This window comes from Pipistrellus kuhlii, unplaced genomic scaffold, assembly GCF_014108245.1.
Source record: "Pipistrellus kuhlii isolate mPipKuh1 unplaced genomic scaffold, mPipKuh1.p scaffold_m20_p_12, whole genome shotgun sequence".
Lineage (NCBI taxonomy): Eukaryota > Metazoa > Chordata > Mammalia > Chiroptera > Vespertilionidae > Pipistrellus > Pipistrellus kuhlii.
In genome coordinates this window covers 6814544-6880091 of record NW_023425427.1, presented here as the reverse complement: position 1 = coordinate 6880091, position 65548 = coordinate 6814544, and the positions used below count along the sequence as shown (strand labels likewise).

At 40.8% G+C, this 65548-nt stretch overlaps 1 protein-coding gene across 3 annotated transcripts; it reads left to right on the top strand.

Annotated features, from left to right (window-relative positions):
* The first annotated feature begins 33173 nt into the window (after positions 1-33173).
* UGCG (UDP-glucose ceramide glucosyltransferase) lies at positions 33174-63599 on the top strand. Of its 3 annotated transcripts, none has more exons than XM_036433028.2 (9): positions 33174-33711; positions 50443-50584; positions 54620-54722; positions 55707-55808; positions 57117-57229; positions 59095-59273; positions 60538-60624; positions 61124-61313; positions 63145-63599. In XM_036433028.2, exons 1-9 carry the CDS (start codon positions 33614-33616, stop codon positions 63313-63315), a joined length of 1185 nt encoding a protein of 394 aa, XP_036288921.1. In that variant the 5' UTR covers positions 33174-33613; the 3' UTR covers positions 63316-63599. The 3 variants fall into 3 exon arrangements, with proteins under 3 accessions (XP_036288921.1, XP_036288922.1, XP_036288920.1); XM_036433027.2 differs by lacking the exon at positions 33174-33711 and adding an exon at positions 43310-43630; XM_036433029.2 differs by lacking the exons at positions 33174-33711; positions 55707-55808 and adding an exon at positions 43301-43630.
* Positions 63600-65548: the final 1949 nt, after the last annotated feature.

The following is a 65548-nucleotide window of genomic DNA, read 5'->3' as shown; positions in this document are numbered from 1 at the left end:
ACTATAATCACATAGATTGTATTCTAAGAATGCAGAGATAATTAAGACATATCTTTTGACTTACAGCTAAATAATGAGTAAATCTTTAAATATTTTTGTCCTTTCTCCCTGAATAATAGCCTACTTTGCTACTTTGTGGATCGCTCCTGCCTAGAACATCTCTTACTTTTTCTTCTCCATCCAGAAAACTTCTGATTTTCTTTAAAGATGCAGTTGGTATCACCTTTGGGTCTCTTCCTCTGACCCCTCTTCACCTGAGACTAACAAGCTGCTATTCCTGTGTGTACCCACAATACCCTGTATTTATTTTTATTGCAGTGCTTATCATACTGTTTAGTAATTGCTAGTTAACTTGTTTGTCTCTCCCACCAACCTGTGAGCTCCTGAGACAGTCCATTTATTTGTTTTCTGGAAGCCTGGCACATAAAATCTGGCAGACTCGATTGAAAAATAGACAACCAAACCAGACTGAAGTGAAAATGTTAGGTAATTACATATTATAAAAGTTGGAGAGGAGGACATGGTTTTGATGTATGTCTAAACTGGACTTCTTCAGATGCCACCTTAACATTAAATTTCCCTATCGTGTTGCAGGCAAATTGGACAACCTCAGGCCTCCCTGGAAGTCATAGCTTCTTACCACATGGCAGCAAACAGGCCGGTGTTAACCTTGTCTGAAGACAGCCTAGAAGATGCTGAACCGTGCGTTTCCCGTTTCTTCTCCCAAAGGCGAATGAAGAGTGACAGTAAAGGCCAGGAATATTATTCTAACTGAAGCTCTGCATGGATACCCCTCCCCTCCCAACCTCCAGTAATAAATACCCAATTTATATTTTCCTTTAGGACTTAGCTGCCTAACACTTCAGAGAGAAATTTCAATTGCAGCAACTATATTTAACCTAAGTGTTCTAATATTCATAGCAGGTCTTTGTTCTTTCATTTATAATTTCATTTGTATGTGTCCTCAAATTTCTATTGAAATAGGTAGGGTAAAATATTAAGCAAAAGCACATAAAATTTTCTCACAAATTTATTTACATTCTGTTATGTTCTCGGTGTCCTAAAGATTGCTTTCCAGGCACTGTTAGCAAGCTGAACTGTTCCTCGTGTAGCCTCATGAGATCGAATAAGAAGGAATTGTTATCTCCATGTATCCTGGATCTGTTCAACCTAATGACATGCTCTGCTAATACTGATGGACAGGCGAGAGCCTGCAAGAGGAGGAGAATGAGGATGTTCTTGAAATATGAGCACTGTACATTCACTTAGCATTTGCTAGGGTAGCTTTTTTCTCTACTATTGATACAACTAGTAAGTAAATAAGTTTTGAGGATCTAATACACAGTGATTATAGTCAACAATACTGTATTATATACTTCAAAATTGCTAACAGATTAAATCTATATTTTTAAATATATTTTATTGATTTTTTACAGAGAGGAAGAGAGAGGGCTAGAGAGCTAGAAACTTCGATGAGAGAGAAACATCGACCAGCTGCCTCTTGCACACCCCCTACCGGGGATGTGCCCGCAACCAATATACATGCCCTTGACTGGAATCGAACCTGGGATCCCTCAGTCCGCAGACCAATGCTCTACCACTGAGCCAAACCGGTTTCGGCTAAATCTTAAATATTTTCACTACAAAAAAAAGAAATGATAATTATATGATGTGATAGAGGTGTTAGCTAAAACACCTCTACGGTGGTAATCATATTGCAGTATATCATGTATATATCAAAGTCAACACATTATACACCTTAAACTTATACAGTGTCATACATGTCAATTATATTGTAACTAGAAGCCCAATGCACGAAATTTGTGCAAGGGGCTTGGCCCTTGCAGCCCCGGCTTTGTCTGGAAGGTCATTCGGCTATTCAATCTAATTATTGTATTATACTTTTATTTTTATAGATAAAAATATATCATAATTTGTTTTAATCTGCTGATTAAAGTTATTTAAGTTATTAAAGTTAATTTAAGTTATTTCTAGGTTTGAGCTTTTCCAAATAAAGTTGCTATAAATGTTTGTGTAGGGGTGAATGGCTAGGTCTTATGGTTTGTGTGTGTATGCTTTTTACTAAGATATAATTGACATGTAACATTATATTAGTTTCAGGTGTATAACGTAATGATTCAATGCTTGCATATATTGTGAAATAATCACCTAAGTCTAATTAACATCCATCACTACATATGGTTACAATTTTTTTCTTGTAATGAGAACTTTTAACATCTATTCTTTTACAATTTTCAAGTGTATGATACAGTATTGATTTCAGGGAGGAAGGGAGAAGGAGAGAGAGAGAGAGACAAAAACATCAATGATGAGAGAGAATCATTGATCAGCTGCCTCCTACATTCCCCCTGCTATTGGATCCAGCCCAAAACCTGGGCATGTGCCCTGGCTGGGAATCTAACTGAGACCTCCAAGTTCATAGGTTGATGTTCAGCCACTGAACCACACTGGCCAGGCTACAATATTAACTATAGTACATTACATCCCATGACTTTTTTATTTCATAACTGGAATCTTGGATCTTTTGATCCCCTTCAACCATTTCACATTCCCCACTTCCACCTAAACCCTTCCTCTAGCAACCACCAATCTGTTCTCTATCCATGACTTTTTTGTTTTTTATGTTCCTTATGTAAATGAAATTACGCAGTATTTGTCTTTGCCTGACTTATTTAACTTAGCATAGTTAAGATAAACCCATGTTGCCGAAACCGGTTTGGCTCAATGGATAGAGCGTGGGCTTGGGGACTGAAAGGTCCCGGGTTCGATTCCGGTCAAGGGCATGTATCTTGGTTGCTGGCATATCCCCAGTAGGGGGTGTGCAAGAGGCAGCTGATCAATGACTCTCTCATTGATGTTTCTAACTCTATCTCTCTCCCTTCCTCACTGTGCAATCAATAAAATATATTAAAAAAAAAAAAAAGATAAACCCATGTTGTTGCAAATTACAAGATTCCTTTCTTTTATATGGCCAAATAATATTCTGTTGTGTATATATACTGCATTTTCTCATTCATTCATTCATGCACACTTAGGTTGTTTCCATGTCTTGTCTGTCTGTCTGTCTATCTATCTATCTATCTATCTAAAATCCTAATATGCAAATACACCGATGGCAAAACAACCAGACAACTGGTCACTATGATGTGTGCTGACCACCAGGGGATGTGTGAGGAACATGGCAGGTGTCAACAGCAGGAGGCAGAGAATGGAACTTGGCGGGTGTCAGCCGAGGCGGGATGGTGGAGCAGGTAAGCATGGACACCAGACCAAGGTGTGGAGCCAGTCGCTGTCATCGGGGTGAGCCTCTGGTGGTTACTGAAAATCCTTTGCTCCCGCATGCTGCATTCCTGCCCGGTACTCATACCTGCTGCCAGTGCCCTGTGCTGGTCCTGATCACTCAGCGCTGTCAGCGGATATGAGCAGTGGCTGCTGGCCCTAATCACCCCTCAGGGCTTCTCCACTTTCCCCTGTTCCTGAGGGGCAATTGGGGCAGCGGCTGCCGCTTGCACTTGCTGCTGGCACCTGGCGCCAGTCCTGATTGCTTGGCGCCATCAGCAGGTGCAGCCACAGCTGCCAGCCCCAATTGCCCCTCAGGGCTTCTCCACCTCCTCCTACTCCTGAGAGGTGATCAGAGCAACAACTGCTGCTTGTACTCGCTCCTGGCACCGACCCCAATCACTCCGAGTCCTCAGTGTGTGGGAGCGGGGCTGCTGACAGACAGGAGACTGGGGCCAGGCGGGGGTGCCAGAGGATGGGCTGAGACCTTCCCCTGTGCCAACCACAGCCTCCGGCCCACAGTTCCTTTCAAGGCGTATGCACTCAAGCACTGGGCCTCTAGTTGTAAATAATGCTTCAATGAGCATAGGGGTGTGTATATCTTTTCAAGAAGAAGGTTAGACATAAATAAAAATTTTGACTTGATGAAATATAATCCTTTATAGTTAAAAAATACTATATTGACTACTAGAATTTTGGAGATTAGATTATACATAAAGTAATCATATAAGTTATTGTCCAAATCTGAAACTTTTAAGAATGAAAGAAGCAAATTAATCATCATTGTAGGGCGACAGGAACAAACTGAGTTTAGTCACCCTAATTATAAAACCACATTTTGTGCAAACATGCAGGATTTCACAAGGGGAGGAAGAAGGAGTTCTAGAAGTTTCTCTCTCTGCGTTTACCGTCCCACCTTCCTTCTTCATTTCCCTAAAGTTTCCTAGTGACTCCTCCAGTATCCCCAGCCACTTTTCCTCATTCTTGTACACGAGAATTAGAGCTGAATTCAACATGGAAATAAAATGCTAAAAGTAGTTTGACACATAGTGGAATTTCAGTGGCTATCTGTACATAGCAAAACAAGTGTAGTTTGACTACCAATATGGCTGTTGCAGAGGCACAATATCTGTGTGAGAGCTAAGTCTGTATCTCCTATTTTTAAAAATATATATATTTTATTGATTTTTTACATAAAGGAAGGGAGAGAGATAGAGAGCTAGAAACATCAATGAGAGAGAAATATCGACCAGCTGCCTCTTGCACACCCCCTATCGGGGATGTGCCCGCAACCAATGTACATGCCCCTGACGGGAATCGAACCTGGGACCTTTCAGTCCACAGACTGACACTCTACCACTGAGCCAAACTGGCTTCAGCATGTATCTCCTATTTTCCTTTAAAAAAGAAACTTTATGTCCCCTTTCTAGTGTGTAAAAACTCCACAGAGTTGGAATGTTAACTAGAAATTGAGTGAAGTTTTATGCAGAGTAGCTTGTAATTCAGAAAAGTACCCTTGATTCTTATTTTAAGTTGAGATCTAGTTGACATATAACATTGTGTATGTTTAAGGTGTGCACATGTTGACTTGATATATTTATTATTGCAATATGATTATCACTCTAGTGTTAGCTAACACCTCTATCACGTCACATAATTATCATTCCCCCCACCCCCTGTGGTTGTAGAGGAAAGACTATTCTGTGAAGTGACCACTGCCTGAAGGCTGCTGGACCTTCCAGCTAGATCAAGGGCAGACAGAACAGACATTGCTTCCCTTAAATCCCTTCATAGACCGCATCATCGGCCCCTCCCCAGTGGCTCGGAGCGTGCTGGTTTGTGCTGCTCCATTGAACTGGCTGTTGCCCCCACCCGGGACAAGCATGGTAGGCATTTCCCCTTATCTGGGGCAGGTACCCCTATCCATCCTGCTCTGTCTTAAATATACCTCTTAGCATCTGCTACACTGCGTGGAGGATATCCGTGGTGTCTTGCCTCTGCTCAGGGTGCGCCTCCTGTGTCAGTTCCCTTAATAGACGCTTTTTTTTCTTCCATTTTTTAATTAAGGTATTATATGTGTACATATCTTACCATTGTGGTCCCCCTCCCCCTCCCATACATTCCCTCACTCCCTAGAGTTTTGCGTTGATTGGTTATGCTTATATGCATGCATACAAGTCCTTGGGTTGATCTCTTATCTCCCCCATATCTCCCTACCCTTCCCGCTGTAATTTGATAGTTTGTTGCTTTCCTTAATAGACTCTTAATGTAATGACAGAATGATCAGCTCTTCCTCTGGTCTCTCAGCCCCAGGAAATTTTCCCAACAGTGGTGAGGATATCCTTGAGTCTATCCTATGTGGCAATCACATGGCTTTCATAACTCCCCCAAACAAAGAGAGAACAAGTCTTCCTTTTTCATAAATTTGTGTATCTGTGCTGAATGCTTTAGATGTATAAAGGCAAGTATGTCACAAGACACGGTCATGTCTCACTAAGCTTAAAGAAAGAAGGAAACCTGTGGCGGCCAGCCCAGTGCCCTCTGGGGGCTTCAAGAAAATGTCAGTAACTTCATATCAGCTAGAAAGGTCAGAGGGAGTAAGCAGCACTCCCCAAACAACTGTTGAAAATTGGCTTTCACACAGTGGAAAACAGTGTGTCCTTATCCATTAATAGGACAAATCCGTTGTCTTAAGTTCTTGGTATGAATGTGATTGGGGAATAAAGTCATCTCCTAGTAGGCATCTCCATATTGGTTCCAGGCATACGAGAACCACTGTCCAAGGAAGCAGGGGGCAGTCTTTTGAGAAATACTGTAATTAATAGCAGTGACTTAAAGAAGATCCAACCTGGGACTCGCTGTGAATCAGGGACTGCTCTGAATACTTTTCATATATTCATTCTCAGGAAAAACCCGGGCTTAGACTAATCATTTCTGAGTCTGAGTTCTGGTTCTGTCACTTCATAGCTGTGTGGTCATAAGGCAGCTCTAAGCTCTCATATTAACTTCCTTCACATGTAAAATACTCTTAAGGCAGTTGTTGAAGCAGATGAGGTGAGTATCACAAACAGCAGCAGGTGCTGGCGCAGAATGGTGCTTTTCCTCTGTGGATCCCCTGTGATCCAGTGGGTGACACAGATTGGGACCAACCGAACATTGTCTGAAGGCCAGGGAGTAGATAGCCATTCTGATATCACATGATATGGGATATTCACATGAACGCTCATTCATTTTAAGAAGGCTGTGTGTCTCTTTCTGCTTGGGGAAAACAGTACCTATTTCTACAAACATTTAGAAGTTTGGAAGCAGAGAGTCTGGTAGGATTCACCAAAGCCAAAGAATAAGATGATGCATTTCCTTTCAGGGTCCTGAGATTTAAGATTGTGTTAAGACTGCATGAATGGAGAGATATCTAAATGTCTGCACAACAAAGAAATGTTGATTTCTTATGAATTGGCACTTGCTGAAAGAGAGTGACCCTTATCTGGTTTCCTTTTGTAGAAAACTTCTGATATGTGATATTTGCCTTTCCATTTGTAGAGTTACTGGTAAAGCATGTAGACGGTTGATGTTCATAATTCTTAGTACTAAACGACTTACTAATTACAATAGTCAACAACCATAACCGCTTGGGAGTGAGGCTAGTCCTTATCATTAACCTCATTTTCCAAGTGAAGGAAGGAACAGGAGCACAGAAAGAGACATAACCTAGTCAAAGCCACCGCTAGTTAAGGTCAAGAATAAAGATTAGAATTCAGTGAGCCCTGAATCTCAAATCACAATTCCTGTTCAACCTTTTTAACTTCTGTAGGGATTCAGAATGAGTCACCCCAATAAGTACCTCTGTGGTATGAAGGTCATTTTGAGCTAAAGGCAACCAAGACCCTGCAGGCTCAGGAGAAAACTTCTACGCTGTCCCACCCCACCCCCACACACTCACTCAACTAGAAGAATTTGCATCAGGAGCCTTGCCCATAATAAGAGGTTATCAGAGATAACTTTTTATGGCCTTCTCTAGGGCAGGGCAAACTTCTGTCCTTATTGTCCTGCAATGACCTTCCTGCCCTCGGATGGCCCAGGGTGACCCTTAGCTCAGAATTTCATGAATATCTCATTCTCCCATTCTGCCTTCCAACCTCTCTGGTATGTAGGTCTCTGGCTCTCTTATGTACATGGGGTTCCTATATATATATTCACGTAATTAAATTTGGTAATTTTTCTCTTGTTAATCTGTCTTGATTAATGAGCATTATGTTATTTTGGGTTCTCAGTTCCCTGAGCTTTCTATTATGCTCTAGTTTTGAGGAACTATTTCATGTCATCTCTGGCTGACTGGCTTCATACCCCCAGAATTTTAAGTAACAGACTTTGTAGCCATGATCTGTGTTATAGCCAAGCTAACAGCTATAAAATATTTTTAGATACTGAAGATTGTTTTCCTTTTGACTCTTGTGCTTTCTTGAACAAGCTGTTAGTCGGCTAATAGATTCTATAGGTACTGCCCTAGGAAAGGGTTTATACAGCCAAGAACACAAAGTCAAATACTTGGTTTTGAATTCTAAAATAGGTTCTTGAAATTGATAACATCGATAATAGGCTTGCAAGGTAGAGTCTTTTACATTTTTTAAACTGGGCTGTTTGAAAGTGCAAGTATTTTTAAGTTCAGAAGCTTGGCTTTGAAAACCAAGAGCCCAAAGCCAATATAAAATGTATACCATAATTATCAGACTTCGGAACAATATAGGAGGATGTAAGAACAGTTTTCCTAGCCACACGGAAGTGAAACTCCCAGGACTTGGCAGGAGAAAGAGAATTGGAGAGGCCATTAAAATAACGTGGTTTCCTGGGTGCAGTTCTATCCTTTTCACTTTTCAGGCAGAATTCCAAGAGGGATATTGAAGATTTACACCAGCTATTCTACTGAGGTTTATGGGGCTCTCGGGCAGGAGAACCATCAACAAGGTGTTGCCTGGCACACCTGTGTAAAGCCTTCGTCTCCATAGAGAGCCTGTGAGCAGAGGAGGAACAAAGGCTAAAGCAGGTAACCAGAGAGGTGGGCCTGAGGCAGTCCTGCACACCCCTGGTAAGTGTATATGGATCAAACAGAGGACATGGTTGGAAGCAAGATCTCAACAGATTGAGAAAAATGCTTCCAAGAAATAACAGTTTGTAGCTTCTTTTATGCATTTGGAATTAAAAAGGAAACTTAAGGAAGACTACATGAAGGTGGGAGAAAGCAATGTGAGATCTGATTACAGGATAGTTCCTGAAATTATGTTGAGGGAGGTCCTCTTTATGAAGGAGGGGTCTGAAAAGAGGCACTGATGTAAATGCACAGAAACAATGTACAGAGTTTGTTTAAGTTTAAGATGAACCCTTTTGCCCAGCTGGCATGGGTCAGTGGTTGAACATCAACCTATGAACCAGGAGGTCATGGTTCGATTCCCGGTCAGGGCACATGCTTGGGTTGCTAGCTCAATGCCCAGTGTGGGGCATGTAAGAGGCAGCAACTAGTGATTCTTTCTCATCATTGATGTTTCTATCTATCACTCTCCCTTCCTGAAATAAATAAAAATATTAAAAATAAAAGAAGGAGAGCCCTTTTGCTAAAGAAGTTCTATACCTGGGACATGACTACTCATCATGACCTGCCCATTTAGGAATTTATGATCAGATCACCCTGTGAGCTTACTTTCAATAAAAACCCTTTTTTCATCCACATACTCAAGAGAGGAGATTAAAGGAGTCTTGAAGATCTGTGTAGTAGAATGATAAGAATTGCCATCAGAGCAAAGGTAATATTTCTCCAGTTCTGGTGGACATGTGACCAATGTTCAATACATATTATTTGTTTAATCAAACTGAAAGGAAAACCACATCCTATATAATAAAGGACTAATATGCAAATAGACCGAATGGCGAGGCAACTGGTTGTTATGACATGTGCTGACCACCAGGGGGCATGTGCAAAACATGGCAGGTGTCGGCTGTAGAGGGATAGTGTAGTAGGTGAGCGGAGGCGCCAGACCAAGGTGGGTCCACTGGTCGTTGTCAGTGGGGCCAGCTTTTGGTGTTACTGAAAATTCTTTGCTCCCATGTGCCACGGTCCCACCTGGTGCTTGCAGCTGCTGCTGGTGCCGGCCCACTCACACTCACTGCCAGCGCTGCTGCTCCTATTGCCAGTGCCCAGTGCCGGCCCCAATTGCTTGGCGCCATCAGCGGTGTGAGTGGCAGCTGCCAGCCCCAATTGTTCCTCAGAGCTTCTCCACCTCCCCCTGCTCCTGAGGGGAGATCAGGGCTGGCAGCTGCCTCTTGCATCCGCTGCCAGCACTGGCCTCACTTGCACCCGCAGCCAGCACAGGAGCTGCAGCCAATTCTGTAATAAATTCTGACTTTTTGATGAAAAAGTTGTGGAAATGGATAGTGGTGATAGTCATACATGAACAAAAGTGCCACTGAATTATACACTTAAAATGGTTTAAATGGACATTTTTATGTGATGATATTTATCATAATTTTTTAAAACCAAGGGGGAAAATTCCCATGTCCATGATAAGAAGACATAAATGACTAAAAGATCAGCCAGTGGACCTGGAGAAGCTATAGAGTGACTTGTGAAGATTTGATGACTGGTGACCCAAGGACACAGACATTTCAGCATAGTAATGGTGGAAATAGGCAACCAAAACAAGAGAAGTGAATTGTTCCTCTTAGCAGAAGCCACCTAAGTAGCCACCTAATGGTATTTCCCATCTGGAAGGATCTGTGCAGTCAAACAAATAATTGAGTATACGGCTTGAGAGGAGTTTTGGTGCTACCGTTGTTAATAACAACCACAGATTCTCACATAAGCTATCATTGAGGTCAATGAATATTGGGTCCTTTGTGTTTTAAATGGTATATATAAACTTGTTTCCCTGCCAAGGGGCAGCAGTCAACAAATCCAGTTAGGATTTCTAACTGCATGTTCAGAAAACTTACTAATGGCACTGCAAAGATTTTGATGATGGTTTTTATCTTCAGCCAGAATGCCTCTCTTCTCCACAGATAAAACTTCCCATAAAGAATAAGTATCTCTTTGAGGGGAATTGGAAGACTAGATGAAAGGTATGAAAAAGACTTACTTTTCTCTGTACCTCTCAAATTTGGGGCATGGATTTTCTTTTCTATTCAAAGAGTCTATGGAAACCCACCAGCTTTAATCTTTAAATCTTAAGGTCATAACATGACTAATGTTTAAGGCTCTCTCTATGGGCTTCCGGAACCTAAAGCCAAAGGTCCTGTTGACAGTGTGACAGAGAGGGCACCCAATAAACATTTGCTGACATTGGTGTTGTCGATGTTGATAATGATTATGGTAGTGCCAATGATGAGCAAGAACTCTTTTTGTCAGTACACAAGCCAAAGCACTGCAGCGTTGCGAGGTGTCTACACTGACTTGTGCAGAGTGGCATGTCAACAATGTAATCGCCCATTTTTCTCAGGGCTGGGCACTACCCTTGACATGACTTCTACTTGCTATAAAGAGTGTCTCTCCTGTACTTTCTTAGCATATTATCCGACCCCCAAGGGTGGTTTTCCAGCTATCTCATCATCAGGTCTGGCAGCACTGACTAGGAATGCCCTCCACCCAGTGGTGGATGCTGTGGTTGAGAGTGACCCATGCATTTTGGGAGGAACCTACCCTTCAGGAAGCCATAAGTGCATACTATTTGAGCAAAGCATCATGCATAGAAAGCATATTATTAAGTGGTGTGTTCTTATCTTTTAGGTGCCAAACACATCCACTAAAGCATTGTCTGGCAATTACACACCTGCAGACTGGAGGTGGGAGGAGAGACATATAGAGGTCATTGCCACCTAGACATGCAATTTAGCGCAATTAATCATGCATCAGCTATCTGAATACATATGGCCCATGGCTGATCCTGGTAGTCTATCCTTCATCATCACATTGACATGATCTTTGTCCAGAGGATTCTCCAACCCTTCTCCCTCCCTCCCCTCTTCTCTTCCTTCTTTCTCTTCTTTATCTCACCAGACATCCTTTGAACTATATGTACCACACACTGCTTCAGTAAAAAAAAATGTGCTAAGAATCATATGCCACCTTTACATTTAGGAAAGTCTGAAAGACCCCAACATCAGGAGCTGAAGTGGGTTTATGTCAGACTCTGACTCAGGGATAAGTGGAACGAATGCCAATTAAAATTGAGCCATTCCCACCAGGGTTGCATCTGCCTGAGTAATGCCCTCTCCTACACCCACACCTGATTTGGTTGGTATGACTCTGTGGGCAATTATAAGTAAGTACAATGGATGGAAGTATCGGAGCTCTTTGAAGGAGGAACAGAGGGGCCACTGCACGGTATGGTTGTGCAAGTTGGGCTATGCACAGAGTGCCTTCTGGAGGTGAGTCAGGGCAAAAACCTGGACCATGCATCCTGCTGGCATGGCTCAGTGGTTGAGCACTGACTTATGAATCAGGAGGTCACAGTTCTATTCCGGTCAGGGCACATATGCTGGTTATGGGCTTGCTCTCCAGTAGGGGGAGTGCAGGAGACAGCTGATCGATGATTCTCATCATTCATGTTTCTTTCTGTCCCCCTTCCTTCCACTCTGAAATCAATATATATATATATATATATATATATATATATATATATATATATATATATTGCCCATGCTCTGCTCACTAGGCCAGAGGGATTAGGAGTTCAGAGGACAGGCACCTTTTTCTCATTCCCACAAAAGTACTGTATGTTTTAAGAAGCAGATCTGTGTTCTCTGATTGTAATTTCTGATGGGCAGGTCAGGGAGTTATAAATCAGAGTTGGGCACAGGTTGGTGTGGAGAGGCACAGTCTTCAGAATGGATATCACCATCCACAGGAGGTCCCCTGCATTCAAGCAGCCCAGGGCCAGTGTTTCTCTGAAGATCCCAATACATTTCTAATTTTAGACTTCATAATGGGTCTTCTGGTTTCTCACTCCTCATATTAGTTCTGTTGATGTTTAACTTTCAAATAAATACTTCTCCTGAACATAACCATATTATCTTCCTCACTGACATTTTTATATGAGAAACTCCTAAAGAATCCCCAGAAATATGCAATTGAACTTGAACACTGAGGAACGAAAGAGATGTGGCTTAGAACTGCCAATGTCTCTGGGCCCTTATTGTCACCAAAAAAAAACCTGCCTGGAAGAAAGATCTAGGTTTCAGTTGTAGCTTTCATCCTAACTCTCTGCCTGTTCTTGAATAAGTCCTTACCTCTCTTTGGTCGGTACAGTGCAAGGATTGGGTCATTATTGTTCTGTCAGGCTGTGGTTATACTCACTTTGGCTTCTAGAGATTAGAAGCATAAAAGCAACTTGGCAGCAAGCCTTGGTTGGTAGCCTTGTAGAGCCTGCATCTTGTACAGGAGGGAAAAATACAGTTGGGAGGCTCAGAACCCTGTGCCTCTCTCCCTATTCAGTTCATGCCAAGTGAATCAAGGATATAATTGTCCTTGGCATAATAAACATTGCAATACTTACTTCATCTGAGCTTCTCCTGTTGTTCATTAAGCCCTTGTGGAAGTTGCCAGCCCTCCCACCCGTACATGAGTATGCAGGATGCTACAGTAAAAAACCCCCAAAAAACCCAGGAGCTTTGAAGACAAGGTTCCACTCCTATTAGTTACGTGATCGATTTCCCGGTTTCCTAATCTGTAAAGTGGAGATAACGTGTATGTAATGGAGTTGCTATGAGGATTAAATGAGATTTTATCTAAAAAGCACGTAGCACAGGACCTGGCAGATACAGTATAAATTTCTTTCCTCTTCTTCCCTTCTACCCTTCCTGCCCCCACCAGTGCACACATGTCAGTAAAGACTATTTATTACAACTGTGCTCCTTGGAGGAGTGGACTGACTGACTAATGACACAAGTTCAAGCATGAAACAAGTACACACTTGACTATTTGTGGCTTGAAATTGCACCCCTGCTATTGTTTCATTATGAGTTTCATCTGAAGAGATGTCTCATTAGAATGATAAAAACATGTATTTTCCTCTCTGAAGTGATGGATGCCTCCAGCTACACTGGATGTGTTAATCCTACATGTGTGTCCAATGGATCCAATTGAATGGAATTAGGAAGTTTCCTTAAGCTTCAACCTCACAGCTCCCTAAGTTGACTGTCTTCCACTGTCCATCCATGATTTGAAGACACATCGTGTTGTCCCTGATACCCAGCTTGAAGAATTTTTACCCCCTCACTTGGGCAGCCCATACTACCTGTGGAGAGTTCTCTTTTAATGAAATGCACAATCTGCAACAACCACATACTGTTTCTATCTGTGTAAAACAAGTGAGTTAGTATAATGTACTGGTCAAGGGTAAGAGCTCCATATTTGATTTTGAAGACTGACTTTTCTACTTATTAGCTTTGTGACTTTGGGTATAGTTAAATTCCCAGTTTTCTTATATAAAAGAAATGGGGTTAATGATTTAAACCTGATAAGATTGTTAAGATAATTACATGAGCCAATATATATAAAGTATCTGATACATAAGTTTTCATAAATGTTTATTATTATTGCAATGATAATTATATCTTCTCGACATGATAAATTGTCATATCCTAGAACAAAGCTGAAAATGGCTCAGTTAACTGCAGGGTAGGTGGAGAGGAGCCAGTACGTAGAACTTGAACCATTTGTTTCAGAGATATACCCAGCTGCATGTCCCAGAAACCTTGAGCCAGACCATTGTAACAGGAAGGAAAGAGCATAGACAGCAGATGGAAGATTTTCCATGTGATATTGAAGATATTATGCTTATTGCTCCCCTGCCTGCTCATGTAAGAGCTCAAATCCCTCTCTCTGCCAGGTGGGACACCTCAGCTCAGTAAGATCAGAATGGCTATGAATTCCTGATCACCAGTCATCTTTGCATTGTTGATTTGATGGTCAGGACCTGACCATCCCCTGCACCTTAGACCATGGCCTTTACTTCAGTCTGCTGCTGTGAACAGTATATGCAACATGTGCCAGTGACCAAATACTTGGACTACCTGATTGACAGAATTTCTTGAGGGGAGAGAAGGAAGCAAAAGAGTTGCTCTTGGCTCTAACTTCATGCCTAAATCCTAACAGTGTGCTTGCTTTTGGTGCTGAAGGTCTGAGTACTTAGAAAGGACACAGTGGAGAATCTGTTGGTAGGTGTTCCTCTGGCTTTTGGTTAACCCTGCCATGAAAAGAAAGGAAGGGAGGGAGAGAGGTAGAGAAGGAACAAGGGAAGGAAAAGAAGGAAGGCGGGAAGGGGGGGAAGGGGGAAGTCCTAGCTGGTGGTTTGGCTCAGTGGATAGAGCATCGGCCTACAGACTGAAGGGTCCCTGGTTAAGTTCAGTCAAGGGCACAGGTCTGGGTTTCAGGCTCGATCCCCAATAGGGGACATGCAGGAGGAAGTCAATCAATGATTCTCTTTCATCATTGATGTTTCTATCTCTCTCTTCTCTCCCTTCCTCTCTGAAATCAATAAAATTGTATTTAAATACATATATTTAAAAGAAAAAGAAGGAAGGAACCAGGATGTATTAGGATTACTAAGGCATCTTGGCAGTCAGAACACGCAATAACTACCCATTCAAGTTGATCATTCTCAACTTGCTGGACCAGCCGAGGAAATATGGGATATGAACTCAGGGAAACAAGTAACTTCATAAGAATCTAAGAGGATGCCTGGAAGGCAGCATTATACAATGACTCAGACTATCTGAATACTTCAGTTTCTGTACTTGAAGACATTAATATGTAGAAGGGCAGAGAATGAGAGACAAAAACTGGATTGGTGGGGAAAAGTTCCCTGGAGGAAGTAGTCTACATATTCCACTACCACTTCCAAGACCAGGTTCTCACTTTCCCCTCACTCCCACCCCTAGACCATGATAAGTAAAGTCCTTTACATCTATGACCTCTTCTCCTGTAATAACTGACATAGGTTCTCCCCTAAGGACACCCCTTCCTCTACTGTCTTTCCATACTCCATCCTCCACAAGGCCCAGCAGAGAGAGCAGCATTCTTACATCCCAATGTAATTTAGACTATTACTCCTGTACGAACTAGTTAAAAATTTTTTCTCTGTTGAATTTTATGTCACTAGTTATACTATAATAGCTCCCTTCATTGACTCAAACTACTATCTCCTGGTCACATCCCCACATTTACCTCCAGTCCCAAAATCACCATGAATGACCACAATATCCATCTGGATGATCTATCCAACAACTTCTTGACCATTCAGCCCCATGACCACTATGTAACTAGTCAGCCCCATTTATAGACAGGTCTTGGATCTTGTCAACTGCTCCAAACTACTCCACCTCCACAACCTTAAACTCTAGTATCCTACCTTCTCGCTTCAATCTTCCATTTCTCTCAATCTTTCTCCTTCTAGACCATTTTCTTCCAGCCTATTTGTCTCTCCCAATCCAACCTAAATTCTTAATTCTTCAGATCAATTACCGTGTTGGCAAGACTATCTGTTCTTTTGTCCCCTTAACCTTTTATGTAACCCACCTGGAAAAAAGATGGGCCTTCCATGATACATCACTTGTTTGCTCTCTCTTCTATTCCCCATAACAATTATTTCAAACTTCTCTATTCTCTTCCAATTCTCTACCCTTTCTGTGACCCACCTTACCTCTTCACTCTTACAAGATGACCTCACTTAATATTTTAGAGAGAAAATAAAATGTATTAAAAAGTACCTTAAATCTCTGTTGCTCATCTCTATTATGTGAGATTATTTTCATCAGTCCACATCCTTCCTCTTTCCTCTGGTTTAAAGCAAATTCTCTGATCTAAAGCTGTATTCTGAATTTTGTCCCTCTCTGCCTCCTCATGTGCCTTACTCCATCAGTTAACTCTCTGGTATTAATATCCCCCTTTCTGCCTGGATCTCAGAAGCTTCTGTACCAGATAGGTCCCTGTTCACTAAGCCTTTGTCTTACCTGGGAAATATCCTCTTTGAGCATTTCTTCAAAGGCACTACTGATGGAAGTAAGAAAGACAGAAAAGGGGAAGTATTTTTAGGAATAAGATTCAAATATGGAACTTTAGTTTTTAAAATATAGAGTTTGATGGTCCATTCCAGTAGAAATGTAAAGTAGGAGGTTTGGAGATGCAGACATGACTCTAGGAAAGAGAGCAAGCTTAGACATCCAAGTTCTTCTTTAATTTGACACATCAAAGGCATCTGACTATATATTAACTTGCATGGGGCAGGGTGACCTTGAGTATTCCTTTTTCTAGTGCCTTTAAGTTTGGACGTATTAACACCTTTAATTTAAATGTATTTCAGTGGTATTGAAAACTCAGATGCTGTAACTCTGAATTTTATCTCAATCTCCAGAACAAATTCTCTGAGTAAAAAAAAAAAAATGACTGTGTCACTCTGGGTCTTTACTAGGAGTTCTTATATTTTTGGTGTATCTAAAGAACCACTTAGGGACAGTGTGCAGCCATGTTTATCAAAAGAAAGGCTCCAATAGTCAAAAGGGATTATGCTGCAGATATTTCAACCTCCCCTTTTGAGTTCTACCTCTTAACAAAGTATATCCTACATTCAGAGTAGAAAGAAGCAGAGGCTGAGAAATGCTGCTGAACACTTGGGTAGCATGCCTTTGGCCTCTGGTTGAAACTACTCCTCAGAAGTCGATCACATTTCAAATTCCCTCTGATAAAGTTGAACTTTATTTTTCTGATTGATCATTGCTTTGTTAGCCTCCATTACCTCATTACATTTTAAGTTATTTTATGTTTTCTTTGAACTACTACAGTCATCACACTTTTTTTTTTTCATGGTAAAACACAGGTTATAAATAACATCACAAAGTAAAGTTGAACATTCACCAGAAATCTGAAGATTTCCTTGAACTAACAGGATGATATTAATCAATGTGCTTGAATATCTACAGTGTAGCTCTGCCAAATGGCCATCTATCTTCTCTTTGAATCAGAGATCATTTTTCAGAGTCTAGATAGAAGAAATATGTAAATTAAAAGATAGGCTAGAATGATAAGATTAGAAGTGTCTTTTAAAGGTCACCTAATTCTTTCAGGCACTATACTATATAAGCCATCACATAGCATGAGATTTTATAACTTATTCCTGTCTCCTTTCCTTCTATCCTCTCTTCTTCCTAGTCCTCCTCTTTACAAATATACTGAACGCTCACAAGGTGCCAGGTCCTACTTTAAATATTGAGGATTTAGTGAGTTCCTGCCTTTAGACCAGCGTTTTTCAACCGCTGTTCCGCGGGAGATGTTGCCTGGTGTGCCGTAGGTGCAGACAAGACAAGAATTTTATAATTTTTCACTATTTTGTTTACTTAATATTTGTTTACTTAATAAAGTAATTATAAAATACTTTCTTTGTGTTTATTTGATTCCTATTCATAGAGGAAAGAGAGACTACGTGACTACATCCAAGGACCCAGGAGGGGCATCTGTATTCCTCAACTCAACTGAGTCAGGAAGTATTTCTAGGGAGGTAATGCTTGAACTCATCCTTTGTAGGGGTGTCGAACTCAATCAAAGAAGGGGCCAAAATCTAAAATCCAGCCTAAATCTCGGGCCGAATGGTTTACTTAACAGTCATAAACTGTCATTGTGATGGAAACGCAGCAGAGTGCAGTGATGACAGCGCGGTGCGGGCCACATTGCAAGGCCTGGCGGGACGGATTTGGCCCGCGGGCCTTGTGTTTGACACATGTGCTTTAAGGATTAGTTGCAATTAGCCAAGGAGAAAGGGAGGCAGGGACATTTCAAACAGAAGAGTTGTCATGAAACAACATGGAAGAGTGAGAGACAGAGTAATGGTCATTATAAAGGGGTGACCCGACTGAGCAAACTGTGTAAATGTGGGTAAAGGAGAGTCCTGGGCACCTGTTCATGGTAAATTTCAGTAAAAATAAAATTAGCCCTCACTTTTAACCCTCTTCTTTAGTAGAATTCTGGAAAAGCTTAAAAGAACAAAATCTGTTTCCGTATCATTTAATCAGAAGTGCCTTAGTATCAAATACAGGAAAGGGAAACTAAAAGAGAGTTTTTTGTTTTTTTTATCTCTTCAACTTCCTTTTAACAGTTATTCTTTCTATATGCCCAAGGCAATAGTTGATAATTGGAGAAATCAAGGAAATAATTTCTCAATTATTCTCAGCTGATTTTCCTGGCAGTATTTCATCAAAATAAGAGGGATTTTCTTTTTTTTTATTTTTTTTTTCTTTTTTTTTTTTTTTTTTTTTTTTTTAGATAGAGGAGCATGACTGCTTGTATCAAAGAGAATCCAAACTTTAAAGAGTTCCAAGTCAATTTGGATTAGACCCAGGAAATACTGATTTTTATCTGATGTGGCCCAGTAAGTCCAATGATTATATCACAAGAGAGGTTCTTTAGTCTCCTTACACATTCAAAGGCAGGAAGTACTAAATCTTAAAACAAGGTCACATCACTTTTAAAACTGCTGTCACCGAAGTCTCTTTCTATCTCTCTGTCTTGATTTCTCATCTATTCTTCCTTTTGATCCCATCCTTCCTCTTTGCTCATTTCTTTTTTTGTCTCCTTTTATTTTACCTTTTTAATGTATGTCTTATGTCTACTAGTATCTCTTTGGGCATTTAAATTTTCTTCTAGTGATATTTGGGTTTCTAACCATTTTCCTAAAAAAAATAAAATAAAAAATACTTGAAATAATTCTTCAGACTGCTTCTCGAGGAATGTCAAATTAGTTTATCTTATGATTCCTCACATACTGACATGTGTGACAGAAGCACACCTAGAGTGGGATTATTGTCCGTGTCACTCAGCAGCAAGTGGAGGATCCTGTCCTTCCTTGTCCCTGTCCTATCGGCCGTTTTTGGCAGGGATGTGTGTGAAGACATAGATGGCAGAATTGCCAAATCTCTGCCAGTGAATCAAAGCCAGGAAGGATAGATAAATCCATGCATGACAGAATCAGTTTCCATAGTGACCTCAATTGGCTGGAATGCTTGTATGAAACCAACAAGCCGAAATTTAAATTAGGCAGCCACCAAGGCCAATGTGTTCAGTTGAAAGAGAACCTGTAGAAACGCAAGCGCTGACTTAGATTCGCTCATGTGGACTAGATTGAGGAGTTTTAATAGCATATTTGCTTAATATAAGCCCAACGCATGAAGCAACTTTTGAAAAGGCTAACATATTATTAGACTGTGAATTAAGAGTAGGGTGCAGATCAAAGAAAGGAATCATCATACTGTTCTCTGTGTTGCCATATGTGAAGCATGATTTTCTATGGTGAGGCAGAACGGGTGAGGTAGATGGTGAGGGAAAGGACAATGAGGTAACAAAACTAAAAGAGACTCTAAAGCCATGCCAGATGAAAGTGGTGGGGAAACTTGGGAAGAAACCAGGAGAAGGAGACCTGCTAGATGAATTCATCCATTCCAAGGTCAGTCCTACCTGTGTTCCCTGTGTTCTGCCCAGTTCCTCTCATCCCTGGAAGTTCTAAAGAGCCCAGACTTCTTCCATCACCATCCCTAGCTCTGAGTATACAGATTTACCTCTCTATGATAACTAAGGGTCAGTTTCATGGGAATCTGGTCTGTGCTATTGCAAAGGGCCCTGCACTGGGAAAACCCCATGCTGTTTAACATCTTGAAATCTGTAACAATTCGCAAACAAGGGGCCAGGCATTTTCATTTTACACTGAACCCTGCAAATTAGGTAGCCAGTCCTGGGTATAGAACGCATCCTTTTCTTCTTAGACCAGTTGGGGTTTTCTAAAACAACGTTTTGTTATGAAAATGAGCTAACAAACAAACCATATCAGATACACTGGTCACTAAAAAAAGAATAAAGTTTCAGATCACAGGTTAATCCCAAGGTTAACTAGAACTTGGCGAAAAAAAAGCAATTAGTCAGAATAGTTAAGAGAACCTAAACCTTCTGGTGCCTTTTTTACGTGCCCAAAATGTTAAATTAAGATATGCACATGATCTAAAATGGATTTTAGTTTGGCTACAAAACCCAACTGTAGGGTCTATAGCACAGGGTCTGTGCCAGGAATGGGCCCTTGGTCATCAGTTCTAACTTCATCTTCACTGGCCGGGTCCCTGGTCCTGACCTCCTCCTTCAGCCTCTTTCTACCCAATAGAGAGCTCTGGGGCTCTGGCTTCTTCAGTTTGACTCCATTTACGTCCTTCCTGTTTGTCAATGGAAAGGGCCAGTTACACAAAATGGAGAGCCCTGGCTCACCTCCCATTGGCATCATGGAAGGTTACCAGCTTTGGCAAATCAAAGTGTAGGATTCCCAGTAAAATCTGAATTATAGTAACTAATGGATAATTTGTAGTCTGTTTCACTAATGCATAACATATACTTATGATAATTTTTTGTTGTTTTCTGGCTGAAATTAGCATTTATTTGAATGTCATATATTTTATCTTGGAACCTTAGCGTCACGGACACTCACGGACCCAGGGCTGCCCCAGACACTCAGGAGATGCCCATCATCTGACCTTGTTGGAGTCCATTTGCATCTCTTCCGTTTTCTCTGGGACCAAAACTATCTCCTGGCCTTATGTCACATTGCGTGCTCCTGCAATTTTTGCTTCCTCTCTAGCTCCCATTTCAACACGAGAGAAGAAATGACTAACAGATCCCGAATTATTAAACAATCATGTACCTTTCCTAATTCACATTACCAATTCTTCCGATTTACTCAAGACTCTTTCATAATTCCATCTCCATATCCCAAGAGAAGTCATTGTTAGTAGGTTTTGCAACAGCGGTAGGGACAGGTGCTCTGACCATTATTTCCCCCACAGCTGCTATAGGGCACAACATCCAGTGCAGTTCAAGAAATATGTATTTATTTTGTGTGTTTTTTAAAATATATTTTATTGATTTTTTACAGAGAGGAAGGGAGAGAGATAGAGAGCTAGAAACGTCGATGAGAGAGAAACAATCGACCAGCTGCCTCTTGCACACCCCACACCGGGGATGTGCCCGCAACCAGTGAACATGCCCTTGACCGGAATCGAACCTGGGACCTTTCAGTCCGCAGACCGATGCTCTACCGCTGAGCCAAATTGGTTTCGGCAAGAAATATTTATTTATGGAAAAAGCTCATTAAAGAATGAATTCTGTGCAGAATGTTTGTTAGAACAGATGGAACAGAGGGTTTTATTGTATTGGGACATCTATACCTATTTATGAATAGGGTATATTTTTTAAAAAGTTGTTTGTATAGGGATAGGTTATATATATTTGTTTGGATAAAATATAAGAGTGTATGTGTGTGAGAGAGAGCAAGAGAGCGTGAGTGTATGTGTTAGCTAGGACAGAATTTATGTGTACTGGATGGAGCCCTAGTGTGTTGGTGAGTGGTCGGGCACGCACTTGTTTCTGACAAGTGTGTATGCTTGGTTAGTATGTCTGTAGTGTGGGCCCCGTGGTTACAGAAAGACCATATGAGAAAGAAAGACAAGTCACCATTACACAGTATTTCTGTCCAACCTGATTATCCAGTTTACATTGTCTCCAGGTACCAGGAAGATACACTAAGTGCAGGCTCAGAGCAGGCTGATGGTGAATAAAAGACCTTCAGTCCCTCCCTTTGGGTTAGTCATGCCAAAAAGACAGATGGGCACTGGGATTCCAACACCGTGCTTCCTCGGTTATGCCCTGGGCATGGCATTCAGTGTGCTGTCCTAGAAAACAGGGTAAGTGGGTACACCAAACATGTGTCCACCCTGAGCGTTTTGTGCGTGCCTGAGTCTGAGCCACCTCTGTGAGGTTGACATACCAGCCTCTTTGTTTATATGCAGTATTAACATTTTATTCACCTGTGTCCTGCAAATTTGTGTGCCCATAGATTGTAGCCAGTGGTTCTCATTCAAGATACTGGGGGAGCCAGTGTGCCTCAGTGGGTTGAGCATTGTCCCCTGTATTAAAGGGTCGCTGGTTTGATTAGCATTGGTGTTTCTCTCTCCCTCTTCCTTTCTCTCTAAAAATCAATTTAAAAATATAATGAGGGAAAGGGTAGTAACTGTAATAGAATCTTAGACTTTGAATGAAAGCGAAGATGGGAGAATGATTCAGTGCTCCTTGCATAACTTGGATGCCACTCTTTTCTCCTCTCATGGAAACATACTACCTGGGCCCTAACCAGTTTGGCTCAGTGGATAATCAGCCTGTGGACCGAAGGATCCTGGGTTCGATTCTGGCCAAGGGCACGTACCTTGGTTGCAGGCTCCTCCCTGGCCCAGGCCCTGGTTGGGGCATGTGCAGGAGGCAACCAATCAATGTATTTCTCTCACATTGATATTTCTCTCTGTCTTTCCCTCTCTCTAAAAATCATTTGGGGGGGGGGGGGGGGAAGAAACTTATTTCCTGGGTCCAATCCCTTCTTATTTTAGAGAATATAAATCTAAAACCCTGAAAGGGTAAGAATCCTGTTCAAGGTGAAATGACATTATAATCAGCATGCATTTGGCCAGCCCGAGGTTCTCTTAGGACATTAACCTTTTGTACACGGGTCTGTGTTTATTTCACTCCATCTGTACAAGCCAGAACATAGTATTTGAACTAAAGTACTCCTTGTTAAATTAATTAGAAAAGCACAAAGATCTATTACAATATAAAATGGGACATGAGAAAAATAATAAATATGTTATCTGCGTTTCCATAAAAACTGAAAAATGAGCAATCATGACCTTTATGAGATCTTTGCAATACACACTCAGAATGGATAATGAACTAAAAATATCAGGTGGTGTAAAAAGAATTTTTATGCACTTAATGTTTGTCCTCGGAAGAGACTGTTATTCCAAAATTATGAAGATGTGTGCCTAAGAAACCTGTTTCTTAAAAGAAATAGGAAATCTCCCACACTTTTTGCCTTCCCAATTTGCCTTCACCCCTTAACACTGGCCTTCAGATTTAGCTACAGAACTTAAGAGAAAAAAATTTTTGGAAGCCCTTACATTTATTTGTCATTTACTTTCTGCTTTCTTTGATTTCAAGTTTATTATGCTTACTGTTCAAAAAGAAGAACAACAAGAAAGAACTCAGTGGCTGAAGGTCAACCTATAAACCAGGAGGTCACGCTTTGATTCCCGGTCAGTATATTATTCTCTCTTCTTCCTACCTGATTCTCTTCTTTCTATGTTAAAGAAGGTATCCCATTGAAAATCATAGTTTAGTACAGACCCTATAGTTTCACAGCACTCAAGAAGCCTGTAGAATATTATTATTGTCTTTTGTATACTTGTTTCATGTCAATAAATCACTTTCTTTCCCAGAACTTTCTGACTGTAGCCCTATTTTTTACGGTGGGCAAGCTTCAGAAAGACTGACTCTGGCTAAATCAGGAACTCCAGAGCAATCTCTGGGCAGCAGTATTCTTTTTTAAAGCTCTACAGGTTATTCTAATGTTCTGCCTTAGTTGCAAATTGCAAGAACTGAATCTTTGGAGGCATGTGTGTTTTGAAAAATGCTCATCCCCTCTTACCAGTTGAATCATTTAATAAGATGAGATTTAAGATAATTAATTCTATGGGGTAAATTATTAATTATTTAGTACTTACTGTGATTTCCCCCTCACTGTCACTTATCAAAAACACAACCTAAGGAATGGAAATTTAGAAATCAACATATTAATCTGGAAGCATCCTAAGAATTTAGTCTCTAATAATAATTTGAGTTATTTCATTGCTACTCAGTTATTTCCTTCATTAATTTGTTCATTAACTTAACAAATTATTATGTGTCCATACTTGCCCTCAGAAAAATTGACAGGTCAACAGGCAATTACAATACAATGTGATGCATATCAAGAAAAGAGTAAGCCCATGGAACTCTGGGTAAATACTGAAGGGCAATTTAACTGAATCTTGGAAATTGGGAAAGTTTAAAAAGTACTGGCTAAGCTGAGACTCAGTGGGTGAGAAGGACTTATCCAAATGAAATGAAGACAGAAGAGTAAGTACAAAGGCCAGGAGAACAAAATAAACCACTCAAGGAGCCACAAGTTGTTGGGTGTGACTACAGCTTAAAAGTCAAGGTAGTAGTGATTAGAAATCTTTTTAAATGACTTTAAAAAGATTTTTTAAAGTCACCAAAATGGTTAAAGTTAAAAAGATTGACAATTCCAAGAGTTGATGAGAATGTGGAGTAACTGCAATTCTTATATACAACTAGAGGCCTGGTGCACAAAAATCCATGCACTGGGAAGAGGGGTCCCTCAGCCCTGCCTGTGTCCTCTTGCAACCAGGGAGACCTCGGGGGATGTCCAAGGAGTGGGCCTAAGCCACAGTTGGACATCCTTATGCTCGTAGCCATCAGCCTGACTTGTGGCTGAGTGGAGCTCCCCCTGTGGAAGCACACTGACCACCAGGAGGTAGTTCCTGCGTTGAGCATCTGCCCCCTTGATGGTCAGTGTGTGTCATAGCGACCAGTTGTTCCACCATTGGGGTATATTTGCATATTGCCCTTTTATTATATAGGATACCTATTAATGCTCTATGACCCAGAATTACACTCTCAGTTATTTACCAACAAAAGTAAGTGCTCATGCTTAGCAAGTGTGGCTCAACGGTTGAGGGTTGGCCCAGTAACCAATTGCTTGTTCAATTTCTGGTCAGGCACATGCCCAGGTTGTAGATTTGATCCCCAGTGGAGGACGTGCAGGAGGCAGTCAATTGATGATGCTCCTCTTGTGTCAACCAATAGATATGTACAAAAATGTTTATATGGCTGTATTTATAATACCTAAAACCTACAAATAACCCAAATATCCATCAACAGTAAACAGGGTAACTAAATTGAGGTTTATTCATAGGACTACATACTATATAGCAATAAAGAAAAATAAACTATTTATACATACCACATATGAATAAATACCACAGACACTGAATGTCACACACACACAACTTATTATATGATTCTAGTTATATGAATTTTTAAAGTGAGCAACACTGCTCTGTGGTGATAAAAGCCAGAGCTGTAGTTAACTTGAGCGTAGAGTATGACTTATAAGGGCATGAGGAGCCTTCTGTAATGCCAGAATGTTCTGTGTCTTGATCGGGAATGCCTTTTATCTCTATTTTGCATCTTGCAACAATGACCAAGAACTTCAGATCTGTGTTAAAATTTAGACTAAAATTTATGTACGCCCTAAATCAGTGGTTGGTAAACTCGTTAGTCAACAGAGCCAAATATCTACAGTACAACGATTGAAATTTCTTTTGAGAGCCAAAGTTTTTAAACTTAAACTTCTTCTAACGCCACTTCTTCAAAATAGACTTGCCCAGGCCATGGTATTTTGTGGAAGAGCCACACTCAAGGGGCCAAAGAGCTACATGTGATTCGAGAGCCTCAGATTGCCGACCACAGTCCTAGTCTGATTGTTAATCAGGCTTTTTTCCCCCCTCAAGTGTCCTGATTTAGACAATCATTTAAATCCCTGTAACTGGATTTTCAATTACATACCTATCCATGAATTTATCAGTGGAGATACTATTTTGCAAACTGTATTCATCCAGACTGTTTTCTGATGGTCTCCCAGCCTCCTCCCCCGGATTGCTCAGTCGTTTCAAATACTTATATTCAGAAAGTAACCACAGCGGACACCCTGCTTTCTTCTCTCTCTCTTCCTGATAACCTCTTACTGTTTGCTGGACCCAGAACTTCTCCATGAAATCTTTGTAAACTTGCCTAAAGAAAAGCAATTGTTCCCAAGTCCCAAACAATTCTCATATCTCTTGAACATAACATTGCATTATAATACCTGTTTTGGAAAAAAATTGTATCCTTTTAACTTTGTATCCAAAGCTACAGGACAGTGTGCTCCTGGAACACGCTGCTTTTCGTTAAGTTGGTTGAGGAATAAAGGAAAAGCAGTACTGGTAAATGGATTTGTTACTTCATTTACTGTGTCATCTTGACAGACTGTTCAAATAATTCTGCTCAATATTCTCCACTGTATGGCACCCGTGATCTCAAAATAAGTTAAACGGGCGATTGAATTTAGGGACGAACTTAGTATAGAAGAGGCCCCGATGGCTGCTTTTATTTCCTTGACTTGCACCATATACCATTTCATGCTTCTTCCCATCGGAGTTAGCACTTCAAATTTATACCCACAATGAAGTAAAGGCTTAAAATAATCTGAGATGATTTCTGAACATAAAATTATTAGGCTGGGTAGAGGACACAAATTCATTGTGAGTTTGGTACTCATTCACTTTTTTTTTTTTTATCCATTCTGAGCTAAGAAGTAATATTGCTGTGTGTTGTGTAAACTAGACTCTGAAAACATTGCCTTCTGCTAATCCTGATATCCTGGTACATTGTATTCTGAGTATATTAAATATCCCAGAAATAGCATTAGCACTTATTCAGTATCAATGTTTCTTACATGTCAGAGGCTCCTAGTATATATAAATACCTTTTTAAGTCTTATGCTTTGGTTGTGTAGAATATTTTAATGCCCAAAATTTATTTTTCTTGTGGATAGACCTATGTTTGTGGAATAAAAGTATCTTTGACTGCTCTTTACTATTTAATTATAATTTTTTTCTATTCCATACAATTATCATCTAACTGCATTTGTATCTAATTGACTAATCCAATTATGTTATCAAGAAGATGGTTTCTATAGAAGATTCTGGTTTATGTAATAAACAGAATTGTTTAGTGTTGTATGCTTCTGTCACAGAGAGACTGTTTTGCTTTAAAAATAACTTATAAGTATATTTAATTTAATTTTTTACAGGTAGGGACAGTAAAGGGAGAAATAGAGAAAACAAGTTAGTGTTCTAGATGAAATTAAAACGAATGAACTCTATTAAGGAATAATAATAAAACTTTCATAGAATTTACTTTTGCCTGGACCTGTTTTAAATATTTTGCATGTTAACTTTAGTCCTCACAACAGAGTTCATATAGTTAAGAAATGGTAGAACTGGGATTCAAACCCAGTTTAATATTCACAGTGTATGTGCTTAACCAGTAGTCGACACTGTACCTTAAAACAAAGTATGCTTAAGATAGAAGGTGCTTTGTAGAGATCCGAAACTCAGGAGATCCAGGTAATCTACAGCCTTTGTTCCTTAGTAAAAGTTAAATTCACACTTTAATGATAGTGTCATGAATACTATGGGATAATACACAAGGAAACAGATTTTTTTTTCATTTTCTTGTTTTTAAATTTTTTCTACTTGTTTATTCTTTTAGGTGAATTGTTTTGAAATGACAGAATATTTCATGAAATTCCTCTTTAGTTTAGCAAAACATATGGTAAAGAAAAGCCAGGTGTGTAAATTGATAGTGCATCTTAGCATAAACTATATGATCTATTCTATTCTTAATATATTTTCCTTTGCCTCATGTGGTGAAATTGACTTCTATAGAATGGCTACCAAACTGAAGAATGCTAAGCTGAACCTACTTTTGCAATCTGAACTTTGAGGATTGATCATTTACTATATATTGTTTAAATTGACTTAATATTGTATTTGTTTATATAAAGAGCATTGGCTTTGGATTAGAATAGTCCTAAGTCCAAACTCCAGCTGCCACACTTATGAGATATGTCACCTGAGTAGTTAATCCTTTTGGCTTCCAGTTATGCATTTCATCACTTTAAAAAAAAATCAAGTTAATATTTTAAAACTTTGCTTGGCATACAACTTATCTCCCTGTATTCAATAAATACCAGTATTAGAGCTTCTCTCTCCAATAAAGTTACCAAGTTTTTTTTTACACACATTCACAGCTTAGGTAAATGTTTTAACATTATAAAATTTAATAAATAATTTGAATCGAGTCATAAATATTTATCTAAAAATAAAGCAAGTTAAAAACACTTTGAACAAGAAAATAGTTGTTATTTACACGTGACACAGTTGGAAATATTTTTAATACTTAAATTTAGCTTGCTTTACGATGAACACCAGTGGTTCAGCCTGGCACACTTAGGATTAAAACAAAGTCAAATTTGCCATTTGAAAAGACAAATGAGTATGAGGTAAAACATTTTAATTAGTCATTTGGCTATGAGCTGGCAAAACAGCTGAGAATGAAATGAACTCTAGTGAACTCTAGGCACTCCCTGCACCACACCCATACATGCCAACACACTCTAACATCGGTTTATCAGCTGAGGCCCTGGACTGACATTGCCTAGAACCTTTGTGCATTTGAAGGTGATTCCCAGTACCGTAGTATCTGGGGATCTGAAGGCTTTTTACGAAGTTACCATTTCATGGGTAACAAAACCAACGTTAAGTTAAGCACCTTAGATACAACCCAAGTCAAGTAGGTAAGACATTTTTCTAATTTCAAAAATGCTTAGGGGAAAAAGGGGACAAGAATCAAATAGCTTCTTTTGGCATTAGCACCACAAATTTCAAATAAATTCTAACTTTGTTTTTGAAATTTCAAATTCACCCAATTCCTTGAGGATCTCCTTTAAAAAAAACAAACAACAATTCGTTTTTTAAAAAGTTTTTATAGGGCTGAAAATCTACAGGATGCCTGTCTTTTAAAAATAACAACACATTACCCACAGGAACTGAATAGTGATCTTTAAAATGTTTATATATGAAAGATTCTTTGTAATAACGATAAACATGGAAACTGTGTCCAATTTTGACATAAAAACATGCTATTATTGACTGTCAAGTAGAGCATGGGCTTTGCAGCAGGTCTTCAGGCTGTGAATTAAGTGAACTAATATGTAGTTACTCTCACACTGACACTGTGATCTAATTTTGTAACACAAAAGAGCGGGTGTTTTCAACAAGGAAATTTTAAAGTATTTGCAAACGAAGGAGAAAGGTGAGCAATTTTCCCAGTGACTTTCCTCAATATATAATAGATAATTTATTCACTCGTTCAACAAATATCCGAGTGCCTAGAACAGCAATTTTGAACTGCTGTGCCTCGGCAGGCACACTGGTGTGCCACAAGAATTTTTAAAACATGTAACACCTGCCTATTTAGTCAGGGGCACTGACCTCTTTTTCCCTTAGATTGTCAAATGAAAAAATGACAAGAGCCAATACAATATCTGTCTGGTGTGAAAGAATCAAAATTATACCTATTTTTTTTTTTGTCAGATCAGCCAAAAATATATTTTCTGCTGGGCTGCTGAATTTTGGTAATTAGTTTAAGTGTGCCATGAGATAATAAAGGTTGAAAACCACCGGCCTAGAAGGTGCAAAGCCCTAGGAGCTAATGACAAACTAGTTTATCTCACTAGTATTTAGACACATAGCATTTCCAATAATTTTCTTTTAGCAGAGCACTCAGTAATTTTTTAATAACTTTCCAGAGCAGTTGTAGGTTCACAGTAAAATCGAGCAGAAAGTACAGATACTCCCTGGCACACACATGCACAGCCTCCCCCACTATCACCATCAACATTCTGTACCAGAGTGGTACATTTGTTACAGTTGATGAACTTACTCTGACATCAGCATCACCCACAGTTCATAGTTTACATTTGGGTTCACTCCGGGTGCTGTATGTTCTATGGGTTTTGAGGTATGCTCCATTTTTTTTTTTTTTAAATCATCACTGGAGGATATCATCCCATTGGTTTTTAGAGAGAGGAAGAGAGAGGGAAAGATAGAAATATCAATGTGAGAGAAACACTTTGATTGGTTGCCTCTTGCATGTGCCCTGACCAGGAAGGAGCCTGCAACCTAGGTACATGCCCTTGACTGGAATTGAGCCCTTAGGTCTGCAGGCAGACTCTTTATCCACTGAGCCAAACCGGCTAGGGCAATGTACACACTTTTTTAAACAAATGTTTTTATTGATTTGAGAGAGAGAAAAGGAGAGGAAACGGGCCAGGGGAGGGGGTAGGGGGAAGAGAGAAACATCAATTGGTTGCCTCCTGAACCTGCAACCTGGGAAGGACCAGGAATTGTACCCACAGCCTTTTGGTGTATGGGATGATGCTGTAACCAACAGAGCCACACTGACCAGGGAACCACTTAAGAAAAAAGTACACAAAATTTCTATATGGTTTTCATCATGTATTAACTTTTTTATAAAATAGAAAAATGGTCACTTTTCATCATAAAAACAATAATGCTCCTTTTAGAAAGTCAACAATGTATAATAGACAAATTTTTTAAAATCAACATTTTATTCCTCAAAGACAAACAACTCATAGTTGTTTGGTGTAATTTCTTTCAGTCTTTTTTTCTGTGCATTGCTTCTCAGAGTCACATTTAAATTTGATTTATCTAGAAATCTCACCAAAGGTGATACATTTTTAGATACAACCCAAATCAAGAATCATGATTATTAAAAATGTTATATCTTTTTAAAAAAGTAACAGGAACTTTTATAATACAGTTTAGGCATTCTGGGTAAAATGTAACTAAGAATATCAATTTCCCAAAGCTTAATTGCTTTGTTTCTCTGAAGTAAATTATGGACCTGTGTTCTCAAGAGCCTTCTGCTGCTCTTTTCTGGAACATGGGATTAGAACCATGTTCTAATGTTTCATTTCAGCTTCAGTTTGGAATCAGCTATAATTACATCATTTGGGTTTGAGTTTGGTTCAAGTAAAAAAAAAAAATGTGTTTCAATTACTTGATTTGAACCAGGCATTTTGGGTTCTTTCCTTGTTTAGATTTATAAACTAAAATACCTAGGGCCATTCAATGGCAGTCAAATTTGGATTTTGTTTGCCTCTAAAAACATTGGTCTTTAGCTGTATGAATTCTAATATATTGGATTGCCTTTGGAAAAAGTCAGAAGCCTTGAACTTGGTGGAATTAGTTTTCTAAAAAAAAAAAAAAAAAAAACAAAAAACAAAACAAAAACAAAAACAAAACAAACAACCGAAACAATGTTAACTACCAAAGGTGAGGGCAGTGGACAGGGTCTTTGCTAGCTAGACTCCTGGGCTGCTGCACTACCTGGAAAACATTTACACTGTTACTGTATCTTTAGAAAATTAAGGTTAATTTTTCTAAAGCTGCTGCTTTAAAATTAGCAACTAGTTTCAGACAGACCAAGTTTAACTAGGCCCAAGTACAACATAGCTGATCTTTAATTTGCCGATTATGTTCAACTATACCAAGTCTGTTAACCCTTAAGAATATCTGCTTCTTCACCATTCTTCGGCTTCATTTTCCATGTAATTGATCATACTGCATTAAATCCTTTGTCAGAAGGTTCCCAAAAACGTTTTGGAGAAACGAAGAATACAACAAAATGCTTAAATAGACCAATTGATGTAGTTCAATCAAATCTATGAGGGAATTTATTGTAAGATGCACTGTATGAGATTTTACATGTGATTAAGAAAACACACCACTAACTGCAAGACGTCATTGATTGTGAGATGCATTTCCATTCTAGAAATGTTAAAACGGGTTAAATGCTTTTTTTTTTTTTTTTTAAATATGTCTTAGGAGTGGTTAGCTGCAACAGTGAGGTTTTAAAATTTCCATTTGTAGTATTATTTCGATTCTAATACACTCCCCTGCTATAACATTAACTTACCAACCAATAACTATCAACAATGGGAGTTTGGTTTCTAAGCTCTATTCTTTCTCACTGATGTCAGAGCCGATAAAACAAATGGTACAGTGAATCCAGGACTGGTTCTCTATAGGGATCTTAATTTAAACTCTTTCCTGATTGTGGTTTCTCATTTGACCGGAGACTGAGGTAGCCATTTAATCAATATTAATTACTATAAACTACACTGATAAAATAAACTCTTTTCAAAACTGAATTCAATTCTGAAATCTCTCAAGGGGGTAATGGCTTATTTAAAAGGAAATCACTTGAAATAATAAACATTGTCTAAACGTGAAACAATCAAGAAACAATATAAATTCATCTGGGCTAAAGAAACAAACAGAAACACTTAATACTAGATTAAAACATCTCCTTGGACTGATTTTAAGTGAAGATAAACACTGTTACCTTATTATCCAGATTGCCCTTTCTTTGTTGTTGTTTCAAGAGCCGTACTACCCTCCTGTGTAATTTAAAAATTTCTACTAGCAAACCCCATTTAAAAAGTAAACCAAGAACAGCGAAATTAATAACTTACTTGACTTAACCCAACATATCAGACACATTAGTTTCCACATGCAATCCATTTGAAATTTACTAGTGAGGTGGTCTCAGACCTCCAGTGTGTGGTTCACACCCACCACACGTCCCAGTTCGGTACTTAGCCCCATTTCAAGCGCTCATTAGCCACACAGGGCCACCCAAACAGTGACTCTTAGGGAATTCACTAAGAATGGGTTCTTTACGTCGTGTTGGAGAGTTTCTCTCCTATTACATCTCTAAGATGCTTAGAGACCTGCGAGGCACACGCAGATTACTGGGAGTCGGGTCCGTTACGCTCCGAGGCTCCATCCACAGCATTGAAAGCAGTGAGGGGGGAGGCGATGGGTAACCCTGGCGCCCAGGACACGGCCTGGAGGAGGGCCTGCGCCGCGCGGGGGGATGCCCGCGGAGAGGCTGCGGACGCGGCGTTGGAAACCGGGTTGCAAGACCGTCGGCGGCTGCCTGGAGCCCAGTGCATGCGATTCTTGTTCTGCAACCCCGCAGCCGGGCAGAGGGAAAGCGGCCTCTGAGTGGCACACAGAGCCACGCTCCGCCGCCGCCGCGAGGGAGGGGTGCCCAGGGCTGCAACGCGGGCCGGCCGGACGCGGGGAGGCGGGGCGGGGCCGGGCGCCAGGGGGAAGCCCGGCGGCCTCCGCAGCAGCCTCCGGGCGGTGCTCGCCGCGGTGACGCAGGCGGCGGGCGGGGCGGGGAGGGCGGGGCGCGCCGCCCCTCGGAGGCGGGGGCCGGCGGGGCGGGGATCGCCGGGGTGTCGGGGTGCCAGCCGCCGGTTTCGATTAGAGCCCGGAGCCGCGGCGGAGGAGCAGGGCAGGATCGGCGCGCAGGGAGCCCGGCGGCGGGGCGGCGGGGAGGCGGCGGCGGGGGCACCGGCGCGCAGGGCGGCCGCGGGGCGCAGGGAGGCGATCGGAGCGGAGCCACGGCCACGCCGCCCGCCCGGCCCGGCCGCAGCGGGGCCCGCAGCCGCGAGCGCGCCCGGGACAGCGCGCGGGGGAGCGCGCGCGGGCGGGGGCGCGTAGGCCCTGCCCGCCCCTTCCGTCCCCACCCCACTCCGCCCCTTCCTCTCCCCCCGCTTCTCCCTCCTGCGCCCCCGCCTCGGGCGCCTACCCTGTCCTCCTCCGGCGGGAGCGCTGTCCGCGGCGACGGCCGGAGCAGGCCGGGCCGGGCCGGGGGATGGCGCTGCTGGACCTGGCCCTGGAGGGAACGGCCTTATTCGGCTTCGCCCTCTTCTCGGTGCTGTGGCTGATGCATTTCATGTCCATCATCTACACGTGAGTGAGGGGCGGCTGCGGGAGCCCGTGGGGCGGCTGCGGGGCCTGGGGACAGAGGAGGGAGGGAGGGATGGCGCTTTGGAGGGGACTGGGCTTGGGGTGGGGGGTACAGAGAGCTCATGCTCAATGCGTCCCCCATGCTCTCTCCCCTTGGACCCGCAGGGTGGCGGTCCCTGGGAGGGAGAAGGGGTGAGGAAGGGGGTTGCTGGGCTGCAGGCGACTGCACAGCCAGGGGGAAGGAAACTGCGCTCTGACGTGCGGCGGAAGACTGTGTTGGGGATTCGTGTGTTTTTTTCATCTGGGCCAAGATGTATGGTATCTTTCTTCCCTCCAGCCCCCCTGGACCTGGGACACATTGCTATTATGGGGGCGATCGTTTCTGTCTTCTGGGAGGTGCACACACCACCTGGAAGTCTCCCTGTGGGTTTTCCTCCTAGATGAGCTCCATGCCCTCAGATAGGTGCCCAGCGCCTGTCGCCTCCGAGGTGGCCATGTACCCTTGAATCATGTCAGCTTACACAGTTCAGTATGGTTTTCTTTTCTTTCATTCTAATTTCTTATTTATTGTCTTCAGATTTGCATCCCCTACACACACACACACACCTTTTCATTATTAATTTAACATATGCTTCTTGAGGCCTAGATGCTGTTCACCGAGGTCACAGGGATGATCAGGGCAGAATTCCTGTCCTCATAGAGCTTACATCCATAAGGGACGTAACAACATCTAAATAATAAGGTTATTTCCAATAGCGATCAAGTCTGTGAATATTAATAAAATAAACAGGGGTATGTGGCTAGTTTTGATATTTCAATTGTTTACATGTTTTCAAACGGAAATCAACCTTCCCAAAGAATTGCATAGGCCATATTCTGGTTATGGATTCACTGTTTTTCTTAGCTGGAAAAAAGAAGATTGTACATGGTTATCTTTACCACCAACTAGAATAGGGTATATAAAAAGATGGGAAGGACATTAAGAAATTCATTTTTGTTTCTTTTTCTTTTTACTACAGAGAAAGTAGGGTTTTTTTCTTTTGGAAATACTGCATTTTATTAATATAGTGTGGCATTTCCTGCTCTTGGAGAAAGATGCTTCATTGTACAAGACACATTGATATTTCTTTGAAGTTGAGAGAAAACATGCCGTTTGGATGTTGTTGATCTTCGTGTATGGAGTTTGTTAGCTGTAGTCACTAACCACATTCTGGAGTTCATTATATATGAGCTCTTTAGGAACCATTTTTTCTTTTTTCAATCATAAAAATAAAAACACTTTCTATAAAGGAATTTATTTTTTAAAATATGTTTTTATTTATTTCAGAGAGGAAGGAAGAAAGAGATAGAAACATTAGTGATGAGAGAGAATCATTGATTGGCTGCCTCCTGCTCGCCCCCCTATTGGGATTGAGCCTGCAATCTGGGCATGTGCCCTTGACCAGAATGGAACCCAGGACCCTTCAGTCTGCAGGCTGATGCTCTATCCACTGAGCCAAACCGGCTAGGGACTATATAAGGAATTTAGACAATACAGAGAGGAATAGAGAAAAAAGTTAGACACACAATCAAAATTCCATTACTTTGTCAATCTTCCTTCCAATTATGTTTCTGCTGGGGACAGGGAGGAAGAGAAGAAAGGGAAGGAAGGAGAGAGAAAGGGACTTTATTATGATTATTATTCTGTAACCTGCTTTTAAAATTAAACTATTTAACCTGACTGGCAAGGCTCAGCAGTTGAGCATGCACCTCTGAACCAGGAGGCTGAGGTTCCATTCCCAGTCAGGGCACATGCCCAGGTGGCCAGCTCCATCCTGGCCATACCGGAGGCAGCCAATCAGTGATTCTCTCTCATCATTGATGTTTCCATCTCTCCCTCTCCCTCTCTGAAATCAATAAAAAGTATGTACAAAATAGTAATAGAATCCAATTATTTAATAAATGCTTTGGGGTAAGCTCTTTTGTACAAGGCACTGTTCTAGGTGCTGGAAATAAGATTGAGGGACAAGACATCCAGCTGTTCACATGGAGCTTCCCTGTAAAAATGCCATGAATATTTTTTGCATATTAATAAATGTATGATCTCTGCATCATTTAAAATAGATGCATGGCATTTTCATTATGATGGCTAATATGTATTTGTTATTGGTGGGCATTTAAGTTGTTTCATTTACCAAGGTTACAAACAACGCTGATGCATTCAGGCGCCTACATGTTTGAGAGATGGCCTGCTTAGTTTACATTTCTGAAAGATATATTACTGGGTTGTAAGGGTGCATATTTGATACATATTGGATACATGTTGCTCTATAGCAGCCATACATAATTACTCTTCAGCAGCGATTTTCTACCAGGGTGTTGCAAGAATTTTTAAAACATGCAATACCTGACTATTTCGTCAAGGGCACTGACCTCTAGTCCCTTAGATTTGTCAAGTGAAAAAAATGACTACAGCCAACACACCAATAGCCATCCAATGTGAATGAATCAAAATTATACCTTTTCTTTTGGGTCTGAATGGCAAATATACATATACTGGTATGCCACAGAATTTTAATATATATTTTATTGATTTTTTTACAGAGAGGAAGAGAGAGGGATAGAGAGTTAGAAACATTGATGAGAGAGAGACATCGATCAGCTGCCTCCTGCACACCCCCTTCTGAGGATGTGCCTGCAACCAAGGTACATGCCCTTGACCGGAATCGAACCCGGGACCTTTCAGTTCTCAGGCTGATGTTCTATCCACTGAGCCAAACCGGCTTTGGCAAATTTTAGTAATAGGTTTATGTGTGCCATGAGAGGAAAAAGATTGGCAATTTACTGTACAGGAAAGTTGTATCTATTCATAGACCTGGTAACACTGACTGATGGTCCCCAGTTCCTCTTACTAAATACCAGGCTTTTTTATTGTTTTCTGTGTTGTTTTTTCCCCATGGCTTTAATGATTAATTCCATTGATCATTTTCCATATATTTATGTTAGTTACATTGTAGTTGTAAATTACATGCTCATAATCCTTTGCCTGTGCTACAGTCTATTCCTGAATTGACTTTTTTTTTTTTTTTTTTTTTATATGAATATTGTTTCTTTCTGTTACAGTTTTTCCCCAGGTTTTTTTTGGTGGTGTATTTTTTTGCGGGTTTTTTATTTTTATTTTTATTTCTTTCAGTTCTGTATACGTATTTAACCTGGAGGGAGAAAAGTGTGTGTGCCTGTGTTTTTTACAGTCAAGTCTTCTAATGTTTTCTGACTCTGGTGTAATTTTTATATCTTCTGTATTCCTCCCCTTTTCCACCACCACCCCCTCCCCCTCAATTATTATAGTATTAGTGTCCTGGCACATGGGATCATGCACATTGAAAAGAAATTAATTAGAAGAAATACTTTAATATTGCTATTCGCCCTTTCTCTATAATAGAAGTGTCCACCAAATTCATGATCAACAATGGCAGATGGAAATACATGTGTGTGATTGGTACCAGTGAGAGCTTTATAGATAGATAGATAGATAGATAGATAGATAGACAGACTTGCTTAATTAGACCTGCCTTCTGATAAGTAATTTTTTTCCAACCCAGTGAAGCACCCCAACTTTCTTTTTCAGGGCATTATCAACACAGTAAATATCAATACGAAGCAGATTATTATTGTAGATCATGCAGGGAGACCAAAGGGTAAAATATTTAACTATAGCAGTGTTTGACTATATTCTGTGCAGTGAGAAAACCTGAAGTTATTTTCAAGGTCCACCATTTCTTCTTTTCAGTCAGGTCAAGTTTCTAAGCTTTCTAAATCTCCCATTTTCCGGCTAATGAAAAGAAAATAGGGTTCTACCAAGTCTCTTATCTACTTACTCCAGGACTTCTGTGAGGATCAAATGAGATGAGGCACGTGAAAATGCTTCACTGACAGTTGGCTAAAGTGTAAAATGTTTGCACCTGGCTTTAAAGCAAATTGTGTTACTGGGCTGAAGAAACTCTGAGAAGGCTAGTCGCTAGGAAGAGGAAGCCAGGCATTGCTATTACCCAGCACCCACAGCGATGATGTTTCCAGGCTGGGCTATGGGCTGCATTTTGTACCATGGATTCTTGGCACATCGGCTGTGATTTGGTAGGCTGTCGCCCTGGGGTGTTGGCGGGGCCTGTGTCCACTTTTGGGGAAGCTGAGTGTTGGTTTGTGGGCACCGGATCCATGGTGCTGTTTCTTTTTAAATCAGGTGCATTATGGAGCTTCTGCCCCCTGGTGGTCAGTGTGTGTCATAGCTACCAATCAGACGGTTGGAGAGAGACAGGCTTTTAAATATAGTGTGTGTGTGTGTGTGTGTGTGTGTATTTGAGTTTTCTCAGGTGTGTATGTGTGTGGGTTTTTTTTAATATTTCACCCTTTAATGTACTCAATATTTTATTTATTTATTTTTATTTTTATTTTTTAAAATGTATTTTATTGAATTTTTACAGAGAGGAAGGGAGAGGAATAGAGAGCTAGAAACATCGATGAGAGAGAGACATCGATCAGCTGCCTCCTGCATACCCCCTACTGGGGATATGCCCGCAACCAAGGTACATGCCCTTGACTGGAATCGAACCCTGGACCTTTCAGTCCGCAAACCGACGCTCTATCCACTGAGCTAAACCGGTTTCGGCTCAATATTTTATTTTGTTAACAGATCTAAAGCTGTAATTTTAGGGTCACCCAAATATTTAGCCACTTTTCCCAGCATAATTTGTTGAATGATTATTTGATTATTCTACAGTTTTGAAATATTATATTTATTATAGACTAAATTCTTCTGTATAATTGGGTATATTCCAATGCTCCCAATGCTGTTTCATTGATCCGTTCTTGTTCCAGTATCCACTGTTTTAATTAATGAAGACAAGTTCTATCTTACACTTTTGCAAACTTTTTTGACTTTTTACTTAAAAATGAACTTTAGAACCTTTCTATTCACACTAAGTAATCTTGTTTTTTTAATTGAAATTTGTTAAATTTACAGCTCAGTTTGGATAAATTGAGTTCTTTTAGCATAGCACCATGGTATATATCCCCTTCCCTCTATTTTATGGACACATAACAATACAGCCGCATTTCTTTAATTGAAGATAACACTACTGATATAGCCTAATATCCCCAGTAACCATCTGGAATGTTTAGACTTGAGACAGCTCCAGATTGTCTTAAGTTATTTATTTTATGCTTCATGATAACCAGTAAAGTTTTCTTAAAATACTTCTGGCTTTTGAGAACAGTGCAAACTTTTACTTTGGTTGAGATACTGTAGAGAGTCTTTGTATTTATTTTCTAATACCCCACAAAGTTACTTTATTTTTATTTTTATTGACAGTAAGATCCTGAAAAATTATGTGAAAATAGAATAAAGAAAGTGCAATTCATTTTTAACATTATGATGACTAGCTGAAGGAATCTTGTGCACATCTTTCTGAAATGGGCAACTGAATATAAAGCAAATAATCAAAAGCTTAACTTATGTAGAAATTAAATCTTAACATTTTTATTTTTGATAAGTTTATTCTGTTTCAAATTATTTGTTTGATTTTATTCCTTTCTTACTGAAGTAAAGATACTGCTCAGCTTAATTTGAGTTGTGTTTCAGCGGATAACTAAGGTTTTCTCCCCCCTCTCCTTCTTTCTAGTGTATTTTAGTAAAATTGCAAATTTGATATCTCAATATTTTGTCAAAGTTCAAGAACAATGGCAATTTTGCTTAAAATATGGTGCTAAACATTCTGCGTTTTATTTTAAAATGTTTTCCTACATACATGTTCTATGTCCTCTCAAATTCTTTTGAAATAACTTAATGTATAAGTAAATTGAAATAAGCACTTATCAATACTCTCCTATACCTTGTGTTTGCACCTGGTGGAAATTGAGCCTATTTTTAAAAATTTATATAGCTCCTTATCAGGTTTTCAGATCAAGATGCATAATATGTAGATTACTGATTGTTAAAAAGTGTTTAATACAAATACTGTAGTAAAGTTGCTGAGAAAAAACCAAAATAACCAATTGGTTATTTTTAAAGGGTAAATGCAGTGTGTAATAGTATCTGGTTAATTTAGATTTGATGCTCTATTATAGTGTATCTTCTTAAAATGAGATAAAGAGCTAACTAAGTATTGGTCTATATTGAAAAATGAGGCTGAATGTGTTAATACAATGAACAGCTCTTATTCAATGAAATTATTTGTTCAGATTTCACAGATGCCTTTGGAGTTTCTATATGCCTGCAATTAAAATAATGAGATAATTTAGAAACTAGAAAATTATTTTTAATATTTCGAAACTATACCTATTCGCTGATATTTTACCTACTGCTTTGCTCCTTCCCAGTGTTACTATTAAACTGGTGCTTAGTCATTTCATAACATTTTAGAAATCTCCCTTTGTGGAATTTCTTGCTAGAATGTTTAAGATAGTAATATTCAGATCAGAGCCTTTGAAATTCAAGGCTCTTATTCCCAAGATTTCTTATTTCCTAGCAATAACAATCATGATAGCCCCAGTAGGCAGAGTTAGTTAAGTGATCTTTATGAGTTTTTTCCCCATATTGAGAGCTAATGTGGTTCGATAGCTTGGGAGCTGTGGTGAAATAATATAAAAGCTTGGAAACAGTGGTTTTCTTCCTTTTTTGGCTATTAAGGGGGCATATTGCTTGATTAGAAGAGGATCTAAATAAGATACCTTGCCTTTTTTCTCCTCCATCTCCTTTCTTTTTCTCCTCTCCCTCTTCCCATCCCTCCCCTTCCTCAGATAATCATTTCCCCCCTCTGTACATAATGTCCTAATGTTAGGCGCTATCTTTTCTATTAGTTGACTGGAGGTGGCGGGCCTGTGTGGAACTACATCTTAGACCCGTAAATATTAACTACCCTCTAGTAAACCAGAGGTCCTTTTCCTGGAGAGTTTTTTCAAATTAATTCTGCCTTTGCTAACATTTCTAGTATTGCAGCTTTTATGCTACCTGCTGCATAGCTTTTTAAATTCATATTTTTAATTGATTTCAGAGAGGGAGGGAGAGATGAAACATCAATGAAAGAATCACTAATCCTCCTGCACGCTTCCTTTCCCCCCCCCTCCCCCCCAAAATGGGGATGGAGCCCGAAACCCTGGCACCTGCCCTGACTGGTTCATAGGTCAATGCTCAGCCACTTTTTTTTTAATTGACCACCTAAGGGAAGAGATCAGTGCCCCTGACTTAACTAGTCAAGTATTGCTCATTTTAAAAATTCCTGGTAAATCACTGCTACCAGGACCACTTTTTGGTGAATCAATGAGGAAATTGACCTCCTTTAACTTGAGCCTGGGAAGACACCAAATTGGACTAGATTGTGACTGCTTTACATAAGCAAAATGAAAGCTGTAATTCAGTGTGAATATCCAATAATGGTACCGTGGATTCATCATCCCTCCATCTCCCTACATTGGTTCAGTACACGTTATCTCTGCCCTAGGTTATTTAAAACCATCTCTGCTCACTGGTATCTCTAGCCTTGTTTCCTTTTTACTTTATTTTTCTTATTTAGCTTTATCCTACCGGAGCACTAATCTTAGAGCATGTGCATAAAATCTCTTACCACGGCTCCCCACAGCCTTTAGGTTAAAATTCAATCCCAGTAAGACATGTATAGTTAGTTCTTCAGGATCTGAGCCACTCCCCTGTACCTGCATCTTCAGCAACATTGAATTCCTGGCATTCCCCTAACTATGCAGTATATTTTCTCTAGAATTCTTTTTCCTTCTTTTCCTTTCCTTTCCGTGCCCCACACCCCGGCCCCCTCCCTTTTTGTTTAACGCCTACTCATTCAAGCAGTCTTAGACTTGACTTCCTTACTGGATTGGGCGCCCCTCTTACGTCCTTCCATAGCATCTGGAATGGACCCATCTAAGTTGTAAATGTTCAGTTGTCTCTTTTCCCAACTGGATTGTAAGTGTTTGAGGGTAAGGATAGTGTCTTATTTACTGCTGTATCTCCAGTGTCAACCAGGTACTCATTATTACTTATTGAATAAATAACCTTTGAATTGTTTTCTAGTAGACAGTGTGGATATTTTGCTCATTCATAAACTCGCTGTCATTTGGCCACTGTGATTTGAGGTGCATGGTTAGAATTTGGGATGCTTTCAGTGGCCATGAACTTTAATGGACTTTATTGGACCAAAGGAAATCTTTATCTATTTCTAGTTAATTGCCAAGCAAATAAAAACAGGGCTCTATCAATAACTAGTTTACCTAAAAACCCGAATCTTCCCCCCCCCCCCCCCCCCGCTCCAAACTTTCCCAAAGGGAATGGCTGTCTTGCTATCAATAATCTTTACGCTTAGATCTGTCCTTTGGGGAATGTGGAGCCCAGTGCTATCCTGAGCTGGTTGACATGCAGATCATAACGAGTGTCCCCCACTTTTTCCTCCACCCACAGAAATTTACTGTAGACACAAAATAGTTTAATTTAGACATTACGTTCAGCTTTAAAAGGGTAGCTTCGGGGATTGTGTAGAAGAGGATCGGGCCAGTCCCATTAGTTTCCTCTTGGTTTGAAAAGAGGGGATTTTGAGTTTATGGTATGTTTGAGGGTCTTCTGTGTTTTGGGGCACCACCTGCTGGGATGAGTGCCTTTCTCATTTAGTTGCTGTCAGCCAAATACCACGCTCTATTTTCCATCCACTAGGGCTGTGGTCGGCAAACTCCTTAGTCAACAGAGCGACCACTGCACTGGGCTACCTGTTGTCACTAGAGGGTTAGTGAGTTGGGGGTGGATTTTTTTAGTTATTAAAGAACCCCTACCATTTGTTTTCCATGGTGAGGGACTCTCCTGTATTCTGCAGTATATACGGTAGATATAGTTTGTGTTTTCTGGTAAATTTAAGTCACTCTTGGTTACTTTGTGTTCGCTGGGGAGCCGTGTGTGCAGAATTCAGGGACTCTTGTGTTGCTGACAGAGCCCCCTCCGGCTGCAGGAGCATTTTTGACAAGAAAAGCGCTGTACGGAGGTGACATCAGTCACGACACGTCACCGATGATCAGCGGTCACAGCCTTCCGGGGCACGATCACGAGTAACAACAACAGCAGCCTTCGCCGCTGGAAGCGGTTGGCAGGGACTGTGTGCGGCCAGGGACCTGCTGATAGAGCAGTCAGCCTAATTTTACATGAAGTGTGAACAAGCTTGGTTGCATGCCGCGGAGGTAAATTCCCAGAGTCAGAGAAATTGGCTCCAGTGAACCCAGCAGAACTGTAAAAACAGCACAATCCGGGGCTGTGAAGCCAGGTGGACCTTGCCCTCAGGGGATCCATATTCTTAGAAGCCTGGGGCGAGCCTGTGCCTCCTGGGGGAGGTGGAAGCTTGCTGAGAGGCTGCTGCCTCCGGCCGGACACCATCTCTCTCAAGGGCTTCCCTCCCTGCCAGGCTTCCCTCCTGCCCAAAACCCATTAGAGCACAAAACTGCAAAACAGAGCACTTACGAGTGGCCCACACTGCTGTGTGAGTGCCTGGGGAGGAGTGTGAAAAGAGCAGAAGCATAACGCAAGAAGCGAAAAGGATGGAAAAGACAGGAACTATTTTAGAGACCCGAGATGTTAGGAGATGAAAATCAGCCAGGATACGTGAGGCCATCCCATCAGTTCATATGCGGCAGAGAGGCGATTAGGATTCATGAAGCTAAAGCATTGAAGTCCAGCAGAACCCACCCCTGATATACTTCTTTGAAGTGTTCCCTGGACAGATAATAACCTTCTCGGGGCACAATGCAAAGCAGCACCCCCAAGGCCTCTCTCTTTCGTCTGTGATTCATCCCCGATGACCTTGTGGGTTGAAGTTATGTCTCAGAAGCACCCTGAGCAGAATGGTACCTGCACAGCTGTGCCCGCTGCTGGCAGGGGCACACAGCCCTGTAGCCATGTGCTGTGAGCACCCCCCCTCCCCCATTCCTGGAAATGAGGTGCCTTCATTACATGAATGGGATTTTTTTTTTTTAATTGGACAGTGATTCCAGCTCCTGATTTTAAATGCAATTTAGAAATAATTCCTCTGGAAAACGACACACACACACACTCACTGTCATTTTACTGTGCTTCCTGTCTCCTGAAAATTGCTCAATTACATTTCAGGATCATTTTAGCCTCTAAAAAGGAAACAGACCGAAACAGTTGGCTAGCCATACTGGAGATCCATTCTGTATAGACCCGATGTGTTCCTGAGAGCGTCACAAAGCCAATTTCTGAAAACCAAAAGGGACGTACGTGCATGCGAGGCAGATCCTGTTTCAACAGAGCCAAGGTTGTGATTAAAATTCCAAAGTACGTTTGGCTGGTTCCGACGCCTGGCACCTGCTGCCACGGAGCGAGATCCTTTTCCGGGGTGTGGGTGGGGCCTGGCTGGCAATCTTTGCTCTGGAGCCTGTGCGAGGTGGGTGTGGTGACTCCATGGCAGGATGGAACCTTTCTGGAAGCCTCCAGAGCATCCCCAGTCGAGAAGGTGGTATTGTCCGGATTACAGAGTAACTCGTAATTACGGCACTTTGCACATTGTCCCTGTACCTTATACCTTGTGCCTGTGGCAGGGATCTTACCTTTGCCTCTCAGCTCTGGGGGTGACAGCCGCGCCCTCCCACAGAGCCACGTGAACGGGGATCTTGTGGCTGCAGAAGCCAACATTGCCAGTCAGAGTCTGAAGACAGGAACTAAGAGGAGCCAGGTCTAGGCAGAACCCCTGTCCAGCTGAGAATACCGCCCCTAGTTTAAAGGGAGAGCTCAGCCAAAAGGACTTTGCAAGTAGCAGGTCGTTTTCAGTGGATAATAATGTTACAGAGTTCCTGAACAATCAAACAATGCAGGAGGAGAGTTTGGAGAGACTCACTGCATTCATTGGCTTAGAGAAAATGAATTCAAATTCTAAGCAAGGCTACAAGCAGAACTTCCCTTTTTATCAAAGAGCCAGCCCTATGTGCACTTAGTGGTTATCTCGATGCTGGCCTTGAAAACAATACAGTTCTATGCAATTAAAAAATGCACCTGGCATGGCACTGAGATTATGGGCTTATCTAGTCTCCGGCCTACAAGGCCATACAGCTAAGTTTATCTTCATCATTATTCAAACAGGCTAAAGCAGACTAGAAAGCAAACAATTTTAGAATAAGAGGCCATCTAACAAACACCAGAAAATTCCAAATAGCAGTTTTTTGTTTTTTTTTTATAAAATAGGGGATTTCCTTCTCAATAAATTATGGTATTTAATGTTTCTCACTCTCGTACTTGCATTGTTTTTACATTTTGGGTGATGTCTGTAGACTTTAAGTTGATTTCTAAATATTAGGTGTCATTTGAACTTTGAATATAATTTTGTCCTAACTATGGCATGTAATTGGATCTCTGTTAAATGTGTTCTGAGTCATGTTTTGACTGTTGTTTGTTTTTACCTTGATTTAGGGCTTTTTGACGAGTCCTCCCATTCCCCTTTTAATCTTTCTTAGCACACAAGATTTGGTTTTACTGGTGCTTTTAAAAAATAAATAAAAATAATGGCCTAACATTATAATTTATATGAATCTTTAAATATATACATTTCTAGTTCTTCTATTTTGCTATATAAGTCTCATCTACGGTCCAACAACTCTAAATCTCTTATCAGAACTTCCGTAATTCAGAGAAGTTGCATTTGGTGGAAAATGTCCTTAAAATTAGCAGAGTTTTTTAAAGTTACCAATAATGTCTATCATTGAATGTTTACTTTGTGGCCGAATCTCATTTCCCACAACCACCTTAGGAGGTAGGTAGTGTTACCCACCTTCTTAAAAAAACAGTAGCAACTGCAAAGACTTGTGGCAAAGAAGTAGCTTGCCCCAGGACAGCACAGCTGTGGCGCTGGTGCAGAATCCAGGCTGCCTGCCTCTGGGCGGGGCACCTACAGGATCGACTGCCATGGCGTGGTAGCCTGAGAATAACCCGGAAGTCATCCATAGGGGAATGTGTATAGGAATCTATACAGTTGTTTGAATCTTAAGTTTCTGGTTATTGGCAACATTTAGATCCCTATGGAGTGAGCCCCTCCTCCTCTTCTCTGCTCTTCCTCGTTCTCACACCTGTGGCTTTGTTTCTTCACGGGCTTCTGATTTTCCATCCATCCCAAACCTGCTGATCTTTCTAAGAGTTCCCCCCTCAGACCTCTCCATTCCATCAGGAATCGAGTATTCCTAGGTCACTCAGAGGTCACTCACTGCTGCCTGGGTCTCCACCCTACAGATTCCAACTGAATCCTCCATCCTCGCCATGTTTTGTTTTTTTAGCCTCCCCTCGTGATTTCCTTGGTGCCTCAAGGTTGAGAGCAACAGCTCTAGGCTGTTTATGCGAGGTGTGGTGGCCTCCACCCAAGTGGCTTTATTGAATTCTCCCTCTGGCCCAGAGCACACAATTCATCACTTTATTGTCCTGCCCCGCCTCAGGTCAGCCTGCCCCTGACCTTGAACCCACCTCATGATGGATGGCTCCTTAAGGCTCACAGTGGCTCAGAGGGGGAGCACACAGCCCTGTGGGTCAGCGCTCCTGCTCATTCGTGGGCTCGGATCTCAGGAGGCCCACAGGGTTGTCTGGCAGGACTTCCTTTCTACCCTTAGCTGCACCTCTTCTGCACCTTCGGCATCCTGCCCTCGTGCTTGTCAGATTGCCGTCGCTCCTACCTCACTCTGCGGATCCTAATGTGTCAGTCATTATTCTCTATGTTCTCTTTTTACTCTTTGGCTAGCTCTTTCCCCTTACCGTGTATACTCAGGTATTAAAAGTTGAAAATGATGAAAAATTAAACTGGAAGCCCCTTCTCCGTCTAGTCAGTCTTTGGCTCTTGTGTTCACTGTCAGGTTTCTAGAGAAACCAGTGTTTATTCCACTGTTACCACATCTCACCTCCCATTCATGTACGTTCTTAACATACACTTACCTACCTACTCCTGCCCAAAGTGCTCTGAGGTCACCAAGCATACAGTCCCCTAGACATTTTGGTTCACTTTTCTTTTTTTTTTAATCCTCATCAAGAATATTTTTATTGATTTAAGAGCAAGTGAAGGGGGGAAAGAGAGAAACATCGATGTGAAAAAACAGTTGGTTGCCTCCCGTGCGCTCCTGGACTGGGGATCGAGTCTGCCACCTAGATATGCGCTGACCTGGAATTGAACCCAGAACCTTTGGTATACGGGACAAAGCTCCAACTAACTGAGCTACCCAGCAGCCAGCACGACATTTCGGTTCTTGTCTTGACATTCGATATCGTTCTTCCTTGAACTCTTCCAAAGTTTCCACTTCTCCGGTCTCTCACTCACTCTTAGTCTCCTTCATGCATTACTGGTTCTATGATATTAGTGATGCTGATTTGTGGCCACCTGCTAATGGCATGTTATACTTGGGAGAGCTTATGTGGTATTTATCAAAAGTAGATAGTTCCAGTATGTTTATCTCTAGGCTAACTATACCTTCTGAGCTCTTAATATCTATTTATTTAGTTACTCTTCATTTATTCAACATTGTTTTTAAAATTGAGAACGTATCATGTATCATTGTTTTGCTGGACCTGGAGAGTATAAGGGTAGAAAAGGGCATCCATGAGAAGTCCTGTGCCATGAGTGGGTGCAGAAAGCTCAAGTTCAGACTGTTCAGGTCATGCGGAACCGTGACCTGAGATACTTAATGAGAACTGACATGTAAAGCAGTGAGTCTTGTCTGGCCCTGTCAGAGATGCTCATAAAACTGGCCCATTCGAAGAATGGTGCCACCCGGGCCACGTCAGAGCTATCACCAGTTCTCTTCACCACACACCTGCAGAGGGCTTCGCTGTTGTTGGCGAGTCAGTGAGTCTTCGAGAAAAGTCTGCATGCTTGATAGGAGAAGCTCCTCAAGGGACAGGAGGCATGTCTGTGTTAGCATGTCTGTGTTAGCATGGAAAGTAAATGTCTTGGTGAAGAAGGGGAAGGGAGAGGCGATAGAGTCAGCACTGGACTGGTCAGCACTGCTGAAATTATCCTTGTTTTTCATCTAAAACCGTGCGAAGTGCAGTGTGTCCGTGGGGAGGTTTCTCTGTCGTTGGTCACCGCCACAGGTGCATGTTTTGATAGCAGTCGGTGACCATCCGTGGGGCCCAGAGATAAAAATCCTCACTCTTCAGTGTCTTCGTGTCTCATTCTCTCTGGCCTGCACGCTGGCTAATTTTTTCACGTCCAGATTCCTGGTCTCCAGTTCTCTCTGACATGGGCCGTCTTCTGTCTTACCTGCTGAGTTTCTGATGTCAGCGATCATAATTTTTACCTCTAAACAACCGTGTGGCCTCTTTCATATATTCATCGTCACAAATGATGGTCTCTCCTTGTGTAGTTCAAGCAACACAGGTAGTTTGCATCCTGGGTTCCAAAGCCAGGTTAGGTGTTCTCCGGAGAGACTTTTCCCTTCTATTCCTCTCTGCTCAGTGAATCTCAAATAGCTTCCCCATCTTTCCTCTGGGGGCCAGGGTTTTCCACTTGGCCTTTTGCACATTTCCCGTGAGTCTTATCTCAGGTTTGTCACCATCCCTAGGTCATCAGGGACCCGCAGACGGCCCGGGGCACGCAGCGTCTGCAGCATTCACTGCCTCAGAGGTTTTCTTTTTTCTGTCTGGGAGGCTCTCCTTGTTTTCCTAACAGGGCAGTCGTGTATTTAATAAAGACATGCTTCCAGTGCACTTGTATTTAAAAAGAGGAAGAGCAGTATAAAGTTATATGAGGCTTTATGTGTACATGCTTTGGCTTGCATATGTATAAAGAAAACCTCTAGAAAGATCGGCAAGACGCTACTAGTGCTGGGGAGGAGTTGATAGGAATAGGTAGATGGGAGATTGATATGACCTTCTTAATATTTTTTTGTGATTTGAACCGTGTGGTGGCTATCTTACCAGTTCAATCAATTAACTATTACTAAAACTCCCCCCCCCCTCCAGCAATCCAGATGTCCTGTATTAGGTGGCTTTCTCTCTAGATGTCCAGTCTACTCTTCTGTTAGAAATGGAATAGTGGTCATGTTTGTGGGTGAATACATTTTAGCTCATGGTTGAACCTCTATCCAGCCCTCTTGATCAATTCTGTGGATCACTATTTCCAACCTTCTGGTGGCAAAGAATCAGTCCTTTAAAAACTTTCCTGCCTGTCATGAATCGATAACTTTGATAAACTACAAGTTTGTTCGGCCTGGCAATGTCAAACTGCTGCGGACGTTTCTAAGCGCTTTCTCTCTGTTTCTTCTCATCACAGACCAATAAAAAGCACCTCCTGCACTGGACCACACCGGGCAGCACTGCTGCAGGCCGTGCTCCACTCACTGTGTTTAGCATGTGGTGGCGTGCCAATGGAATCTATGCACTGTCTTTTTAAATGTCTTTCTCGTGTAACATTTTTTGCATTGTCAGTAACCTGTTTTATTTCTGTAAGGATGTTTGTACGGCCTTACTGACACATTAGGTGTTTAAGTGCTGTGGTACCTCTCTGCCTTAATTAGCGGGAGCAGGCCTGTGGCCGAGTGCTCTCGATGGTGGTACTGGTGTACTTCCTGGAGTCGTTCATAGGCGAATGGTGTATTTCATCCGACCTAAGATGCATCGACGCTGTGGGTGTTTTCTTGGTCTTTTAGAGGTCTCATAGGCTGGTTTTCATGCTACAGAGTCAGGCCGCCCCTCTATCTGGCTGCCAGCATTGTAAGATCCCATTGGTTTCAGAGAGACTAACATGTGAAAGGACGTGTGGCTGGAGATAGCTTGCAGAAGGCTCCGTGAATGTTCTAGCCTCTGTGGAGAGCCTGGAGACTTGCTTTCGAGAAGGAGGGAGACAGCCTTTGGTGACTTCCCTTAGGAGCTTCCCCACTCTGCCGAGTGGCATGTCGGTTCTTTATCGTGATAGCCTGGCATTGACTGGGACACATTCTCTTTCCTGGCCGCGTGGCTTCCCTCGTTAGGAGCTGTAATGCCCTGTGCTGCAGTACCCCTGGGAGGGCCAGCCCTGAGCACCTCGACCAGCTTCTCTGGGAATCGATGATACTGGCATATTTTCCAGTGTCATTAATGACATTTTTCTCATTGCTGAGATTTTTTTTTTCTTACTTTCAACTTCCCCCTGATCCACCCCTCCCATTTGCAGCATGTGACTATTGGGACTTCTACTTACTCCATTTTCGTTTTCTTGCTTGCCTCGTGGGTGGCTTGCTACTTCTTCCAATCATGTGTTGTCTGGACCATTTGTTATACAGATTTCCAAAGTTTTCTAGTTATCCTTCCAGATTTTTCTGGTGCAAGTAGGATCCCACACACACACTGTTTTGATAGTTTTTGGCCAGTTCGATGGCAGTGCGGGAGGAAGGGCAGTTAATAGGCGGACGAACACTGTTGTTCATGTTTTCACCAGGTATTTATTGAATGTCTGTCATATGCCCAGCGTAGTTCTAGGTACCGAGTACCGCATTCGGCAGCGGTCTTCCGTTCTGGCCTTCGTTGGAGCGTTGCTTTTGCTTGGTTCTAGTTTTCCTAAACTGGAAGCTTCCCTGGTTCTACTTGCCTTCATTTTCAGATATCCCTTTAGAGAAACGTCCATTAAAAATTATTTAACTTGGAATTTAGTAACTCTTGATAACTTGGTGTATGTTATATATATATATATATTTATAGATTTGGCGCTAATATATTCTCCAGAAATAATGCTTACATTGTTTGCTTTGTAGACGATTGCACCTCAACAAGAAGGCGACTGACAAACAGCCCTATAGCAAGCTGCCAGGCGTGTCTCTTCTGAAACCACTGAAAGGAGTGGATCCCAATCTCATCAACAACTTGGAAACATTTTTTGAATTGGATTATCCCAAAGTAAGTGTAGTGTTGTCCTCATTAGAAATGGGCTAGGCCATCTCTCTCTCTCTCTCTCTCCCTCTCTCTCATGGTAAATACATAAGGAGGCATTTTGACACTGTTTAAGGTAAAGGTATGAAGAATTCCTGATGATGTCAACCTCAAATTTTATGCTGTAGTAACAGTAGTCCCAGGACAGAAATGGCTCACCACCTAAAGTTTGGTCTCCTTCCATCACCATACATTTGACCTCTTCATCCTCTCCCCCACTCTCTTCCCCTCTGGTAACCACCATACTTTTGACTGTATCGGTAAGTTTTGTTTGTTTATTTGTTGCTTTAGCGAAATCCTCTGGGTCTTGTCCTTCCCCATCTGACTTGTTTCACTAAACATAATACTCTGAAGACCCATTCATGTTGTTACAATTGGCAGAATCCTTTTTTTTATGGCCGAGTTGTACTTGATCTTTTCTCAAATTGAAAATGCAAAAATAGGCCTTTTATAATTCAGAAAGAATTATATAAATACAACTAATGATAAAATAAGCTTTATATTAAATAAATAGAAGTTTTTCAAAGCCTACAATATATAAGTAGGAGAATTTATTTTTATGAATGAAAGAATATTTTCATTGGTTACTAACTTCCGCAACCATTTAAATTCCATGACTATCATCTCACATGAGCTACAATATAGAAATCCTGAATATTTTATGTTGTTTACTGTAGTTAAACTTTGCATTCCTAATGCTGATAGGGCTAAATCAATGAGGAAAAATTTTTCTAATATTATTTATGTAGCTACATCTAATATTTTATTAAGATTACTTTTTTAAGTAAAATAGCATTCAATTTATTGCAGTTTCAGATATTTTTTCTTAAATATCAAAGGGATGAGTCACAATTTGTGGGTTTTTTAATACCACTCATTCTTTAGTTCTCTCACTGTTTGAAAAAAGGGGGAAATTAGTTAGGTTAGCTGTTAGTAAAGCAGCCTTAGTAAAGATTTGATGGAAGCTAACCTCAAATTTAAAGTATTCTGGGGGTTATTTCTAGATCTCATGTCTTTATGCTGTATCCATTTATAGTGGAATTTACTTCTATCACTTTCAGATGTGTGAAGTCACTGTTTTCTTGAGATATTCATAAAAGAGAATGTTTCTAATAAACACTGTGTTTTGTGTTAGCTAAGAAAGTCTGTAACCAATAAATGTTTGGTCACACTGTGTAGACACAGAGGTGTGATTGTCATAGCTGAGAACCGAAGGTTCCTGGTTAAATCTGACACTTTAGATAACACTTGGAATGCTACCTCCAATTGGATATGATTTTTCAGTATCGGAAACAATTAAGCAAAAGTTGTGTTTTATAACAAAAGTCAACATTTTCTTGATAATATGAATTGAGTTTTATTTGCACCAAGGCTAATTAAAAGGTAAGCCTTGAATTTGAACAAAGGTAAACTCTATGTTCTCCCTCATATATTAATACCATATAATTCTCAAAAATGTTTTCTGTAACCTAGCATAGCTTTTTTTCTTTTTCCCATTGAGTACATTTCTAGTATTTTACAAAGTTTTCTCCTGCCGGGAAAAAGGCTAAAGTTAGCTTTTTAATTCTAGTTTATGGAATCGCATTGCTTATAAATATTTCCTTTCACTATATTCACTCATACCTGCCGAAAAGCACAAATCATAAAAAATATTAAAGAAATTATGCTATGTTTGCAAAAACAAGGAACTCTTTGGAGCAAGCCTGGCTGAGCAGCTCACTGCAGTAGGAGAGCTAACTGTCACTATTACCCTTTAGAAAGTCTCTCAACTTTTCTAACCTTCATTGTTAAGGTCAATACCTTTTGGCAGTTCAGCCAAACATTCTTTTGAAAGTCAAGTTAGGTTGATGGTTGACACTTTATAGAACTCAGAGTAAACCCTTTGGGGAGTCTTAGGGGTGTGGCAAGAGGGGGCCTTCCCCTTCTCAGATTTTTATCTGATCTCTGGAAACGAGGTAGCTGTACAGTTGGTTTCAGTACCTCTTGAGTGGCAAATTGATCAGTGTTGAAGGTAGATATTGGGATGAAAGTATGAAAAAAACATTTACTTCACTTGAAAAATAAATCTTAACCTATTACTTTTTTTTCTTTTTAACATATTTTATTGATTTTTTTACACAGAGGAAGGGAGAGAGATAGAGAGCCAGAAACATCGTTGAGAGAGAGTCATCGATCAGCTGCCTCCTGCACGGCCCCCACTGGGGACATGCCCACAACCAAGGTACATGCCCCTGACTGGAATCGAACCCGGGGCCCCTCAGTCCAATGCTCTATCCACTGAGCCAAACCGGTTTTGGCCCTATTACTTTCTTCATAGACCTTAGTCCTGTCTCTTTTGTGCTCAAACCACTAATTTCTATACTGCCAATTTTTGTTGAGATACTATAGATCGAACAAACGGTAATTACTGTGCTCAAGGGCACTGTAAACATTTTATTTCCACCTTTTACTTGTGTTTGCTTATCATTGGAAGTAAATAAAAATAGTCCTTCCCTTCACACGAGTTAGCCCCTGTTTTTTAGACACACTTAAGAAGTTGTGTTCCTTAGCTCTTTATTTTTTTTTTTTTACAACACATAGCTTTGTTATTTTTTTCATGGAAATCATCAACCTCCCTTTTTTTTGCTTCAAAATGTCCAACCTATTTCAGAAAGAGGATAAGTAAGAAATTTTTGTTATTGAGTCAGCATGAATTTATCACCACTTTTGAAAAAATATCCCACAAAAATATTAAAGTAACATCTTTGTATGTAGAAGCAAACATTTTTTTTTAATTTAGTAATTTACTAAATGATAACTTAGAGCTCAAGATTTTATAAACATGTCACCCCAGAGATTCTGATTCACACATCTAAGAATAGGGCCTGGTATTTCCTTTTTAAAGTACCCGTACCAGAGTAACTTTGGCACAGTCAGTGAAGTGCTAAGAAATTACTTCCTTACTTGACTATCAAAGAGTAAACATAGCACTGAGAGGAAAAAAAAAAAATCCTGAGTATTTTCATAGGTAAAAGGCTAAGCATTCACCCTGGCTGGTGTGGCTCAGTGGACTGAGCTTCCTCCCATGCACCAGGAGGTCACTGGTTTGATTCAGGGTCAGGGCACATGCCCAGATTACAGGCTGGATCCCAGTGAGGGGCGTGCCGGAGGTAGCCAATCAATAGTTGTCTCTTATCAATGTCTCTTTTCTCTCTCTCTCTCTTTCTCTCTCTCTCTCTCTCTCTCTCTCTCTCTCTCTCTCTCTCTCTCTCGTCTTTCAAACCAATAAAAACATTTTTTTTTTACAAAGGCTAAACATTTTTTTCAAGATGATACATTTTGAATCACATTCTATTTTATTTTTTTAATTATATATATTAGGTTCACAGACAAAGCTCTAAAGCACATGTGTCAAACACAAGGCCCTCGGGCCAAATCCGTCCCGCCAGGCCTTGCAATGTGGCCCGCACCGCGCTGTCATCACTGCACTCCGCTGCGTTTCCATCACAATGACAGTTTATGACTGTTCAGTAAACCATTCGGCCCGCGATTTAAGCTGGATTTTAGATTTTGGCCCCTTCTCTGATTGAGTTCGACACCCCTACTCTAAAGAAGGGAGGCTGTGTTTATTGGGTTTGGTTTCCACGTCGCTTTTCCCCCTGCTGGGCACTGTGTGAACGTGTAGCGGATCTCCGTGATGGAGGGCGTGGAGAGGCTCGAGATCCGATCTGGTTACCAGGCCAGGCCGACCTGGGAATGGCAGGAGTTCAGCTGTGGGCGCCGCCAGGCTCTCCTTCTCCCTTCTGCCCGCACACAGGCCCTGTTCTGGGGAAGCTGCTCTGGTTCCCAGCCAGCACTTTGCATCCTAAGTGCTTGCATCCATTATGAATACTCCCTTAACTTTTAAACTCCGTGTGTACAATTGCTTGATTTTCTTAATGCTTTTTGATCAGTCGGTAAATACTGCTGCGTGCTTCTTTTTTGTAAAGAGGTTAATTCACAGAAAGTGTGTTTTTTGGCTAGTATGAAGTGCTCCTTTGTGTCCAAGATCATGACGACCCAGCCATTGATGTATGTAAGAAGCTTCTTGGAAAATACCCAAATGTCGACGCCAGATTGTTTATAGGTAAGCTACGAATTCTCCGAAAACAATTTTGCTATAATAGTATCAGATGGCAGCAATCTTGGCTTTAAGCTATCGATTAGGATATCAGCCACCCATTGAAGTTATTGGCATGCTTGCTTGATGCATGTTTATTGGAGTGGCAAAAGGTGTTTATATTCTTATGAGAAAACTTCAGTTATAAAAACAAAGGTGTTTTTTTTTTTTTATATCTGGAATTGATAAAATAACAAAAAATAATCCCAAGTTATGATTAAATCATCAATCAGATGTAAGAATCTGCTATTTTGCTTCTTTAATATTTTCACTGTGTGGCCTTTATGTATCTCCTTCTTTGTAATTGGGAGTTAGCATTGAATTCACTTTTATTTTATTACAAAAGGAATATTTTTCCAAAAGCTTGTGTGTGGGCTTTTTCTAAAGACTTTTGTAGAGTATATTTTCCGATATACATTGATTCATGCTTACTATTTAAAAAAAAAATAAAAAAAAAATATATATATATATATATATATATATATATATATAGACTTCAGAGAGGAGGGGAAAGGGAGAGAGAGATAGAAACATCAGTGATGAGAGAGAATCATTGATCAGCGGCCTCTAGCGGTCACCCCATTGGGGATTTAGCATGCAACCAGGCATGTGCCCCAACCGGGAATCAAACCATGACCTCCTGGTTCATAGGTCAGTGCTCAACCACTGAGCCACACCTGCCAGACCATGCTTACTATTAATATAAGAACTTATGAACTAGAAAGCTGAAACTAATAAAACTTTAAAGATAAATGATATAATTCTCTCTTGAACAGTTTTTTTTTCTAACTGTATCATTGTGAATAAGAAATGTAAAACAATGTTAAAATTTGTTCATTTAAATTATTAAATATGCAAGTACCTTTTATTTCTCTCTACCATGTGTCTGTATAATAGAAAATATTTTCAGTGTTGAATGAATTTTTCACTGCTGTGCCTTTACATTTTTAGGTGGCAAAAAGGTTGGCATTAATCCTAAAATTAATAATCTAATGCCAGGATATGAAGTTGCAAAGTATGATCTTATCTGGATTTGTGATAGTGGAATAAGAGGTGAGGCTTTTCTTATTTATTTTATAAAACTATTTATTTGATGATAAAATGCCAAAGGCAGTCTGAATGTAAATTTATCAGCCATTTTTATTAGCCTAATAATTCATTTTATCATTATTTTATGGTTAATGTGTCAAGTTACACTAAACTTTTTATTTTATTTTTATTTTTATGCTAACCTGGAATGTTACACCTATAAAAATGTTTTCATCTTGAAGGGAAAATTTCAGCCGTTAAAAAAATACAGTTGTGGTCCATTATACATTCGATAAGCTCTCTCACAGCTGTAAATGTCCCCTCGGTCATGTGACACTTTTACTTTGATCTGTTCGTGGCACACACAAAGGGACAGAAATTATAGATGTTTCACTAGAACACAGCGAGGGCTTTTCCCTTAGATGACTTGAGCAGGAAGCCTTTTCTGGACTGACATTTTAATTTGCAGCTTTAAATGTTTATACGTCCTGTAACTTCAGAGTTCTGTAACACCCTGTTGCATTCTAATTACCTCGGGTTTCCCAACCTCAACTCGACCGACGTCTGGGCTGGACCATTCCTTGTTGCTGGGGCTGTTCCGCAGCATCCCTGGCCTCCACCCACGGGATGCCAGTGGCACCCCTGGCAGGGCGACGCCCAGAAATGTTTCCAGAGGGTGCCAGGTGTCCCCTGGGTGGCGGCAGGCAGAGCTGCTGCCCCACATTATTTGTGTGTAGGTCCAGTGGGGCGCTCCTCATAAGTCGGGGCCATTACCTGTCTATCAGAGATCGTGTTCATCACGTGTACTACCTAAAGTTACATGCCGCCATCAATTTGTTATGTTTCCGGTGCACAAATCTCCGTCAGGTATACTCTTGCTTGGTTCCTGGCAGCAGATTTATGACATAGGACATCTCAGATCCTCCCAGAAAGTGCAGTCTCCTTTCCTGTGGTTGGAGGATGGAGGAGGCGGCCTTTGACCTCCAACCCTGTAGCTTTCGACTAGGACACATTGTCCATTCCTCCAGTTTGGAGGATCTGGAACGGGAGTAGTTAAGGTTTTCAAGGTATATCCACGTTAGGTATATAATGGCCTAACGATGCCTAGCGTAAATTAGCTTATTGTAAATGTTGCCATTTTGAAATTTTGTATTCAGAAAAGGGATTGAGATTCCTTTAATAGATCCAAATGTAAAAGAGAATTAAATTTTTATTTTTTATTTTTAGTAATTTAATAACAACTCACAGAATATATTTTACCTTAGTGGGCATTTTACTAAAAAGAGTGTTGTTCTCTCTCCCCCTCGCCACCTTCTTGTCTTTTCTGCGTAGTGCTTCCAGACACTCTCACTGACATGGTTAACCAGATGACAGAGAAAGTAGGCCTGGTTCACGGGCTGCCTTACGTAGCAGACAGGATGGGCTTTGCCGCCACGTTGGAACAGGTGAGTGTGATGCTCGTAAATAATATCCTTGCTGTTGGATTCCCACTCGCCAGCAGCTTGAGGCGATTCAGAGAGGTGGGAGACGTTTTGAGCAGGGCTAATCGACTTTTTGTTTAGTAACGGAAACTCTCAATTCCTTCTAAATAAAATACGTTTTATTCTCATATGCCACATTGTGTTTCTGTTTTAGAAGTGTCCAAGTTGATTTATGTCAGTGATAAGCACTTCCCATTTTGCACCAACCCCTATGGTTTAGGTTTAATCTACCAGACTTAGAATGGATGGAAATAGGCCAGAGGATTTACTCCATTCTATAAAGAAATCTGCAGAGCCTACAACTGTAGTCCATAGTCCCACCCATTCCTCAGACCTCACTTAATAACTGCCTATGGAATTAAGATGCATATTTCTGGTCTTAGAAGTTTAGTTCTATTCAGCACCACAAACGGCTTCATTATAGTTTGGTTATGGGCTAGGTAGCAAGAATCATATTCTTAGTTGCCCTGATAATTCCCTGCTCCATGCTGGGTATGTAACTCTTGCCATTGAGAAAGATCACTGCTCTCTATTTCAAGCGAATTAGAAGAGGTAGCGTATCTCAGATGCAAATAATCAGGAGGGTTTTATGTATAAATTAAGTAGAGCGATGACCATCTTATTCTGCCATTAATTTAATAACTTGCAAATCTCGTGACTGCACAGCTATCTAGGGGAAGGACAGTAAAATGGGAGACAGAATTTTAGTGTCTGCCCTGATTATGAAAAATAAGTTGAAAAATAAAATTGGGGAAATCGAGGAAGCTCAGTGACTCAGGGGCAGGAAGCAGCCAGCTATGAAAGGATAGAAATAAAGGAGTTAAGAAATCATCCCATAAGTTGATAGAACTATCGGTGGTGTTTGTATAGGTATTCATGCATGTATACACATACATATATACACCTATACATATGTGTATATGTGTGTGTGTGTGTGTGTGTGTGTGTGTGTAATTATATGAACATTTTGAAAGCAGGATGATAAATATTTGTTCATTTTTATATATAACAATGAGTGATATTTTTACCAGTCTTATTTTATACCTAAATTAAGTTTTATTTGGATAAATCTTTGAATCTTGCCTTTTTAGGGAAGATAACTTTTTTTTTTTTAATATATTTTATTGATTTTGTACAGAGAGGAAGGGAGAGAGATAGAGAGTTAGAAACATCAATGAGAGAGAGTTATCGATCAGCTGCCTCTTGCACACCCCCTACTGGGGATATGCCCGCAACCAAGGTACATACCCTTGACCGGAATCGAACCCGGGACCCTTCAGTCCCCAAGCCAACGCTCTATCCATTGAGCCAAACCGGTTTCGGCGGGAAGATAACTTTTGAGAATAGAATATACTTCTCCCTGATGAACAAAATATGTCCAGAGACATGGAAGCATGGAACAGACTAAGAGATCTCAGAGGAAAGGGAGTGGTGGGGAAGAGATTAACCGAAGAACTTACGTGCATCATATGCATAGCCCATGGACACAGACAGTCGTGTGGCGAAGGCCCGGGGTGGGGTGGGGTGGGAGTCAGGTGGAGAGCTCAGAGGGGAAAAATGGGGGACATCTGTAATATTTGTAACAATAAAAATAAATTTTAAAAAATAGAAGCAATAAGATAATAGCAAGAGTAGTCAACGAATAAAATTACTGACTGCCTGATATGTGTAAACATTATTTTATACCAATTTTTATTCAGGTAATTTATATAAGAATATGATACTCGCTCAGTCATACTTAAAGGAAACTCATTAAAAAAAAAAGTTTATAAACACCATACATAAGATTCTAACTGTAAACATGTGTTTCTGGGTTGTTTTCTCGGCAGGTATATTTTGGAACTTCGCACCCGAGGTCCTATATCTCTGCCCACGTAACGGGGTTCAAATGTGTGACAGGAATGTCCTGTTTAATGAGGAAGGATGTGTTAGACCAAGCAGGAGGGCTCATAGCTTTTGCTCAATACATTGCTGAAGATTACTTTATGGCCAAAGCAATAGCTGACCGGTAAGAAAACTAAATTACATTAGGCTACAGTGTGCTGCTTAGTACCTAACTTCTGTTGGTTTATTCTGTTTGTTAAAACCAGGGATTAAGGACTCTTTATGAATAGGTTACCATTTTTAGAAAGTAATTTCTGTGAATTCATAGATAATGTTATTCTAAAGACACAAATATTCTCACTCATCTACATTCTTTAGATTAATGAGGTTTGAAAGTGATTAAAAGGAAGTTTATTTGTCATTGTGAATGTTCATTATTATGGGTGTAAATTTCTGTGTGTTTTAGAAGAATTAAAAGTATCAGTGTAGTCCTAAGCCAGTCGGTGAAAATTCAAAGGACATTATTTCAAATTTTGAAATTGTCAGATTATTTGGGATTTTGCTAAGGCACCAACTAATGGGTCACTTGATTGACTCAACATTTCCCTATCACAAAATAGTACTGTTTCCTATTAAAGGGGATCCTTGTCTTATGTGATGATTTACTAAAGAAGTGGTTTTAAAAATTGAAGTATGGTTTTAAAATTTTCTCACAAATGGTATTCATGTTGTTTCACTCTTTGTGAAACACTATGAAACCATATATAATGTCACTTTTTGTTTACATTTCTTGTTGAATACACACACATACACATTGCCCTTCCCCACCCTTTTTTGGTTAGTAGTGACAGAGACTAAACTTTCTTCCTTTTTTTTTTTTAATGTAAATTATTTATTGTTTAATGTATCACTGATGTCTCCTTTTTCCCCTATGGACCTCTCCTCAGCTGTTCCACCTAAACTTTCTTTTTTCTTGAAATATATTTTATTGATTTCAAAGAAGAAGGGAAAGGGAGCAGGAGAGAGAAACATCCATGATGAGAGAGAATCATTGATGGGCTGACTCCTCCTGCAAGTCCCACACTGGGGATCCAACCTGGGCATGTACCCTGACCTGAAATCAAACCGGACCTCCCGGTTCATAGGTCGATGCTCAGCCACTGGGCCAGAGACTAAACTATTAGATACAGAACCCATTCCATTTAGAACTTTGAGAATGCCTGTCATTTAAGTTTCTTAAATTGTAAACTGGGGGGTTGTAGCTTCCGCCAGCCCTTAGCTGGTGCTCTCAGAAGCCCTCGGGACGGCTAACACATCCGCCTGACGTGCCCTAAGCGGGGTGCTCATCCCGAGGTCCAGGCTCTCTGGTGACTCTACAGCCATGATTAAAGCATCGCAGTCACACTTGCATGTGTCCATCACCACAGCTCAACTGTCTTACTTTTCAGAGGCTGGAGGTTTGCGATGTCCACTCAAGTTGCCATGCAAAACTCGGGCTCCTATTCCATTTCTCAGTTCCAGTCGAGAATGATCAGGTGAGTCAGCCGCTTTCTTCTTTTTATACTTTGTCTAAAAGGGGGCGGGGGAAGTAGGAGGAGTGATTTTTCATGTGTTACAACTTGGTTTAAAAATGAGTCTAAAAGTCAGGTTTTTCAGCTCCAGAAAAAAAAAATTGAGCTTTTTAAAATTAATTTAATGTCTGCATTTATTGTCTTCACTGTGTTACACTGAAAGTGTTCAAAAAAAAAAAACTGGATTTTTTTGAGACTGGATTTTTTTTTTATGTGCTCATCTTTATTTTCTCATTTTATGCACTTTGAATTTTGTAATCTTTATTCATTAGAGTACTACTATAGACCATACACATGAATTTCTAGCCTTTTTATATGTTAAATGAAAATAGAAGAGATTCATTAAATACTCTTTGAAGAAGTGGGCCTTGATATAACATGGTAAAGAACTGATTATTTTGGGAGGGAATGGATTAGTCTTGTAACCAAGCTATTGTTTAAAGAAAGTCCTTTTATTTTTCAGGTGGACCAAATTACGAATTAACATGCTTCCTGCTACAATAATTTGTGAGCCGATTTCAGAATGCTTTGTTGCCAGTTTAATTATTGGATGGGCAGCCCACCATGTATTCAGATGGGATATTATGGTGTTTTTCATGTGTCATTGCCTGGCATGGTTTATATTTGACTACATTCAACTCAGGGGTGTCCAGGTATGTGGATAGGTATGAAAAGATTGGCAGCAGTCATTTCATGGAACTAAAGCTTTTTAATTTAGCCCTGACCGGTGGCTCTGTGGATGAGAGCATCATTCTGTGTACACCAAAAGGTGGCAGGTTCGATTCCCAGTCAAGGCACATACTTGGGTTTCAGGTTCAATCCCTGGTCAGGGCATGTGCGGGAGGCAACCAACCCATGCTTCTCTCTCACATCAATGTTTTTTCTCTCTCTCTCAAACTAAATCAATAAAAAACATCTCTTTGCATGAGAATTTTTAAAAAAAGCAAACCACTTTTTAATTTATTAAAGGTAGAAAAGATCAGATAGCTTCCTATTGAAGGTTAATATCAAGTTTAAACATTTCTTTTGTTGTTGGGATGTGGACCCAAAACTCAACTTGATTTTCAGCTTTTAGTTGTTATGCTAGGTACTGTTATTAGGGCTCAAAGAAAAATAACAATGATGTGAAATTAAAAGGTATTTACTCAGAATATATTAGGCCAGCAGTTTTTTAATGCTTCTTATTTCCTCACTAGAGGCCTTGTGCACGAATTCGTGCACCAGTGGGGTCCCTCGGCCTGGCCTGTGCCCACTCACAATCTGGGACCCTTGGAGAATGTTGGACTGCCAGTTCCTGCCTGGTCCCTGCAGGCCAGGCCGAGAGACCCCCCACTTGTGCACGAATCTGTGCATGTAAGAACTTTGACTAATCTCTTCCCACCCTGCCCCCTCCTCCTTTCTAATATATATATTAGAGGCCCAGTGCATGAATTACATGCATGGTTCTGCCAGCCTGGTCAGGGGGAGGGGACATGGGCCGTTGGCTGGCCTACCTGCTGGTCGAATTCCTGGTCGAGAAGACAATTTGCATATTAGCCTTTTATTATATAGGATATACATTGAGTGACCAGATTATTATGCATTCAGAGATCATAATAATCTGGCCATTCAGTGTATATAAATGATTAAAATTTTTATTATATTTTTTAACACTCACCCCAGGTATGAGGATATTTTAAAAAAATATATTTTTATTGATTACATAGAGCAGTGTTTCCCAAACTTTTGACATATGTATACCTCTTCTATAATTTTCGTAACGCTGAGTACCCCTCGTACTCATGAGAACGTAGAATTAGGCGCAGCTAAGCACGGTGCAGTGCATATCCCCTCCATACTCCAGTGCAACACGTACCTCCACCAAACTCTTCCCGTACCCCTGGCGGTACGCGTACCACACTTTGGGAAACACTGAATAGAGGAAGGGAGAGTGAGAAACATCAATGATGAGAGAGAATCATTGATCAGCTGCCTCCTGCACACCCCCCCGCTGGGAATGGGGCCCACAACCCGGGCATGTACCCTGACCGGGAATTGAACCATGACTTCCTGGTTCATAGGTAAACACTCAACCACTATGCCATGCTGGTCGGATATTTTTTCCATTGATTTTTAGAGAGAGTGGAAAGGAGGGGAAGAGCTGCAGAGAGAGAAACATCTGTGTGAGAGAGATACATCATCAATTGGTGATCGGTTGACTCCCTCTCACGCCCCCACCAGCTGGCATTGAACCTGCAACTGACTTACGTGCCCTTGAGCCCGCAACCCTTCAGTCCTCGCCTCTAACCACTGAGCAGCCAGCCAGGGAACATTTTTTACCATTATAATATTGCATGACAGTTGAGTTATCTTAAGAAACATTTTTTTTTTTTAAACAGGCTTTATTTTCGTGTAGTATACGTAAGAGTGTGAATTCAAAAATGTTTATTTTTTAACTGCGTCTTTAGTCTAAATCAATTCTCTCTCTCTTTCTTTAATCCGCAGGGTGGCACACTGTGTTTTTCAAAACTTGATTACGCCGTAGCTTGGTTCATCCGTGAATCCATGACAATATACATTTTTCTGTCAGCGTTATGGGACCCCACGATAAGCTGGAGAACTGGCCGCTACAGGCTGCGCTGCGGGGGCACCGCCGAGGAAATCCTCGATGTGTAACTGCCGCTCTGTGACTGTACCGACAGGAGGAAAAAGAAGTATTATAAATTATGTTTATATAAATGCTTTTAAAGATCTACCTTCAGTAGTTTTACCACATGTATGTTTTGGTAACTGTTCTTTAATTTATTTTTTTTTGCATGGCACTTGCATCTGTGAAAAAAAAAGAAAAAAAAAGAAAGAAACACATCTGTAGTCTTGGCCAAATGGTATACATTGTTGTGTGGAAGTAGAGAATCAAGAAAATTGGTTCTAGGAACCTGGGTTTGGTTTTTGTTGTTTTTTTAAATATATATATGTATATGTATGTGTGTGTATATATATATATATGTACATGTAAATATATGTATATGTATATATATATGTGTGTGTATACACACAGATGTGTATGTATGCGTGTGTATATACATATATACATATACCTATACATATACATATATGTAAATGCTCTGCAGCAAACACTGACAGTATCCTTCAGTAGAGAAAGTTTCTTATTTGGGAGTACACTCTTAGAATATTTATGGAATGGAGCAGCTTTGTTTGGGGTCAGAAAAGACTGAAGTGAATGGTACCACGATCCACAGTGAGGTACTAACGGGAAACTTTCATGCTTTATGCCTACCTCTCGTAGTTGTTGCAGAGCAGCTAAAAAGTGTGACAAGGTAGCCAGGCCTTGCAAAAACAAATGGAAAAACTTTACAAAATAATAATAACGGACGAGCTGGAGTCTAGTATTTCTACAAATCTGTGAGGAAGATTTTTTTTTTTTTTTTTTGTGTGTCACTGCAATGAACCCAAAGTGGTTGAGTTTGGTTTTCAATCATAGCCATGTATCGAAGGCATCTCTTTGACCAACTCTTGTTGGTTCTGTCTTGAACCATTGTTAATCACTGTGCTGGTAACCCTTTCCTTCCCTGTCCCTCACCTGACCCACCCCATCTTTCCTTAACGTTTTTTGGGGGGAGGGCACGGGGTGGAGGGGTTGTTTTAAGTGTGAGTGGATGTTTTGATAGTTGTGAGGAAAAATGCATTTCAGACACATTTCACACATGAGCTATTTTCTTAAACAGTATGTCTTATTGTTAAAAAGAATGTAATTACAGGTATTTAATGTGTTTTTTAAGTAAATATTCTAGCCATCAATCAATCAATTGCAATGGGGTAGAAGAGGGGACAGGATGACTTTTAAACAATCAGTATCAACCAAGTCTACTGTGCGTGTGGTTGGTTTTCTGCTTTATTTGGTTTTTTGTTTTTGTTTTTTTTTACTATTGCAGTTAGTCTAGTCTTATTTAAATTGGATTTTTGTACTCCAGTTTGTATGACAGAATAGACTAGCACAGGGCTCCTGCAAGCATGCCTTTCCCTCTCCCCTCCCTCCGGGCCGCTGAACTTGCTTGTCAGGTGTGCTTAGCTTGTGGTGAACTGGACTTGTGTTTTGCTTTTTAAAAACAGGCAGGTATGTAAGGGACAGTGCATAAGCCTTTTTCTTTTTCCTTTTCTTCTTTTTTTCGGTAGCGGAATGTTTGCTTTTCCTCGAGGCGGGGATGGCATGTTGTCCGTATGATCGCCTGCTGCGGGGCTGACGCTGGCAATGTGGCAGCTTCCATTCCACGTGACTCCGTTTCCATGTCAGACTATCATGTGTAGCACATTAGCAATAACTACAATTTGTAGAACAAGGAACACTTTTTCACTGCACTGAGCCAATTTCTTTGTCAGACGACTCTATACATAGTTTAAAATGTAATATGTCTATAATGTGTGTATATATATATATATATATATCCTGTGTATATACACATTGTCCACAAGCCTCTCTCTGGGCCAGACGACTTCCTTCTTCTTCTCTTTTCCTTTTGCCTTATGACGAGTTTGTTTTGAAGGGCATCTTCTTCACGAACAAAGGCTTGGGTGTGTCCTGCTTCCCGTGTGAAAGGGGAGGCGTTGTTCCCTGAGGAAAGTTGCACAGTGAACGCCAGTCTGGTTGTGACCCACTCCGTGTGTATGCTTCTCAGTCACTGTTGTACACGTTGACTCTCGCTGACCATGTGTGTAACTGTGTTGGCTGTCTCAGGAAGTTTGGTTGATGCCACCCTTGGCCTGCTGAAGCGAAAGCGTGCTTGTTACTTAGCTTTTCGCTGAGCTCAGCATGGGCAAGGGAACAACAAAACCAAAATGGCTGGACAGACTTCCGTGTTCTGTAAATAAAACATGACTGTTCTGTTGTGTG

Bases quoted from the DNA above. Each gene is read 5' to 3' on its own strand.
- UGCG (XM_036433027.2), top strand. From the start codon at position 43,524: ATGACCTTGTGGGTTGAAGTTATGTCTCAGAAGCACCCTGAGCAGAAT. The intron at 57,230-59,094 runs GTGAGTGTGATG...TTTTCTCGGCAG, and splicing joins TTGCCGCCACGTTGGAACAG to GTATATTTTGGAACTTCGCA. The intron at 59,274-60,537 runs GTAAGAAAACTA...CTTACTTTTCAG, and splicing joins GCCAAAGCAATAGCTGACCG to AGGCTGGAGGTTTGCGATGT.